The 72,089-nt window shown below is 33.8% G+C and overlaps 2 protein-coding genes across 2 annotated transcripts; both read left to right on the top strand.

Annotated features, from left to right (window-relative positions):
• The first annotated feature begins 25,828 nt into the window (after positions 1–25,828).
• LOC136276247 (dentin sialophosphoprotein-like) lies at positions 25,829–44,583 on the top strand. Its single transcript, XM_066087750.1, has 7 exons — positions 25,829–25,949; positions 26,041–26,175; positions 26,372–26,443; positions 26,729–26,890; positions 27,615–27,899; positions 42,094–43,033; positions 43,310–44,583. Exons 1-7 carry the CDS (start codon positions 25,829–25,831, stop codon positions 43,497–43,499), a joined length of 1,905 nt encoding a protein of 634 aa, XP_065943822.1. The 3' UTR covers positions 43,500–44,583.
• A 17-nt stretch (positions 44,584–44,600) lies between these two features.
• LOC136272686 (uncharacterized) lies at positions 44,601–46,477 on the top strand. Its single transcript, XM_066074757.1, has 3 exons — positions 44,601–45,124; positions 45,776–45,874; positions 46,164–46,477. Exons 1-3 carry the CDS (start codon positions 44,740–44,742, stop codon positions 46,457–46,459), a joined length of 780 nt encoding a protein of 259 aa, XP_065930829.1. The 5' UTR covers positions 44,601–44,739; the 3' UTR covers positions 46,460–46,477.
• The last annotated feature ends 25,612 nt before the right edge of the window (positions 46,478–72,089 follow it).

Genomic DNA, 72,089 nt, shown 5'->3' on the forward strand with positions numbered 1-72,089 from the left:
CTCTTACTCTGTGGGCTGAAGTTTTCATGGAACCTACTAGTGTTGGACAGCCTCCATTGTAAAAATTATGGTTTTGGAAAAAACAATAACAAAATTAGGTTCCGAAACATCGAAACACCCTCCCCTGAAGATGATATTGTTTGTTTCACCCGCAAGTATTAAGACAGTGTCAACATATTGTGTTGATACAACTTCTTTTAAAAAAGATATTGGCCCTCCTGTAATACATCTATATAAAATAAATACAAATATGAACATCGGGCCCCAAAACATTAAATTTCCCTCCTGTGGGGACTGAAATTTTCAGTGTTAGTAACCAATTGTCTAAAACTATCACTGGTAGGTAAACTTAAAAGTACATGTATCATATTTAGTTTAACAGAATCAGATCCTACTGTACTCCAAGGGAATTAAAATTGAAACTCTCCGTCGTACACATCTTTTGTATCGACATTAAGGCTGTGTTTATCAAGCGATGTCGACATTTTACAAAATGAACATCTGACTCGAAAACATCGGAGACTCTTTCACTATGGACTAAAGTTCTCTAAGTGTAGTACACAGTTGCATTTACTATACTGTTTTATTTGATATCACTTTTATATCATGAAAGAATAACTTTACATAAATATTTTGTAGTGATAGATGCATCGGTGTATGAACATTTAAATCCGCTGATATTTTCGTAGTAAGCCTTAACAGTGCTGCGTATCACTGTTAAGGTACCTGAAAGTAAATGTATCCTATCTAGTTTAACATAATCAGACTCTACAGTACACCAAGGCAGTTAAAAACGAAATAAACCGATGTGTATATAAATTTCGTGTCGACATTAGTGCTGTGTTTATCAAGTGGCATCAACATTTTACAATGTTGTGTTTATATATGTTAAAATAAGGTAAAAGAACATTTGACTCTAAAACATTGGAGGCTCTTATCTCGTGTGCTTGGGTTTTTATGGCAACTACCAGTGGTGGACAGCTACCATTGTAAAAATTATAGTGAGGAAAAGCAAACAATAAAACCATCGGGTTTTTGAAACATCAAAACACCATACCTCAAAAAAGATATTGTTAGGTTCATCCGGAACTGGTATGACACTGTCAACATATTGTGTTGATACAACTTTTTAAAAATATAAGCTTTCCTGTAATACATCTGTTTAACATAAATACAATTATGAAAATCAGGCTTCGAAAACAATGAATGTCCGTTCTCTTGGTACTGATTTTTTTAGGGTTTGTAACCAGAAGTCTAGCACTATCACTGTTACGTTAAGCTGTAAGTACATGTACCCTATGTAGTTTAACAGAATCAAACCATACTGTACATTAAGGGAATTAAAAATAAAATACACTGACATATGAATCTTTTGTGTCGACATTAGTGATGTGTTTATCAAGTGGTGTGGACTTTTAACATCGTTAATTTCATATATGTTTTAAAAAAGGTTAAAGAACATAAAACCCGAAAACAAAAGAGGCTCTTACTCTGTGGGCTGAAGTTTTCATGGAACATACTAGTGTTGGACAGCTACCATTGTAAAAATTATCGTTTGGGAAAAAAAGAGTAATTAAAGAACTAGGTTCCGAAACATCGAAACGCCCTCCCCTGAATATGATCTTGTTAGTTTCATCCGCAAGTATTATGACACTGTCAACATATTGTGTTGATACAACTTCTTTTTAAAAAGACATAGGCCCTCCTGTAATACATCTTTATAAAATAAATACAAATATGAAGATCGGGCTTCGAAAACAATGAATGTCCGTTCTCTTGGGACTGTGTTTTTCAGTGTTTGTAACCAGAAGTCTAGAACTATCACTGTTAAGTTCAGCTGAAAGTACAAATACTCTATATAGCTTAACAGAATCAGACCCTACTGTACACCAAGGGAATTAAAAATGAAAAAAAAACTATCTTTAGTGTCGACATTAGTGCTGTGTTTATCAAGTGGTGTTGGTCGACATTTTGCCGTGTTGTTTTTATATAAGTTAAAGAAAGTTAGAGAACATTGTACTTGGAAACAACGGAGGCTCTTGGCTGAAGTTTTCATGCCTCCTTCTATTGAAAAAATTATTGTTAGGGAAAAAAAAACACACAAAAAACCCATAGAGATCCGGAGAATCGATTCACCCTACTCCAGTGCTGAAATTATTAGGTTCACCCGCAAGTGGTTTGACCCTGTCAATATATTGTGTTGATACAATCTTTTTTAAAAAGATATTGGCCCTCCTTTAATACATCTATTTAAGGTAGTCCATCCATAACTAAGGTGAATTTAACAATTTTGATTGATCTATACTACATCAGATACATATTTTGAAGCTATTATGAGACTGACATAAACCAAACTTGGGTGTATGTATGTAGTTAATTAAATAAACGTTTTGCACTTAAAACTTTTTTAAGAGTTGTCTGCCCTTTAGGAAAATTTTAAAAAAAATCATTTTCTGAAAAAAAATATGGTAAACTATGAATTATTTTAGTATATTCGAAGACGGAGAAAGCTTTTGCAACTTTTTACTAAGAGAAATGTGAGAAAATTACTTGTACTAAAGAAATATATTTAAAAATGCATTTTTCCCATAGACCTCAATGTTAACTTCAACATATGATAAATTTATCAACATTAAATTTTTTGAAAGATTTCAAAGGTGAGACTTTATTATTTAATAAACTCGTTAAAATCACACTAAGATTTTAGTGATCAAACTTGCAATCTATTAGATATGAAGTATGATAGTTTTGGATGGACAACCTAAGCTAAATCGAATTATAAACATCAGGCTTGGAAACATCGAACCATTATCCGTAAAATGTTCTCTTTGGACTTAAATGTTTAGTGTTATAACCAAAAGACTAGCACTCTCACTGGTACGTTTAGTTGAAAATACATGTACTTTTTACAGTTTTACAGTGTCAGACCCTACTGTACACCAAGGGAATTAAAAATGAAATAAACCGACGTATATATCTTTTGTGTCGACATTAGTGCTGTGTTTATCAAGCGGTGTCGACCTTGTGCCTTATTGTTTTATATATGTCAAAATAAGGTTAAAGAACATTGTACTCGAAAACAACGGTGAATTTTACTTCGTGGACTGAAATTTTCATGCCACTTATTAGTGGTGGACAGCTACTATTGTAAAAATTATAATTAGGGAAAAAACAATAAAAACATCGGGCTACTACACATCGAAACACCCTACCCCGGAACTAATATTATTCAGTTCGGCCCCAAGTGGTCTGACACTGTAGACATATCATGTTGATACAATTTCTTTTTTCAAAGATATTGGCCCTCCTGTAACACATCTCTTTAACATAAATACAATTATGAATATCGGGCTCGGACACATTGAATGGCCGTTCTGTGAGGACTGAAACTGAAACTTTTAGTTTTAGTAAACAATTGTCTAACACTATCACTGTTAGGTTAACCTAACAGTACATGTACCATATTTAGTTAAACAGAATAAGACCCTACTGTACACCAAGGGAATTAATAGTGAAATACACCGACGTATATATCTTTCGTGTCAACATTAGTGCTGTGTTTATCAAGTGGTGTCGACGTTGTACAATGTCAACATATAGTGTTGATACAACTTCTTTTTTAAAAGATATAGGCCCTCCAGTAATACATCTATTTAACCTAAATCGAATTATAAACATTGGGTTCGGAAACATTGAATGTCTGTTCTTTAGGGGCCGAATTTTTCAGTGTTACTTTCCTATAGTGTAGCACAATCACTGTTTAGTTAAGCTGAAAGTACATACACCATTTCTAGTTTAACGGAATTAGACCCTACTGTACACCAAGGAAATTAAAAATGAAAAACACCAACGTATATATCTTTCTTGTCGACATTAGTGCTGTGTTTATCAAACGGTGTCGACCTTGTACAGTCTTGTTTATATATATGTTAAAAAAAGGAAAGAGGACATTATACTCGAAAACAACAGATGCTTTTACCCCGTTAGCTGAAGTGTTCATTTACTAGTGGTGGAGAGTTACTATTGTAAAAATAACAGTAAATGAAAATAACCCCAATAAAAACATCGGGCTCCGAAACATCGAAACACCATACCCAGGAGATGATTTTGTTAGGTTCTCCCGCAACTGCTCTAACATTGTCAACATATTGTGTTGATACAACTTCTTAAAAGATGAAAGAAGACTTGACTCAAAAACATCGGAGGCTCTTACTCCGTGGGCTGATGTTCTCATGGCACCTACTAGTTGTGGACAGCTACCATGGTAAAAACTTTGTGTAGGGAAAAAGACAATTAAAACATCGGGCTCTGAAACATCGAAACACCTTACGCTGGAGCTGAAATTGTTAGAGTCATCCGCAATTGGTCTTACACTGTCGATATATTGTGTTTATACAACTTCTTCTTTAAAACATTTAGGTCTTTCTATACATGTAATACATCTCATAAACATAAATATAACTATAAACATCGGGCTCTGAAACATTGAATGTCTGGTTTTTGGGACTGAACTTTTCAGTGTTAATTACCAATAGACTAGCACTACCACTGTTAAGTTCAGCTGAAAGTACATGTACCCTCACTAGTTAAGCAGAATCAGACCCTACAGTACACAAAGGGAATTAAAATTGAAATAAACCAACGTGCATAAATATTTCATGTGGACATTACTGTTGTGAATTTATCAAGCGGTGCCGACCTTTAACAGTGTTTTTATATATGTTAAAAAATGTAAAAGAACATTTGGCTCGAAAACATCGGAGGCTCTATCCCTGTGGGCTGAAATTCTCATGGCACCTACTAGTGGTGCACAACCACCATTGTAAAAACTACAGTTAGGAAAAAAAAGGTGAAAAAATAGGTTCTCTTATACTTGTAATACATCCATTTAACTTAAATAGAGTGATAAACATCGGGCTCGGAAACAATAAATGTCTGTTCTGAAAATTGTCAGAGTTACTAACCAATAGTCTACCACTATCATTGTTAAGTTAAGCTGAATGTACATGTACCCTATTTAGTTTAACAGAGTCAAACCCTTGATGATAACCTAACAAAAAACTATATGATGAACGCGGTGAATTTAATTTTTTCTGTAGTCATTTTTCCTTACTTATGTAGCAATATACCTTCCTCACTTGCACGGAGACCTCTTGGAGTCCTTTGGGATCTCACTGCGTCTTTGTTGCACTATCATTACGCACTCACACATTTGAACGAGTTGTTTTTTGTTTTGCTGCGTTCACACAGCGACCCCCGAGAGCTGTTGCTGCGATCATCGCGCTCTCTTGGTGTTTCCTCTGTGTTTATTAGCGTTTGTACCGCGCTCCCACGGCGTTTCTAGTGCGTTGTCAGCCAGCCAGGTGTGACAGGGGTTTAAAACAACACAGCCACGTCCGTATATGTATAGGGACATAAAGGATATAAATGTACATTAAACCGTGTTGAACAATTTGAAGTTCCAGTAAAAAAACAGTTCAAAACTCAGTTATTGGAGTTAATTTTGAACAAGCTCAAACTTAAATGCGTTAAGGTCATCAGAGTTCAGAAAACTATTTTCAAGCTTTTGAAAAATGATCCCGGGTATAAATATCACGACTTTTGGTCTCAATTTTCAACGTTGAAAAAGTACTCCGGATCAATACATGGTGAGGGTAGAATCTCTAGATGTCAAACTTTCATAATTTTCACATAAAAACTTTTCGGACACAGGCCCCATTTAATTAATGATAAATCAAAATAACTGATGGGAAAAGTCGAATAGTATAAAATATTGATATATAACGTAATAGTTTTAGATTATAATAAAAAAAAATGCCAATGTTACATAGAATTTATAACGTTACATTAATTTTGTCAAAATTGCAAATCAAAAGTGTTATATATTCAACATGTAATTTGAAAATCATTTATGTTAAAAAATAAAAAGGAGTCATACACTGATTTGAGACTTATAAATTGGAGAGAACAGGGGGAATGGGTATAAAACATATACAACCCTATAAACAAATCATCCTGTGAGTCGTTACAAAGCAGAATATATAGCAATTAAGTCAATAGTTTATCATAGTGATATGTGTACATGTATATAATTAATTACAAAATTCATTTTACAGATATAATGTCAATACACCCGGCCAATGGACCTATAAGTCGCTTTGAAACTGTTACAGAGTGAATAAAATTTGCATGTTTTAGGAGTTAGTTGGCTTTGTCAAATGTTTCTGTTGTATAATTAATAGATAAAATGAGCAATTCGGCGGAGATATTTACATATTAGATTAGTGAACAGAGTACTATAATTGGTAATATTTTGAATGGACAATATCACTAAGAAAACTTTTCATTTTCAATTTCATTTAAGTCACACAAGTTACATATTCTTTCCTGTACCGGTTCTCCTCTGTATTGCGACCTGTTTCAATCCTTAGAGGAAGTACACCACATCTAAACATTGCCAAGGATCTGATGAGTTTAGCGAGATCTAACGTAACGTATATTCTTCAACGGAATAGCTTGATTTAAATAGGATATATGTTCGAAGTTTTGGCACATCTTGAATATTTTTGAAACATTCGGTTTCGAAGTTATTACGTTAATTTTCCTCTGCATAGTTCAAATTACAAGGTATAAAATTGGTATAAGTACTTCCCATGTTTAGAGATTCCAGGATATTTTTAACTTGAGAGCTCCAGTGAGAAGAATTGTTTTGCGCACCGTGCCAACTTGGTAATGCGTTCATTTTCCATATATACTAGTCGATTCAACAGACGCAAAATGTTCATTTCGTGGTGGATTTTAGAACTTTACCACCCGCTGTACCTAGCAACGGAGTAATCCGATGAACACCGAGAAAATATCGGAGGGCTCGATTTTGTACAATTTCAATACAATGATGTTTCTTGTATCCCCAACCCCAATGCTAATAAAGGACGGATATAACAAAATTATTAAATAATTTTTCGAAGGTTCGGAATCGAACCAATTTAATTGCGTTGATTTTTTAGAAGACGGATCCCAGGGCTCTCACTTTCAAATCACTTTAAAATCACGTATTTTCGTTGAAAAATCATCCCTAAATATTTGTATGATGCCTTGTAGTTCAGATTATTTCCCCTAGATGAAAGTTAAAGTTACTTAATTTTGATATCTTTTCCCGAAAGTGAACAGTCTTAAATTTTTGCAACTTAATTCGTAATCGCAATTTTTTGCACAAGGCGTCGAAGGTATATAAGATGTGTTGAATGTCATGTCATGATATATCTGCATCCATATGTATATTAACTTATAATTAAGACATAACAAAACATGTAAATATGTATGAAGACGCTCTCAAAAAGAATAAGACGCGACCAGAGAAGTACTCTTACCAGAAGGGGGTTGGGGACGCACGCTGTTTATTCCAATAACCTTATATTCTCAACAAAGAGAAGAATTCTCGGGAAAAGGGTTTTATTAAAATGGGGCTTGGAATATTTTAGGTGTGGTAAATTAAAGAATTTATTTTAAACATTGTGTGTGATTCAATGGATAAGAACATTAGGCTTGTACTTTTTCATATGGTGCGAATAACAAAAGAAAACACCCTAAAACTATAAGTTTTGAAATAGTATATACATGCATTTAATGTGACAATATATTATTATAAATATTTGGCTTGTACTTATTCTTTCCGGAGCGAGGAACAGGTGTATATATAGATATAAACAAACGCTATTTTTTTAAAATCTTATTTTCTCCAAAAAGGGTAACATTTCCGGGAAAATTGGTTTTAGGGGGGAGAGTATATATATAAAATGTCGACACTCGATATACATAGCATTAATGTCGACACGTAGGGGAATTGAATTTATAAGCGTTTTCCCGTTGTAATTTAATAAGAAATGACTTAGATGATGTTTGTATGCCTTATCCAAAACATATCTAAATGTTTTATTTAATAAACTTTACGAAAACATGAGATGTAAGAATCGAGTCGACTTTCGCAGTATGTATGTATTTTCCCTAAAAAAGAGTTCAAGAATTAGTATACACCGGTGGATACAATTATAAAACTATTTCTTTTTATCTTTCAAACGAAAATTACAATCTAGAAACAAGAAATGCCGCGAGAAATAAAGAATTCATAATGTAAATATACGCGAGTAAGTTGAAAAACGAAAGTAGACGGGACTTTCCGCATCACTGTCATGCGGGACAACTCTTTGTCTATTTTTAGAAAAACTGAGATAATACATCGATTTATTGAAAGATTTGCAAATTCCGCTCAAAAACTAAATGCAGTTGACGACATAAAAAGAAAACACTGAATTTGTGTAGCGTTTCGATAAATAAAATCTCCATGTATGTTAAAACTATTTTTCTTTTCAAAACACGAAATAAGACGTGAACAGTAATTCCCCTTTCAAATACATATACATTTTTTCGTGTTGACATTCTGCAGAAAAACATAATGTCGACGCGTATATATTGCGAAAGTCGACACGATTCTGAGATCTCTTGTTTTCTTAGATTTTATTTTACAAAACGATGAGATATGTATTAATTACGGCAAAACAATTTTACCAAAGTCCATCCTTGTCAAATTACAACTAGAAATCGCTTATAAACTCAATTTTCCTAAGTGTCGACATTGATGCTATGTATATCGAGCGTCGACATTGACCCTGATTCTCGAGTATATATATATATATATATATATATATATATATATATATATATATATATATATATATATATATATATATATATATATATATATATATATATATATATATATATATACACTACGGCATTAATACAACTCGAAAACATGTGACTACCAAATATCGGAACATAAGTAACGATGGTATTAAATACAAAATAAGTTGTACCCTAGGGAAGGCACATAATGTCTTATTCATCGTGTTTCATTAGGACCGGGAGTGAAAAAGTCGCCAATTGATATGAAAGCGTTCATACCATAAAACAAGGTATGGTTGTCGTGAATATTGCGGACCAAAAATTTAAATAAAGCAGAGCTTATTGAACATTTAAAAGCAATAACCATAAGCAGGAACGTATATACTAATGGGATAGGCAACTTCTACATTCGCCAGGTTTACTTCTCATGCTGTTCACGCCAGCCTTGAAAGTTTGTAGAACTAGTTCAATCCCAATTACAAGAAGCCAATTGGCCTTACGGTCACCTGAGTAGCATATAACACATACACAAACTTGTTGAGGAGTCTCATATATGCATTTAATTAATTAGGTTTCATTCTGGCGTAAAAAAAAAATTATAAATTTGTAATGACAACTACCTCCCTGCCTGAAGACCTTGTCTACAAAATCATGAATTCAGTTTTTCTTTCGGGTGTGTGGGAGTAACTAAAAGAATACAATTTTTAACATTATATGCAGTACCACCTATTTATCCATTTTAGCCCTGCCCTACTTTAACCCATACTCCAGGGGACATGAAAATTAAAATTTCAGTAGAAGACTTCCTGGTAAACATTGCCATACCCCCCTCCCCCCCCTCAAGTCCTGAAACCCTGACCTAGGGGTAGCGGAGTTAGTGGACATCATAACCATTTATTCGGTTTTTTGTCCACATGTGTGGGAGTAGATAAGAAGATTTTCTAAGATTTAAAACATTTTTACTATATGGCCATATTGGCCCCACCCTTGAGCCAGAATCCCTGACCCAGGGGTCATAAATTTCATAATTTAGGTAGAGGGCTTCATGGACATCATAATCATGAATTTAGTTGTTTTTTTTTACAAATGTATATGAAAGTAGAGAAGAAGATATTCTAAGATTTAATACATTTTTTCTATTTGGCCATATTGGCCCCACCCTAGAGCTTGAACCCCTGACACTGGGGTCATGAATTTAACAATTTTAGTAGAGTGCTTCATGGACACCATAACCATGCATTTATTTTTTAACAAAAATATATGGGAGTAAAAAAGATTTTCTAAAATTAAATACATTTTTACTATTTGGCCATATTGGCCCCACCCTAGAGCCTGAACCCCTGACCCAGGGGTCATGAATTTCACAATTTTGATAGAGGGCTTCATGGACGTCATAACTATGCAACCAGTTTTTTACTTACCGTGTCGGAGTAGAGAAGAAGATTTTTAAAAATTTAGCTTTTTTTTGCATATTTGGCCCAACATATGGCGCCCCGGGGGTGGTAGAGCCATGAATTTCACAATTTAGATTCGTCTTACCATAGAGATTGGAGTGGTAGAGCCATGAATTTCACAATTTAGATTCCTCTTACCATTGAGATGCTTCACACCAAACATAGGTAATCACATATTACGAAGCTCGCCGAGACAAGGCATCACCCTCATGAGGCATCACCTTTATGAGACCACCTTTATCATATTTTATGAAAATCATACTTTATGATCTTGGATTTTACTGTTTTGACACAATGTCGTATATGATCTGTTAAAAATTGTATGATAATCATATGTTCAATTCATACAGTATTATAGGATACAATATTTATCAATACTTAAACAATAACATGCTTTCTTTTGTGATTCATTTGGGATATGAAGGTAGCGACATTGCAGGAAAAATACATAACCCGCGTCAGCAGGTTATGTAAAATCTTCCTGCGATGATCGCTATCTTCATAATCTGCATGAATCATAAAAGAAAGCATTTTATTGTTCATATTTACATCTATCTTTAACTAATTAATAAATTGATTATGAAAAGTTAGTAAAATTCACTTTATATTACTGTTAATGTACATATGTACGTTAGCTAAAAGAAACAGCCAAATTGTCTCCTCTAAGACTTTGAGTCATAATCAAGATTATTCCGTGCAGTCCATGAGTTTACTTAGATCACTGTAGCTTCAGACCAACTGATAAACAGGGCGTGTCATTTTTAGTCCTGTCACTTTCAGCTCGTGTAGATTTCGACCAATCATTAAATGGGGCGTGTAGATTTCAGTCTGGCTGTTTCTTTACAGCTATGAATTAACTATAACTTTCCGTAAGAAATAGAGGAAATTATACTTGGTAGATGTAAATATAATAATATAAAATACAACATTGCATCCTATCATACTTACAAAATATGTCAATCATATAATACAATAAAACACCGTAATAAACAGTGATGAGATATTATATTGTAACATATGATATGGCATTGCATTGTGTTAAACATTACTGTTAATGACATAATACAATGATATATTATATATAATACTATATAAATAGTGCCTGTTTGGGAGGGTAACAGTTGAAATTGACACCCCGAGAAAACCATTGTCAACCGACGCGAAGCGGAGGTTGACAATGGTTTTCGAGGGGTGTCAATTTCAACAGTTATCCTCCCAAACAGGCACTATTTTTTTTGTTATACTGAATGTCTGATTTTTAACAAAATGTTACTGCTTTTATATAGGAATAACGTGAATTCTACAGCGAACCATACGCGCATAATTTTCGCGCATGTAACATGTTTTAATGTTACCCGTTGCTAAGTGCGTTGCTAACGCTGAGGGTAAGAGAAAATAATATTAACTGCGTCTTAACCAATCAGATTTCAGTATTTAACATGAAAGCATAACAAAATATAATATTATACGACACAATATCATGTTACATAAAACATCATAATATTGTAATATATATTATATTATATTATATACAATATGTATCTTACAATACATATAGAATATCACACTTTTGTTTTGATCTCGGCCCTGGTATTAGCCCGAGCGGTTGGTATCGGCCCAAGCCCGAAGGGCGCGGGCCGATACCATCCGAGGGCTGATACCAGGGACGAGATCAAAACAAAAGTGTGATGTTGTTTATATCATATATCTAAAATCAAAGACTTTAATTCAAATTTAAATTCCAAATAAGAAATATAATTTATCTTGAAGAAGCTATAGATTTTTTTCGGATTTACAAAACTTGTTCGTTTTTATTTCTTTTTATATGTATTAAACTGTAAGAGTTGTCGGACTTTGTTGACAAACTATCGTCATTTGAAATACAGTAGAAGAGAGTCTGTCGTTAGAAATGAAGCACGATTTTCTAGAATTCAAAATAATCGAGAGAGAAACTTCCCTCCTACGCAGCTTCGTAATGAGTCAAATTCTTTCACTGGGTTTTCGTAAGTTTCCCGTCAGATTCCATTCATAAAGATCCATACTGTTATAGCAACTAGAAAGTTGTTTGAGAACGTTCGTTCATAAGCGCGTCCATTACTTTAACCATTTAATTTTACAGTCTAAACTCTGGTTTTCTAAGATTAAGTCTCGTTCCATCCTTCCATATATCCTCCATAATTTAAACGTTGATTAATATTAAATAAAGCGTGCTATTGTTCTAAATACACAACCGTTGTGTAGGTTACCTCCCCTTACTTCGATACACATCACTCTTTGGCGCTATTTTTGAATTATTATTTTTCAATTTTCGGCAATAAATAAAAATATTCAGACGTGTAAGGTGATAATTAAGGTTTTCCGCTCTCAGCGGAAAACCTTACTATTATTCTGAAAAATTTTCAAATTTCTTATTATTTTTTTTTTTTCTTCTAGACGCCAACTTTGATCCTTAATATCTCGCTCGTTTGTTCACCGATTGTTTTGAAATTTTCAGGACTGATAACATGCCGCGTGATGTTGTCGTTGCATATTTTAGTTGAGGAAAATCCGTATCCTGTTTTGAGTTATTCCCCTTTTAGTAAAATTTAACGACTTCTTTTGTCCAGGAGGTTTAGCTTTAACGATGACTGGCAGAGTCTCAAAGATGGGCTGGTTTGGAAGCCAATACATTGAATTTGTGCGAGATATATTTTATTTATTATTTAAATGCAATTAAAAGGGATGGTATAGATGTTGAAACAAAGGTAAGAAAAAAAATCAAAAAAATTCGCGTATTTTCCGTGTTAGTTTTCTACCTGATAAAAATTTGTTATAACATGTATTTTAAAAGTTCTTGGTCTTACCCAGACCTTTCATTCGGTATACCGAAAAAGGGGCTAGCCCTTATAATTACGGAGTTAGAGGCGTCCAAAGTTTCTTGTCAATAACTTAAAAAGGAATAAACATTTCTAATGCATTATTGAAGCAAAGTTTTAAAGAAATTAATTTTGAATACTTCTATAGTATTCAATTTAATGTTTTCGTAATTTATAGTCAGTATTTGCAGAAACAATTGTTGTCAGTTCGGTCCATTTTTGTGGGGGTGCGCACGTTTATGAGGTTATGACAGGGCTTCTTGTAATGCACTAACTGATACATGTAGCGCGCAAAAATAATTCCACATAAAATTTCCAAATGTTTTTATACATATGTACATTTTCATTTCATATAGATAAACCTCTTCGACCTTATTTTTGTGGTTTGTTTCATAACTGTGCCCCTGTCTATATTTAGATGCATTACGAGACTCAGGTAACCGATCGATAGGAGAGTCGCTAGCTATATTCAGGCCGTCGCCTAGACGACAGTGCATGTGCTTGTAGAGCTGGACGTACACGTTTAACGCCTCACTGTGTTACTGTAACAGAGACATTTGAATTGTTTCAGTACTGGGAGATGTGTTAATAAAATGGTTCCAATGCATGGTAATTAAACTCAACTTTTCTACAATACGTATACACGGCCGTCATATAAAGCACAATGTGTATTACTGACATGACAAATGTACGCTGGCAATTTAAACGAACGCGGGATTGCTCCCGATAGAACAATTCTTTTAAAGCAAAAAAAATAAAAAACTGATTTGCGATGGATATAATATAATTATCATCGTGGAGATGATTTTAAAAAGTGAACTTAATATTCGTATACGATAATATTTGAATCCAAAGCCGCTAGTTTTAAGTTACGGTTATTAGGGATATTAATTATGACTTGCCCCGCGTTTCAGGATTTTTACTTGCAAAACATCTACAAACGAAAATACCAAACAACCTTCAGCAGCAACTTATAAATTATTTATTCCATACACAATTCTAAAGAGGTAATTAAATAAATTTTATAAATGTTTTATACTTGTATTCGCTATCTTCCATGGAAAAAAGTGGCATGAAAAAAATGTTGTTCAATGTTCATCAAATACGCTGTAGCCTTAGCAATCGAAAATAATTAACAAACTGTATATTGATAGATTGACATATCAACAAAGATTCAGACCCGCAATGTGTTTTTTTACAAGTTCTATAAAATGTAGACTCAATGACTTAATTCTTTACCGTTTTCCGTCTGGGTTATTTTGAATCACGTGTGTACGTTATGTGTTGCCATATAGATGAACACTTAAAGTGTTTAATTTTTAAAAGAAATTGTGAACATGCAGAGCAATGCAATGCTAGGACAATAAAATTCCAACAATGTATATGGTGAGGCCGGTCAGACTGATACTGGTTCTGCTTGTTCTTCAAATAGCGAATGTAAGACGAAGTATTTGGGTTTATATTTTAAACAAATATAAGAATTGCTTTCTTAAAAGCTTGCATTAGTCAACAATGTATTTTATTGGAATCATTCTTAGTTACCTTAGCTGCATATATGTACCGCTCGGTCTGTATCACGGAAAAATTGACTACCATCCGAAATTTTTCATACAAGGTCTACAGACTTGCAGCTAACATTACCTTTGAAAATACATTTTAGAATTTGCCGCTGTTTATAAATTCATTAAAAAGACGCACAGAATCAAGTGGTAATTTGTCGTTTGATATGGGATTTATGACGTCTATTTATATTTATTTCATTATTTCAAGCTTGTGGGTGGAATGAAATCAGTTTCACATGTTATATGACATAAAGATGTCCTCTCCCCACTTTTTCTCGAAGCAACTATTTTATAAAATTTACATTAAAAAATTGAATTATCATGGAGTTGCCCCCCCCCCCCCCCATTTTGGTAGCATGTACAAAAAATGGTATGAAAATCATGAAATTATGAGTGAAATTTTGAAAATTTCAAAAAAAAAATCTTTTTTTGCTTGTCAAGATTTGTTGGATGAGTTTGCCCCCCCCCCAACTTTCAAAAACGATGCTACGTGCTTGGAAATTACTCGTTTCTTTATTCCCCTCTTTAATAAACAAAACAAACTAACAAACATAACCGATCCAGATAAATATAATTACATGTATCAAAAATAAACTTAAAAAACAAACTACACATTCATCCTTCACCCACGATATTGCCTTTTCGATATTTGTCATCATTGTAGACCCGTGTAACAATCTGTTAAGTAGGTGCTTGCACGAAAAAGAACCCCTTGCTGATCTACATTTTCATTAACGCATACAAAGAAAAAATATATTTTGATTTATTTTTGAATTTCATTTGATTTAAAAAAAAAAAAAGAGAAGAAATTGGTTCTTAGTCTCTCTTTATGCCTGTTTGTTAGCGGTTAATCCAAGTTTATTTTGAATATCCTTTTTTAATTTAAAAAATGCGATGTAAATTTTTTTCATGCAATATTTCGGATAAAGCAATGAAGAGTTGTTTCTTGAAATTTTATTAGACTATAAAATTGTAAAATGCTAACACTGAAAAGTGTGCCCGATTTCTTTCTTTTTTTAAGGTAAAACTTTATTGATTTAAAAAATGATTCTTTGAGACAAACAAATTGACATAATCAATAAGAGTTTGACAATCTCTAACTGCAGGTCTGTAGCTTTTAGTCAGAAAAAGAATCGGATGGACGACCTAGGACACAGATCGTCCATCCGAATTTCTTGAAAATTGCCATTATTTTCGTACGCGGACGCAATACTCACCGAGACTAAATGGTTCGTATCTTACGTTTTAAGTTTTAACTGCTTTGAAACGTAATATTGGTTTTCTGATAATTATGAACATGAATAATTAAATAAAAATGGTTAAAATTACAGTAAAATTACCGGCATCGGTCTTCTCCGTGCGCGGATCTAGAAGGGGAAGGGTTCAAGCCCCCCCCCCCCCCAGCGAAATTTCTTTCAATTACGTGTACATTATAAACTTACCAAATATGCCTCGGACATCCCTTGGCAAACTAAAATAACCGTCTGACTTTTCAACCCCCACCCCGGAAAAATTTTCTGATCCGCGCATGTTCCCCCTCCTCGAAATACAAAATTATTCTTCAAAACCCCTTGTAAAATTTCCAGGATCTCCGCATATATACTAAAATATTCATTGGCGCTTGCGTTCGATAAAAATGCGTGTAAAACGTTTGCCAATGGTCTTTTTACCTTCGTACCGGTCATAACCACAGTCCCATTCTGTGAATAAAATGCTGCGAATCAAACTAAACACAACGTGTTAAGATTTGTATTTGCTTATAAACATGTAGTATCATCGTGCAAAATGCACTGTTTAATTATTTTTTTTTTTACTTTACTTGTAAAATTTAACATCTGTTTCGTAATTTTATCTTACAGTTTATTTCTTACATAGTACTTTTTAATTTAGTGATTGACACTTTTTCAGACTTTATATGTGATTTCATAGAGACAGAGTGTCATGTCTCAATGACTGTTAATCTCTTAAAACAACATTGTGCAATTATCAGATTTTCATTTCTTGGACATCAAAGACTCATTGAGTTTATTTAATTATTTTATATCTGCGAACCTTTCACTCAGCTTACTTATATCATTACCTGTCAATTTATACTCATTGTTAAGATTCTTATAAATAGTTATGTACAATTGTCAATGCGCGATGGAATACGGCGGCCAGCCCCGGCCACGTCCGACTCTCCCAGAGTCTTGAGTCCGGAGGCCACTTCTGGCCATATCCGACTTGTTTGTAACATGTCTGTCTGTTAAATTGTTATAATGTTGCCATCGTTGAGTCTCGTCCAATAATGTGGAATCCTGCATCAATTGCCTGTTTATTACTCTGGAACTGTATACTGGTGGACCTACGGGAATACGGCAAACCTACCCTTCGTTTTAGCTTACGGCCCACAGCGCGCCCCAACCTTTTACCTTATACACTTTACACCAACATTCCATCACCCGGTTCGTACTGCACACGACCGATGCAGATCTAGACGAATTCTCTATCACCGTAAAATCTACGCGGTCACAGAAATATAATACTTTGTTTCTCAGTGTTTACACATCTAATATTGTACTATGGTCAGCTATCAATTTTTGTAATACGTCACAAGTATGACGCAGCTACGACGGAACACCTAATCGTTGCTTGCAACGAGCTCGTCTCTAGTTTGTATTATATATTCGTTATTCTATCGTTATTTCACAAACTAGTCTTAATTTAAAGCAGAGATATATGGAAATTATCGATTTCAAATTTGAGGGCAATACACCCCATTGACGACGGGCTGAGACAGAGAAATATCAGCCCCGAGGGCGATACAGCCCTAGCTTCCGGTTGCTGTCTCACCTAGTCCAAAACACGTGTATCAGGGTTGATACACTACTAGGTATATGATATAATACTATACATTGCAATATCATATGTAACAGTATTATGTGATTAGCATGACTATACAGTGTATAACGATATCATGATACAATATCATATCATATCAAAAAAAAAATGATACAATATCATATCGTTTCATATAACCCTTCACAATATTACATATAATATAATATTTTATTACATACTTAGTAATATATACGGGTTTTTTGCACATGTGATACATGTACAGATGGCATTACAAAATCCGTATCGGCCTCCGGGGCTGATACAGGTTATCAGACCTCCAGGGCTGATACGGATCCGTATCACACCCCTTGCAGAACTCCTCTGCCTTTTTTCGCTTCGGCATTTTTGCCTGTTTACATGTGACAGTTACAGTGGACATTTTTAAGTGCAGTTGAAAACTTCAAATGCTAGCAAATGTTTTAAAGCAGCCAACTTTAAAAACCTGATGAAATTACGTCATGTAGCTTCATGTTTGTTAAAACAAGAACTCATATTTTTTTTTAATACATGTACATGTCCAGACTATTTTCAAATAATATGAATCAATTTGTTCAAGTTGATTTTTTTTTAAATTTATTACTAAGTATGTAATATATATAATAATAGATACCTTTTTCCATATCACAGCTTGTATCAGCCCTCGACCAATATCATACCTCGGGCCTTCGGCCCTCGGTCTGATATTGGAGTCTCGGGCTGATACAAGCTGTGATATAGATAAGGGTATGTATTATTCTCTATGCATTATTTTAAACAATAGTATATCATATCATATAAACTATATCATAGGAATCATGTTATATCATTTAACAACAAACACATCTATCTATCGAGCAGGTTTGAGTGAGGAATTTTTTAGCATCCTTGATAATGGAGATCAGGCTCTGCATCTTTCATTTTTTCATTTATAATATAGTTATATCAACTATGCAAGCTATTATCTACAAAACATGTGACATGTTCCAAAAAAAACCCCTAAACATTATCCAGCATCCGAAACCTATGACTCAGATTTAGCATTTAAGCCTCTCAGGTGCATCAGTATCATAAGACACATCATCCATGCAAGTTTGGGGAAGTTAGGACCAGTAATAACTAAGATATCATTATCAGAGGGCTCCTGTTTCAAAAACCTTAACCAGCAATTAAACCCTTAACCTCCTCCAGCATCCGAAACCTATTGCTCAGATGCAGCATCCATGCCTGTCAGGTGCATCTGTATCATAAGACACACCATATATGCAAGTTTGGTGAAGTTAAGACCTGCGCAGGACAGTTAAGGCAACATTTTGCTTTTAAACAGCAGTAAAAGGAGGTCGTTTTGCTTTTGTCTATTCATTTCTGCATAATGAATAGTTCTAAACTATTTTGGATGTTATTGTAAAGATATGGGTCTCCTTTACTTGACCATGTCTAAATTTTTCGGTCACGTGACTTTTTAGGGTCACGTGGGCGTCTTTTAGACAAAAATCGTCAATGCTAAAATGAGACAAAAAGTTCAAGGGCAAGGCAAAGAAATTTAAGAGTAAGTAATATGGCAACATATTCAACATTATCCATACATCATAGAAATCAATGCTCATTCAGTTGTAAAGTTTACTAGTTATGAAAATTTCTTTAGAAACTGGCTACTTGTTCCTAAAATAGTGCATTTTTGTATATTTTCATTGCAATTACAAAGTAAATTTTCATCTCTCAACAAATGAGCATCAGTTTTTATAAAGAACTCGTAAAAGGGAAGAAAATCATACCAAGTTTAATTATATCTATAGCCGTCTTGCACTTGAACTTTTGCATTTAATTTCGCAATCTAAAAGTCCTCTCAAATCAATACACATTTCAAACGCACAAGTGATCCCAAAAGGGGAGGTAACTCTTTGAGCGATAACTCTTTTGATATAGGCGCGATGTCATTTTATCACATAATCCGAATTAATTTTAGGATATGTTTCAACAGTACATTATGTTAATGGTTATCTAAACATAGTGCTTCTGTTTTATTTATTTCAAAAGAGAAAAGATGGTTACGATGAATCGTCCGCATTTCCTCTGTTGTATCATGGATGTAAACAAAAAACCGTTGTGTATCAGTTCTCTTGGTTAACCGCATTCGCGGAGTTATTGGTTTCTTAATATTTTGTTAGTAATGGGAGAAAAATATATAAGAGCTAATTGTACACAATTATTTGAGGGATTAGATGTCAACAGAGACAAATGAAGCCCCTGATATAAATAAACTAACTATAAATTGTTCTCATAAGATATATATTAAAAAATAAGATATGGAGTATTTTTTTCATTATTTATGTGCAGCCTTTGCCCAATGACTGCATATTCTATAGAACTGCTTGGGTCTATTATTCTGGGGAGGGGGTTCAAAGGGGTAACTTTATTCTGTTTGCCAGGGGCCAGGTACCATGGTGTTTTACTATGTAAATTGTGAATTAAATTAGAATTTGCCACGGGGACTATACATGTAGATCTGCCCATGTATGAGGCCTTTTTCCATCCCCCATAAGCAATCAACAGTATTCACCTTTGTATTACACATATTTCACTTGTAATTTAAACACTCATTAAAATTGACTTTTATTTTTATTCAACACATGCAGAATGATTAAGATTAAGGAGAGGGGGAGGGTTAGCATATCTATTCATTCACAAAATAAATTCTAAACGCTCATTTCTCATTACCGAGAAAGGAAAGAGAGTGTGTAAATCCTACAACAAGGCGATCAAAAGCCATTTTTGGTTCACATCAATATATTGAATTTAAATAAGTCTGAATTCTCCTATGTGAGAGACTCTCTCTCCCGCCCATTTACATACCATCCCCTTTCCACTTCTCAAACAAAATTATATATATATAAACAATTATATTTGGTTCATTTGTTTTATTAATTCAAGAAGATATTAAAAGGGACTTTCTGAAAAAAAATTCTGTGACAACATTTAAACCTGACATATGCATGCAAACTCAAAATTGCAATTTCTTTTTATGATGTCAATGTGTTTATTGTATGACTTCTTAGTTCTGGTCCTCTTCTCTCTTCAAAAACACAGTCTTCCTGTTTCTAAAGTTCAGGTTTTTCTTTCCATCATTTCATCTTGTATATGACACCAGGATAAGAGTGCAGGTAAATGATCACCAATAAGAACATCATTGTAAATCTCAAGACAAAGCAGGTACCAGCTAAAATGAAAATTATATATATTTCAGTAAGTTTAACTTGTTATCAAAATGGCTGAAAGACTGAAATGGAGGATTTTCTACAATTTGATATTCAATGGAATTTATTTATCTTAATAAACATTTCATTATGTTTAGATGTGCATTTAATTTTGCACAAATTCAAATACAGCTTTTCAGTTTGATCGATTTGAAATTATTCGCATCCTCACCCCTGATATGTGCATGATATTAGTTTAATTGCACCCCTTTATTTTACCCGGCCTGACCTTAAAAATGCACACCTCTCTCTCTCTCTCTCTCTCTCTCTCTCACACACACACACACAACTGATTTGATTGATTGATATTATATAATGCTGGTGCAGTCAGTGTGAATTAAAACATACCACGTATTGTTGATTTGTTGATGAGCAATATTCAAAATTGTAGATTTATAAATAACATAGGTTTATATCAATCATTTTAAAACATTAAATGAAACCATTCGTACTTGAAAATACTTTTTCTAATTGAATTGTCTCATAGAATAATCAGATTGGTCATTATTTCAATGATAAATTATTGAACTTATACATGTATGTTATTTACAATTACACACAATTTAATTTACATGCATATAAGGACATGTCAACAGTAATTTGAACATTTTTGTGAAAGGTATACATAACATATTATGCATGGATGGGTAAAATGACCTTCAAATTTTATTTGAAAGTTACATATGCACATTCTACACAAACAATACCATATATGACCATGAATGTAGATTCCTCATTTAGAGAAAATCAGATGGAGACATGCAGTCATTTGTTTATTATTATTTGGTTTTTTTTATTACCAATAGTACAGCATCATAAGTATGAACCCAGGTGATTTCAAGATTTCAAACAGTGTTATGGACGTAGTAATATACTGAGTTCTAAAAACAAACTAGTAATAATTAAGAATTAATGTGCATAAACATCTTAATATATCAACTGGATGAATGTGTAAACAATATAAATGAACTGTAATGGAAGAACTTTGAACACAGTAGAAATGTGTTATTGATCAGCTGCATGTTCATCAATTTCCAGAAAATGAAATCAGCATCTTTTAGCCTGCACTGTACTGATTTTCAGAAAATCAAATCAGCTGTTTTCACACAGTCTTTGTATTGTTTACTTACAAATTGAAATAAAAACAAACAGCTGTGTAAAGCTAAATATTGTCAGTACAGGTACTATGAACTGATTCGTGTCGATTGGTGAAAATGATCAACAATTTAACGGACTGGCAATAAAGCTACATGTACAATGTACATTGTATAGGCCTAAATGTAAACAATGCAGTCTCTCCTCATGTTTTGAACAAAACAACACATTAAGTCGATCAGAAATGCATCAACAGTATAAAATCACAATAAAATAGTTATTGAGCTATCTGGTATATTACAAATACACTGTATATCTAATCTACATACCTGATAAATCATCAAAAGATCGCCATCATCGGGAATACCAGCTACACGTGTTTACATCGTCTGACGAGCGCTTTTGGGACGCAGATTCACACCCATACGACAGATGCGTGATGGAAATTCTTCGTATATTCTTATTGTTGTAAACTTATAAAAACACACATGAGTGACTCGTAGTTATATTTTGCTTATGAAGTATTAAATCAGCCGTACTTTATGCTTAAACTGCTGTTTTCGGTATATATTCTATATATGGTAATACAGAGGCGGGGCGTATATTATGACGTCATAACTCATTATCCCTTCATTAGCATATCAAAACAATGTGTTGCCTTATCTGTCCTGCGTGTAATAACTAAGATATATTTTTTAGCATCCTTGATAATGGAGATCAAGCTCTGCATCTGAAGCTACCTCTGTGATTCATTCATATTATAGTTTAATCAACTATGCAAGTTTGAAATTGTACTATTATCTATTAAACATGTGACCTGTTCCAAAACCTCAACCTTAACCTTATCAAGCATCTAAACCTATGGTTCAGATTCAGCATTCAAGCCTGTCTTGAGTTTCAAAAGATGCACCATCCATGCACGTTTCGTGAAGTTAGGACAAAAAGTAACTTAAGATATCATCATCAGGGGGCACCTGCAAGAAAAACTTTAACCAGCTCTAAAAACCTTAACCTCTTCCAGAATCCCAAAACCCATAGCTCAGATTCAGGTTCAAGCCTGTCTGGTACATCAGTATCATAAGACACACCATCCATGAAAGTTTGGTAAAGTAAGGGCCAGCAGTAACTTAAATATTGCTATCAAAGGGCACCTGCAACAAAAACTTTAACCTGCTTCAAAAACCTTAACCTCCTTCAGCATCTGAAATTTAGGGCCAAGAGTCAGCATCAAAGTCTTCCAAGTCCATAAGTAGGTCCAGATGCATCATTCATGCAAGTTTGGTGAAGATAGGACAAGTAATAGCGTATAAAAAGGACCTGCAACAAAAACTTTAACCAGGTCTGAACGCCAACGCCGAGGGTATAGCATAAGCTCCCCCTGACTTCGTCTCGGTGAGCTAAAAATGGTAACAATCAGCCTTGTAGTTTTTAAGAAGAAGTTTAAAATGCTAACGCATGACGACGGACGGAAACGGATAGCAATAGGTCACCTGAGTTTACTCAGGTGACCTAAGAATACATAGGTCTTTAATGTGATCTGGTTAGACCATCGTTGGGGAGACACTGTTCTCGGGAACTTGTGTCTCAACTTGTTAAGAGCACCAAATGTTTAACCAAAGATCACACATATGTGTTCTTTTAAAGTTTATATTTACAAGCACTGCGATTGGATCAGCTACTCGCAGCTGCAGCCAATCATTAAACGGAGCTTGTTACAGAGTTTTCGTAATGAAATCCGCCAATAGTTTATGGGGAGAAAAGTGGGCCGAAAATCTTGGCTAGGAAAGATGCGCTTTAGTGGTAATTTAGTAACGATTTTCTTTTTTTTTTTCAAACTGATATTAGTAAGGAAGATCGACATTGATTCATGTATTTTCATAAACGTTTAGTCTGTCAACTTAAAGATTAAATTTTACTCATATTTTAGACTAATGAGATCTAAAATCACATTGACCAGTGACTTCGACAACATTTTCAAAAAAAACAATACTTTTTTTTCATTTATTTTTTTCAAGGGGTCTGGGGGTCACCCAAGGATATATAAATGGGACTATAGAAGAGCAACATTGTAGGTATTTGTGTTGAATCATATCAAAATTTAGGCGAGATACAGCTCGGTAAAAAAAAAATATTTGCTACGAAGCGAGTATATGGGACGAGAAATATCGTTAAACCGGGTCTGTGGGACATCTGTCATTTTAACGATAGAACATTCTATCTAAATATCAATATGTACCGGGATTCTACTATGTTATTATCACGAAGCCGATAACTGGTGCAATAAATTGTAAAAACTCTACATATTCGGGGCGTTCTTAGAGGTACAAAAACAAGATGCTTTGGATTCTAAATTCCTAACTTAAAATAATATAATTTAACCGATGGATAAATAAGGAGTTTTCCAATTAATATATGTCAATTGTTATCTAAATATATCAAGTAATAAGCTAACACCAAAAGAAAACGTAAAATTTTAGTCAATAACTGGTACAGTGCCAGTCGTATAAACCTATTCATTACACGTACAAAGTCTGGTTAAGAGGAAATTCGAGACATACCGTTCCGAGTTCGCTGGCATAATAAAATATAATAATAAAGGTAGACCACATTGTACAATATAAACAGCATTTGAACAAACCTGTAATTTCATATCTTACACGGGGAACATGTAACGGTTTAATATGTTATCTCTATTAGAGCATTCTTCATTAAATAATTGTTTACACATTATGTACACTTAGGCTGTAAATCTTATCAGTATCTTAATCGCCCCTCTAACCTCACCCCCTACTGACTCCACCCTGACCATTAATTATATAATTATACAGTGTATTGACTCCGGATAGTCATGATTCTAAAATGTGCTCCTGATCGTCAGGAGCGGATCTTTGTTATATATAGCGCTATAATAGCTAGTACACAACTAACTGAGAAGATAGGAGAACTTACATGTACTTAGACGCAGAACTTACTTAGATAGGACTTACTTAGCACTTGGATCATTAATTCCGTCGATGTTTTGGATTTACGTGTATATGTGATTGTGTTTACTTGGATTTTATATTGTGGATTATTTGTTTGGAATGTTTATATTTGTGATGTGTAATAAACTGTAGACTAGAAATTTGGCGTCTATTTTCAAAATATGAGGAACTAAGAACACGGAAACTGAAATCATGAAAGGTGTTGTAAGACCGCTCGGTGCGGCGCTACAACTGGTGGCAGCGGCGGGATCAATTCATGCGGAATAAATTCACATTGGATTTTTTGTGAAATAAGTGATTTTTGTGATTTTATTCATTTGTGACTTGTGTGATGTCGAATATGGATATTTCTGGAGCAACGTGCTTGCTGAAACTGGCTTACATCTGTGACTACGACGACTATGCACAATTATTTGTGATTCGTGTGGAAGATAATTGCGCAAGAAATGCCCAAATTGTTACATTTTATAAAAAGTGAAAATCGTCACAAACTGGTTAAGGATGGGAACATTTAAAACTACTTTTACAAGTGTCCGTCATGTGGTTGTTGAATCAAAATGTTTGTGCCGGAAAATTCATTATTCCAAGAAGTTGGATTATTTTTTTTATACGCATTGTTTGCACACAATGCTCTTCTATTAAAAATGTTCCAAGAACGAACTGATTATTACCTGTAAATATGGAAATAACGTATGGAGCTTCTAACACTTTTAGACCAGAAATTCCAAGAATTGGTGAATCTGTTTCTCGGGAGGATCACAGTGTAGTGCGCAGAAATTTGATGAATTTTTTTTGTGATGTGAACGCTGTTGGAACACCATTACAAGCAAGTACCCTTCGTTGTGTGGATTCTACATCAGTGAGCCAAAATACCGAAAATGAGAAATCATTTGTGTACAAATTTGTTTCCTGGTTATGTGGGTTCATTCTTGGTAGTGCTACCGTGTTGAGTTAGGCCAACATTTTCCTGGACACATGTTGTTGGGCCTAACCAAGGAATATCTAATATGTGGAGCTCTCGTCATTCTGTGTGTGTTACTTTTTACAATTATTGTAAAGGATAAATTAAATCAACGATCAGGACAAATGCGACGATGCTCTTCCCCTCAGCATGACAGTGCGACGTCTCAACCATATGACAAATCTACTTTATTAGACTCGCCGGTGTACAATTGTAACCGAACAGCTCTGCAAATTCCCGTAAAACGTACATATAGCGGAGATGGAACAGATATATGGACAGAGTTTATTCGCTACTTTGAGAATATAAGTGAACTTAACTCATGGGACACTGATAGGAAACGGAGTGTATTTCTTACAGTTTTGCGAGGACAAGCGGAAACTTGTGTCTATGGATTACAAGAGTCTGCGGAACGAGTGGATTCAAATCAAGGAAGCTATGGATGGCAGATCTGGGCATAAGGCTATTAAAGGTCTTACGCAAGGAAATAGCCAATCAAACTGAACTTAGTCAATTGTAGTTTCATATATGTAGAGACAATTTCTTTTCTGTCTTCCTTTTTTGGCACCTTATTTTAGGCATATAGTATTGATTTTGGACTCAGTGGCTAGGAGAATTATTACTTTAGGTGAATTGTCACACTAATTTCAATGGAACTGTTTCTTTAGATGCGCATGATGCAACTTCCTGGATGGTGCTGAGCCTGTTTGTCAACATGTGGAACCCACGTGTACTTGGGGGTAAGTATGTTTACTCTCAATTATCAGTCTAAGAAACCGCATAAGGCGTTATTTTTCTGATCTAAAATTTTTCTTGAAGCATTTAACTAAAATTTCTCTTTCATGAATTATATGCTGAGAGTATAGTTAATTAATTAACTGAATTAAAGCTATATAGTAACATATAGTGAAATTATTCCTTGTGTGAGACCTGAAGGAAAGTTACATGACAGAGGCTAACCTGCATAAGAAGAGAGATACTGAATCTTTCAGAGATTTTGAGCAGGCTATTTATGATTTATATAGCCGACCGTGTCCGGAAAACCGGGATTACGCACAAGAAGGAAGCGTCAAGACCTTTTTCGGACAACTGCAGTGAAAAGGAAGGTTTCCGTATAGCTGTAAAAAGAACTCGTCCAGGAATGCTAGATGATGCGGTAAAGTCAGCCATGCAGGAGGAGTGCATCAGTATGACAGCAAATAAAAAGAGGGATGTTAGGTATCCGAGACCTCCGGTATATCATATTCCAAGTGGGACACAAATTCAAGGTGATGCCAGACCAATGAACAATTAAATCAACCGATCATATCAGAATTCCGATAGAGCAAACCAGAGAACTGCCACTGTAAATGAAGACCAAGCTAAGAGAACATGTTATCAATGTGATTCACCATACCACGTGATACGGGACTATCCTTAGAGAAATTCTGGAAATAAAATCAACTTTAAGTTAAACGGGAGAGGACCGAGGCAGTAGGCCGTGCGTCGGTCGTGGTGCGCAAGAGGCCTAGTACATATATCAAAAAGTGTAACGTTTCCACTGGAAATGAATTAGGCGACAGATCTGCATCAATTGTATTCCATTCTGTGGACCAGTATTTAAAGAAACGAAAACAAACACTGCAGCGCACGGTGATTTTACTACAAGGTGGACGAGTTCCGGAGAAAGTCAGCATGTCTTAAAGGGAACTCGGGGCATGAACATTCCAGGATTGGTCGAAGGAACGCCTTTGGAATTTCAAATTGACACTGGTGCGATAAACACATTTATAACAGAGGATACTTATTACGGTATTCTACCAGAAAATAGATCTGTACTTGAGCGCGCACACAAGAAGTTTCATTCGGCGGATGGCAGAGATTTAGATGTTCTTGGTACAACCATAATGCTACTCTCATTCGGTGTTTTAGACATTCATTTCCGAGCATTTGTGGGAAAGGTGAAGTGCAACTTACTGGGACAAGATTTCATGGAAGAATTTAGAGGTATATGGGACTATGATACTACATTGTTAGTGCTTAGCTATGTGCTGGGTAAGAGGAGAAACAAGATGAATAAGAGTTCCAGAGTGGTGTCTGTGGAAGATTGTGATATTCCAGCAGGACATGAAGCTATTGTGAAAGGAAGACTGGCCAGCAGAGATGTTTACGGCGAAGGAGTGTTACTGCCATTAAAGAAGTTTATACATGAGCATGGTATAATGGTGGCCCATGCTTTGATATCAGTCAAAAGTAATGAAATTGATATGATAGTTCGTGTGTTTAATCCAAGTGATAACGATGTGAAGGTGAAAAAGAATATTTATCTAGCGTTGTTTTCACCTTTATTACGTTCGAGTGCTTCAGTTCCGGAAAATGTGTATAGTGTAAATACCGCAGGAGTTTCCGAGGAATTACCGGGTCATTTGTGCGACCTGTAAAAAGATGGGTGCAAACTCTTGTCACCTGAGCAGTCCCAAAAATTCCGAAGGAATACAGCACCAAACTGCGTTTACTGATCCTAATAAGCTTATGGTAAGGGCGAGGATAGGAGAGCATTCGATTAAACTTAGAGATGACACACCGTTTAAGGAACCGCCAAGGAAAGTTCCAATATTTAAGAGAGAAATTCTGGACAAAGAAATCGGAAATCTACTTGAGAACGGGCTTATAGAAAAATCAAATAGTCCATGGTCTTCCCCATTAGTTCTAGTACAGAAGGAGGACAAAAGTTGGAGGTTGTGCGTTGATTACAGGAGATTAAATACCCGAGCAGTGAAAGATGCATACCCCATTCCGAGAGTGTCGGATGACTTAGACTCTCTAGCCGGATCTAAGTGGTTTACATCATTAGACCTGAACATGGCTTACCACCAAATTCCAATGAATGAACATGACAAAGAAAAAACAGCATTTGCGACTCCAAGAGGAGGACGTTTTCATTACAGAATTATGCCATTTGGACTCTGTAATGCACCTGCAACCTTTCAAAGAGTGATTGAGCAAGCTTTGAATGGTTTACAATGGCAAGTGACTCTGTTATATCTTGACGACATTATAGTGGTTGGTAGAGATTTTGAGGAACACCTGAGTAATCTTAATTTGGTGATCAATCGTTTGAGTGAGGCAAATCTCAATCTCAAAGCAAAGAAGTGCAATTTTTTTCTGCAAAGAAGTTTCGTTCCTCGGACACAGTGTATCATCAAAAGGAATTAAAACAGACCCAGCTAAAACTAAAGCAGTGGATGACTGGAAGCGTCCTACAAATAAATCTGAATTACGAAGTTTTCTAGGATTAGTGTCACACTACCGCATTAAGGACTTTGCGAAAATTGCAAAATGCCTACATACATTGACTAGTAAAAATGGAAAATGGGAATGGACTTCAGAGTGTGACAAGGCATTTAAATGTCTCAAGGAAAAACTAGTGACGGCCCCTATATTAGGATATCCAGACGTTAACGGAGGAATGTTTGTATCAGATACAGACGCAAGCAACCATTCAATTGGAGCCGTATTATCACAAATTCAGGATGAAAAAGAAACAGTCATTGCTTATGCTAGCAGAACTTTGAGTAGTGCTGAAATGAATTATTGTGTGACCCGGAAAGAGATGTTGGCACTTGTGTACTTCGTGAAACATATTAAGCAGTATTTATTAGGACGCCAATTTCTGCTACGAACAGATCATGGATCTTTAGTATGGTTACACAAGTTTAAATAACCCGATGGTCAAATAGCAAGATGGATTCAACAGCTAGGACCTTACAATTTCCGTATAGAACATAGACCTGGGAAACGCCATGGAAATGCCATGGAAATTCAGCGATGAATTCAGAGGAGAAATGTTCAAAAACAGTGAAGACTTACGGAAAATGTGCATTGTTACGTGTGATTCACATGACGATGAAAATTGCGATATTGTGAAACTTATCTATCCCGATAACGATAATACCGTTTGTTGTATATCTACGAGACAAATCGTAATGTGAGAACAGATAAGAAAAAGAAAGGAGCTATTAGACCCAAACAGGCAAAACTTAGGAAACAACCGCTAATGGAGCTGACAAATGAAAGTATAGGAAAACATCAAATAAATGACGAAGGACTGCCAGAAATTCTCCGACTCATAGAAAATAATTCCAACAAACCAGCAATTAACTCAGTTTCAAACAAAAACTTTGAATTTTAATTTTGATTTTCACGATGGGAATTACTACATGTAAAAAATGGAGTCATGTGCTATCGATGGATGGAAAACAACTGTGAAAAACTTAAAATATGTACTCCGAAATCTTTGCGTGATGTAGTGTTGTGGCATATTCATGATTCTGAAACATCTGGACGTTTGGGAATAACAAGAACCTATGCAAAGTTATGGCGAACTGTTACTACTGGCCACATATGCGACGATATGTTCAGGATTATGTTAGTCCATGTGACATATGTGAAGAGAGGAACAAACCCAAGCTGTAGAAAAAGGGCCTACATGAAAAGATATCTGGCAGGTGAAAAGTTCGAGCGAATCGCTATTGACATTAGTGGACCATTTCCGAAGTCAGAGAACGGAAATCTCTACATTCTTGTGGTTGCTGATTACTTCTCAGAATTTATTGAGATATTTCCACTACCAAACATAGAAGCTGAGACAGTTGCAGATGTAATATTCAAAGGATGGATCAAAAGGTACGGATGTCCCGGAGAAATTCACACCGACCAGGGGAGCCAATTTGAAAGTCGATTATTCTGAGAAATGTGTAAAGTGTTACAGATAAATAAAACCCGGACAACAGCTTTCCACCCGCAATCAAACGAAATTGTTGAACGTCTAAATATAACCATCAAAGACATGTTATCTAAATTTCTAACAGTACATCAGACAGACTGGGACAGATACGTGGATGGTTTAGTACTAGCTTACAATACCACCCCCATGAAACAACTGGGATCACACCTTACAGAATGGTGTTTGGAAGTGAAGCTTCCATACCTTTAAATATAATGACTGAAATTAATGTTACAGAGGAAGAACCATCAACTAATGAATCAGCATACGTGAGAGAATAAGAACTAGAATTAGCAACAACTGGTGAAACAGTGCGGGAAGTTACTGGAAGAATATCTCAACGCCAGAAACGATACTACGACAGAAAAGTGCGAGAAATAAATTATGACATTTGAGAACTAGTCCGTCGTAATCAGCCAAAGATAATTACTGGAACAAAAGCAAACTTGCAGGATCTTGGACAGGCCCTTGGACCATAGTGCAGAGACTGAGTGATGTCCTGTATCAAATAAGACACTCAAAATCATCAAAATTAGTAGTGGTAAATGCTGACAACTTTAAGTCGTTCAAGACAAACGTTCCTGGAGCCGCATATGATAACTTATAACGAGACGATGATAATGACAACATGACGGGTGGTGAAGAATTACATGGCGACGGCGAGACAAACAAGAAGCCACCACCAGACGATACAGCTGGATCTGAAGTTACGATGACCAATCAAAACGAGGTTTTATTAACGAAATTGGTATTGACAACACCCAAATTTCCGTTCCCAAGACAACGCGCCTAGGACGTCAAATAAGAAGACCGAAAAAATATTTTGACTTCACTCTTTCATAACGCAGAAAACAAGCAAGAAGTTACTACGTGGATTATTATATATGCAAATATTGTGAAATTTAAATTGTGCGACGAATTAATTTAGAGAGACATGATTTGCTTATGACATTGTTTTTCTTCTATGTGTTTAATACTATGTCGATATTAACATATATAAAATATGTAAATATTGCTTTTGAAGTAACATGTTTTAATTTGACTTTTGTTTTTATTGCGCGTAATTCGTATATATATTGCTAGTTTTTAAGATTTGTTACGCGCTATCTTTATATTTGAACGGAGTTAAATCTTTAGGCAGATGGAGTTGTAACGGTTTAATATCTTATCTCCATTATAGCATTCTTCATTAATTAATTGTTTACACATTGTGTACACTTAGGCTGTAAATCTTATCAGTATCTTAATCGCCCTTCTAACCTCACCCCCTGCTGACTCCACCCTGACCATTAATTATATAATTATACAGTGTATTGACTCCTGATAGTCAGGATCCTAAAATGTGCTCCTGATCGTCAGGAGCGGATCTTTGGTATATATATATAGCGCGACAAAAGCTAGTACACAACTTACTGAGAAGATAGAACTTACATGTACTTAGACGCAGAACTTACTTAGATAGGACTTGCTTAGCACTTGGATTATTAATTTCGTCTTTGTTTTGGATTTACTTGTACATGTGATTGTTTACTTGGATTTTATACTGTAGAATATTTGTTTGGAATGTTTCTATTTGTGATATGTAATAAACTGTAGACTAAAAATTGGACGTCTATTTTTAAAATGTGAGGAACTAAGATCATGGAAACTGAAAATATGAAAGGTGTTGTAAGACCCCTCGGTGCGGCGCTACAACTAATTGTCTACCTAAATGGGTAAACTCCTTCATTTTTTCTCTTTCCAAATCTTTCTATCAAATCTATGACCTATCCAGTCTTGTCCCATGATCCCCTGCTCTTCGATTGGGCTCAATCGCAACTTCTCGGGCCTTTCCGGCAAGCTTGGAAAATTTTCGAGTCTGCCGGAAAGGCCCGAGAAGTTGCGATTGCGATTGGGCTATACGTCACAGTGATGTCATCCAACAGTTTCGACCCCAAGTCGTTTTGGTTCCGATAATGAATCATTCAAAATACAAAAAAAGTTATTGGAATATTACTTTTAAATGTATTCCATCATTATCTTTATTATTTACCGGTATATGTTCAAAGAAAACTTGTTTTTTAGTGTGTGTGTGTGTGTGTGTGTGTGTGTGCGTGTGTGGTTCTGCCAAACTGGGGGCCTGCCTCAGATACGCAAGTCGTAAAATGGGGACCTCAAATAGTGTGGGGACTTGATTTAAGTCCCCATATTTTTTTATTGCTTAAATCAAAAAAATAGCATGTTCTAAACCTAAAAAATATCGAAAGGTATCTAGTCCCATTTTCGGGTTTTCATCAGACATGTGATTACACAGATACCGTGCGGATTGTAGTTGCCATCTTCACTTACGCACCTCTGACGATACACATGTTCGAAATGCGCATGCGCGTGTGTATAGATAACGGAAGTGCCATTTTGTTGAAGCGGGGGAAAGTATGTCGAGAAGAAGTCGGAGGGAACGGGGAAGGCCAGTTCAAAGAATTCTTGACCGGGATGCCTTTTATATTAAAGAAACTCCAAATAAAGGTATGTTGATTACATGTTTCGATGACATTTGCGATGTAAACTTGAAATACGATGTGCCGTGGAAGGGGGGGGGGGGTACTCGCACTCGGTGATTTTCTTCCATAACGATTTGCATAACATTAGAAATGAAAAACTTATTAAGACGGGTTGTATAGTGAACTTTCCGAGAAACTTTGCACAATGTATACTTTTTAAAATCCCCTTGCAAATCATGAAAGGAATATCTTTGTGCATAACGCTCAAGTGCGATCCAGGATTTTTTCTTGGTTGTATGCAAGTTTTCCCTGGGGTTGGGGCGGAGGTTTCCAAGGCATAAATTTGGTCATCTTACTGTGTAAATTAAGAAATTTTAATTTTCCAGGGGGGAATAGGCCTTAGAAATTTATTGAAAACGTTTAAAAATTGTGAACATACCACATCTATCTATAGTTTGTCCAAAGATATTTATGCAGTACATTTGGACAGTTTTTAATAGAAATACACATATACCTGTGAAAAATGTGCAATTAAAATAGATGAAAGGGAAAATAGTCAAGATAATTTAATTGAAACAATATCATTTGTCACTCAGAAAAATTCACAGGAACAAAACTTATTTCTTATGGCTTATACAGCTCCAACACAATCTCCTGATTTAGCTATACTGGCGTGCGAACAGTTGTCGCTGAGTACTTTTTCTCGCAAGTACATTGTGAAGTCATTTTATCAAAACAAAAAATAATATATGAAAAATGATGTCGCAATGTACTGGCGAGAAATGGTACTTGGCGAGAATTGGTCGCACGCCAGTATAGCTTCTAAAACTTATGTATATAGATAATAAAGCTATTCAGAATAGCTTGGTTTAGTTATTTTGTCATACAATTTTCATATATGTGTATTTTTTTCAGCATGTAAACAAAATCGCTTTTTAGAGCAGTGATAGTTTTCAACTTTGAACTGTGTCTGAATGTAAACAATGCATGTTAAGATTACTCATCAATTTGGGTCTCTTTCATAGACTTTGCATTCAAACTTCTAAAAGTTTTGGGGCAATTGAATAATGGCCTCCCAGTTACTTCTTGCATGAAATATAAAGAAGGTCAGTTATGGTAAACAAGATAATTATAGAGTCAAATGGGGAATGTTGACATCCATTCGGAAGTCACTTTAAATACCTCACAAAATTTTCAACATTATCATGCGGGTCACTTTGCAGTACAAATCCCCACAGACATCATATTTTTTAGCTGTGTGTTGAAACCTGATAAACTAGTGGGGGTGTTTCAAAGGAGAAAACTTGGAAATTTTTCATAGTGTTGAATGAATGTCATTAGTTTTGAACCCAGAGGTTTTAACAAATATCAAGTAAATAAGCAAAATGTGAATCAAGGATATCTTTAGACAGAGATAACAAATCTATATTAAATGTTAAAAGCATGCAATGATCACCTTTGACCTTCAATTGTATTTAAAAATCTCATTGTTAACAATATTTTTGAGTTCCTATTGAGATAAATGAAATAATTATATATTTAGTGAAATAAAAACTCTTGCAAACTGGTTTTTTTTTTAATCTCAATTGACAAAAGATATGTAACACTTTGATTGATAACAATACAGCATGCATCCTATTTATTAGCTTTTATTTAGTGCTCCATTTAAATGAATTGAACACAATTTGTTATGGATTCAATTATTTGCCGATCATCAGTTTGTAAGAGACAACCGATTGACCGATTAATCAATTATCATTTTCAACCAATTTCATATTTGACAACACTAGAAGTGATGGATCATGACCATGTTAACTTGTGAAGGTAAGTAATTTCTTAAGCAGCATGTACAGAAAAATGTCTACTATTACCATCCACTTTATCACATGTACAACCAATTGAAATGACTTGAGGAGATCATAACTATGGTTTTTCCTCTGTTTATTGGTATTTCTATGTAAAATAATGGCAAAAAAAAAAGAAAATATATTCAAGTTTATAGTGAATTTTTTTTTATGCTTTTGCCCATGGTGATTATAAGAGAGTAAATATAAAATGCATAGTTACTGTCTTGAAATATAGCTATACTGTAAATTCCTTATATTACACGAGTACTTAATTCCGCAATCCCGCTGGTTTGAATCAAATTGCACGAATAGATATATATTTTTTATGGTTCTCAACTCTCAGAAAATAATGATGAGACTATAAATTCCGCGGAGGGGGCTTTTTGCGATTTTACGCGGATATTAATTCCTCCATTAAATTAGTAATCTATGGTATTTGGGCAAGGGAAAGAAAGCTTGCCGGGTGTTCTTCATGTTTTTGGACCAAGTCCGAATATCGCTCTTATTTTAAGACGTTATCATGTATTTTGTTTATCCTGTAACATAATATCACATTTTGCATCTCAAATAAGCTTAATTCGTCCAATTTTGCTGCCTATCTGCAGTTGAAACCATGACACCATGGCGTAAACCAAGCAAGAAAAATGATGTCATAGTGTATTTCAACGTTTATAGTTAAATGCATGAGGCTATATTGGGGCATTGACCAAATATAGCTTTGGTTTATTGGGTTACCTTTATTTGGTCAATGCAAGAAGTAGTTGCAGGATAAAATATTTTAATTCAATTTGATGGTTTACATATTGATAGGTCTTATGTTGATCTCGAGGGTCGAGAAACCCTAAAAATGTTTAGAAAAAAGTCAGGAAACAATGAAATTATCTTGGGAACTTTGTAAAAATATATAGGCCCTAATGATTAAGATGGTTCAATTTGTTGGTTTACATATTGATAGGTCCCATGTTGATCTCGAGGGTCGAGAAACCCTAAAAATGTTTAGAAAAAAGTCAGGAAACAATGAAATTATCTTGGGAACTTTGTAAAAATATATAGGCCCTAATGATTAAGTACAACAAAAATATTCTGCAAAATATTTTAGATTTAAGGAAAAAATGTTTTCCACACATTAGACCAATCCTAAAAATTGTTTATATCATTAACAATTAGATACAATAAAGTGGTTTTGAACTAGGTTGCATTGGAATAAAATCTTTTTTTGTATAATTTGAGGAAACCCATTCTTGTATATAATTTAAAAATTGATCATTTTACAACATAAAATAATAAAATGTTTGTCAGATGCCTAAGGGGCTGTTAAAATGCAGTATTTGTCAGATGCCTAAGGGGCTGTGAAAAATGCAGTGATATCATGATTCTTTTAATTTGTGAAGGTATAAATAATTTCATAACCTAACCATTTGTACATAGAAAAAGTATGTCAATATTCCAACATTTGAATTCTATTTAGTATTTCTGAGTATAGTTTGAACTTGTTTGTAATTGTGAAATTCAATGATTTTAGGGTTTGTATTGAGACTTTGTTTTAGGATAAACCATAGAAGAGAACAACTGATTGTGTTTAACAGGGTTAATTCTGGGATAATTCAAAACACCCTAACTAATGTTTCTACATCTACAGTTTCTTGAGTGTAAGCTTCTAAATCAAAATCTGAATGGATAATCATAAACCTCAAAATCCGAAAAAGACCATTATTTTGTAACTCGCAAAAGTTGGCAACCACATGTCTCTTTTAGCGCATAATTTCAGTTTTTAATTTGCATACAGCAAGTATATCTTGTAAATTTCAACCCCTGATAGAAGTTCTTTATTTATTTTCAGGAAGAGGTGTATTTACAAAGAAAGAATTTGGACAAAATGAATTCCTATTACCGTATGAAGGAGAGTTATTAGAGAAAGAACCAGATGTAGACGACACATATATTTTTGAATTTACATTCAAAGGAAAGCCTTTTTGGTAAGAAATTTTTGCTGCTTAATTTGTACATCATGTTCACCATGTTTAATTGTTTATGTTAAGAATACAAGGGCTTGGTTGTTGGAGAATGAGTTTCTAGATATTTGTTGAAGGAAAAATTGATTAAAATTGGTAATCTAAGGTGTGTTTCTGTGTATTGCAATAAATAAATTCACTGAAAACCCCAGTCTCAATCATGTTAAAATGTACATATTCAATGTAAATTAGAAAAAGTAAAAGGACGACACCTGCCGTCTTGGATTTATAGGAGGTCCTCACTTCAAGCTAGTGATAGGAATCGGTGAGATTTTCATAATCAATAATCAACTCTCTGCAACTAACTTATTATCGATAATAATCAAAATGTGTCATATTTCTTAGTTTAGTATCAAAAAAATGTAAAGAAACAAGATACAATTAACTGACTTGTTAATAGGCCTTTGATATTTCAATTTATTTAATATTTCTTGCCATAAAAATGCTGTATTCAAAAGATGTTCTTTAGTAGCTAGACGGTTCAACACTCAATTTCTTGAAACAAAAAAATGTCCAAACAAGAGATTGTGCTTTACTTCCCGGGTAGGGATAGCGCACGTTTTTAAACTGCAGCTCCTTTTTGGTGTATTGATAGTTCGGGTCTCAAATATTCTGCTATATGATATGCGCTTGTTGAGAGGGAAATAAAAACCCAACCAATTAATTGTGATGAAACTTTTTATAATCGAGCACTTAGAATGCGGTAATAATCTACTAATTTTAGATTATAATCAATGATTAGAACATCACTACTTCAACATATGTTTTTAAACAAGTTCTATATTAATACACATGTATCTCCAACGATTTCTGATGAGATCTGGGTGGGAAAATGTTCAAATGAATTATCCCTATCGTCTATCTACATCTGTCTGTCGCATTATAAACACATCGTTCCAAAATGTACTAGATACTTGCCAAACTTATCGAAAGCAATAGGAAGGTAACTTTTGAGTGACGTAAATTCTCCATATAATCACTGAGATGTTCTGAAAACGTATGATAAATCCAGAGAGAGCAAAAAATCTGTGGGCTGTGTGAGAAACCTCTTGGTTTATTGTATTTTTGTGGATCTCCTCAGAGTTTGCATCAACCTCTGTTGCTTTCAATAAGTCTAGCGAGTATCGTAATGTATCAGAATTTCTTTACCAATACACTAAAAATGTTTCAGGATACCCCTTTACCTATATAAAGCCTTGTTTTTATATTTTATCACATACACATATATATGTAGAACTTATGAAGTGATTTGCAATTTTAGATATTTTGTCTTCATATCTTTCACTGTGACAATACCAGTTATGCAAGGTTCAAATTTATGTTGCTTATTTTATTTTCATCAAGGGTTGATGCTTCAAAAGAAGATGGATCATTTGGACGTCTGTTAAATGATGATCATATCCATCCAAATTGTAGACCAAAAGTGATGGAGATTGATGATAAGCCAGTCATTTGTTTTTTCTATCTAAGGCCATTATCCTCTAATACAGAACTGGTATATGACTATGGCCCAGGCAACATCTATCCTTGGAGAGGAAAGGTAATTACTCCATTGCATATGTTGATTGTGGAAGTTTTTGTGATTTAATAGTGGATGAAAGATTTTTACATGTTGATATTTAAATTTGTATGTATTCTACACTTCAAGTAATTATACACATAATTATACCCACACTTTGTAAAGAATGTTCAGGGTTATTGTTGTTACCCCTGTTAGTCTGTCTGTCAATCTTTTTTTTTGAAAATCTTGATATTGCTTGCTCTTACTGTCTGCACTGTTTCTGAGAAGGCAACTTTTAAACCTTTGATATGCCTGACGTCATAAAGTCTGGCAAAAACTACCAGATATAGCATGTGGTCTTCTTTTTTTGCTGTCCAATGACAAGATATATTTTTTTTTCTGTAGATGTCCAAAAGAGGTGCATGTAATACACATCCTTAAAACGTTTACATTTTTTGTGCATTATATTCTGTTATTTGTTTTGTTACAGGTTGTAACTCATTATCATTAGACTACTGTGGTATTATTTGAATTTGTGAGGGCCAATTTTCATGAACTATGGGTTATTGCTCATTTGTGGGGATGAAATTTCATAGATGCATCGGTTTTCAGTTTTAGTATGATAACTTACCCAGGTACTCTTTCGAAATGTGTTTTCGTCAAGAGTGTAAATTTGTGGGGGAGTGCTACACACAAATACTACAAATATTTAGCCTCCACAAATTCTAATGATTCCACAGTACTTGTCCTTTGGAGTAAAGTCAATCTATATACAATCTAGACTGTCTTATGTGACAATCCAACATGAATTATTATTAACTTAGTACATTGTTTCAAATAGATAAAATATTATGTACGGTATCTTTTATCTTAAAACTAGGATTTAATTATTAGCTGTATTTTAAAATTCATGGTCATTAGGCCACATAAAATTACTTTTTAGATTCTCATCCCCGCCCACCTCTCTGAAAATGGTCCACTCCAGTGTATTTCAGGGAAAAAATATCAAGCTCGTTACATACAAACATTGCAATGGCTGCTTAACATGGATTAACGTTCGATTCCAGTCATGTTTGTTACAATAAGGATAAAAATGTCTTTCTGCATGTGCAGTTAAGTTGAAATTAAAAGATTACAAATGGGTTTGTATATTCATATTAGCATTAACAATTTAAATATTTCAGGAATAGAGCAGTTGTAATTTCTAGGACATGAATGGTGAAAATAATGGTTTTTAAAAGATAATATAAAATAAATCCACCCACCCGCCCCATTATTTAATCCAAATCAGGATGAGAATCTAGATACCGAGGGTTCCACTTAATCTGATAGTCAATTTGCCCGAGAAAAATTATCAGATTAACCATGCAATTATAAGATTAGCCGGTTTAGCATTTTTGTTGTCTTTGATATTGGTATAGAATAAGATATAACTTGTTTCAAGACATAATTTATCTATGAAAATATATAATCTGTATGTCGATAGTTTTAAACAAAATAATTTGCCTTGCATTAGATATGAAATAGCATTTTAGTCTTTATTTTGTTTGTATATGCTCAAAAGAAAATGTTTCTCTTTATAATGATGGTTTCAAAGTGGCCGCCATTTTGACAGGGAGAAATAAGAGGAAAAGGCTAATTGTCTGAACAGTCCCTCTTTTCACCTGGACAATTTATTTTGATTTTTTTTTCTTTTAAGTGGAACCCTCTGTATTAATTTTATGTGGCCTTACAAAGATTTTTATAAATTTTTAAGAATCATTTATTATAATAATATGAAATTAATTGAAGAAAGCATATTGCTTATGTCTCCAACAAATGGAATAAGACATGTATGTACATGTATTTAGGACTGGAAAGAAATGCATGCACACCCTTGAGTGATATGTTATCTATACCAATTCAAATTATGATGTTTCTTAAACTATGCAGTATTTCCTTAAGTTTTGCACCGATTCATGATTGCAGCTTTCTTATGATTGTAAGGTTTAATCTGATGTTAATACATGTTTGATGTCTGACATGTAAAACTGCCATGTTTGTTAAGGGACATGAGCAATCTCCCAATCTAGATCTTCTTTATATGTTAATTACATAATATCATTATATGTGGATTCAAGTCTTTTTAAAAAGTGCATATCCTGATGAGTTTTGACCAGGTTTGTCTAAAAAGTAGCAGGAATGTGCTAAAAAACCGATGTTTATAAAAGACTAATATTTATCCGCCATATTCGACAAAAGTCCTCCTATCTTTAAGAGATATGGCAAATGTCATGAGAAAAAAAAATCTGAATTAGGTAAATGATAATGAACGTTATTATGAAAGGTAATAAATACACTAGTGAATTATCAAAAACAAAACAATCAGAAACAAAACAAGTATCAGCTTTGGATGCCATTGTCTCTTATATGCAAAAGGTTGCTAAAAACAGTCTGCATGGCATTTTGGGGCAAAAAATTAAGGTTGCTTGTAGCATAAGGCAGGGGTCGCTTAATGCAGGGTGTTCTTTTCATATTGAAAAATATGTTATATGGGTCTTAATATGGTCGCATAAGACAGAGTTGCTATGGCAGTCTAGACTGTATATGACAATTTGAAAGCTATATATGCAGTAGCAGTCTAAATCCTGCTGAATTTAAAGTTTTTAAGCATTGTGAAGAGTTTTTTTTTCTTCTTTCAATTATATTTGCATGAGTTTATTTATTTTATCTTATTAACCAATTGCTCAATTTTGAATTGTTTCCATCATGTTGAGTAACATTACAACTTTGGGGACTTGCACATGAATATAGAATACACTAAACTGAGGACTTAATACACACGGTAAAACTTGAGGATTGGCCCATAAATATAGTATACACTAAACTGAGGACCTAATACACACGGTACAACTTTGGGGACTTGCACATAAATATAGTATACACTAAACTGAGGACCTAATACACACGGTACAACTTTGGGACTTACACATAAATATAATATACACTAAACTGAGGACCTTATACACACGGTACAACTTTGGGGACTTACACATAAATATAGTATACAATAACTGAGGACCTAATACACACGGTACAACTTTGGGGACTTGCACTTGAATAAGCTGTGTTATGTACCAGGTTATTAACTAGTTACCAATTATCACCCTTGATATAAATCCCTCCAGTTCATTTTAGGTTTTGTCAGTTTAATCAGTTACCATTAAGACATGTAAAAAAGATTCAGTTGTCCACTTTGTTGTATTTCAAGCATACAGCTGCTATTAGAAGTCATACATACATGTCCATTTACAATAAATTGTGTAACATTGAAAAAAATGGAAGTAATGAAGAATAAAGACTTCAGGGATCTACCGAAATATTCACAACTATTCGATTGCTTGGGGCACGTAAAATCTTATTAGAAGCAAGTGAAACTAGGAACTTCATTGACCAATTGGTTAAGTGAAAATTTAAATAGAAATAATATTAAAATATATTTTGTCAGCTTCAAAATAAACTTTCACTTTACAACTTTGCATTGGATACTCGAAAAGGCCCCTGTCGATTATAGATAATCGGATACTCAAAAAGGCCCCTGTCGATTTTAGATAAGTCCTCTTTATTAATTTACATAATTAGCTATTAAATTTGATTTTTCTTACCATGCCAGTTAAATAAATAAAACCCTCATCTTATAATTATGTTTCATTCCTTTGATAAAACTGTTTATCGTGATTGGTTAGACAACCTTAATTAATTTTATTTTTATCCAAAAGTGACATACATATGTTCTTTTTTTTTAGTTCGGAATGCTACGGAATCTCCAGAAAAACTTAACAGCAGTGTACCTAGGAATGCCACAGATTCTCTAGAAAAACCTGACAGCTGTGTACCCGGGAATGCCACAGATTCTCCAGAAAAAGTTGACAGCAGTGTACCTGGAAGTGCTACGGATTCTTCAGAGAAACCTGACAGCAGTGTACCTGGGAATGCCACAGATTCTCCAGAAAAAGTTGACAGCAGAGTACCTGGGAGTGCTACGGATTCTTCAGAGAAACCTGACAGCAGTGTACCCGGGAATGCCACAGATTCTCCAGAGAAACTTGACAGCAGTGTACCTTGGAATGCCACAGATTCTCCAGAAAAAGTTGACAGCCGTGTACCTGGGAATGCCACAGATTTTCCAGAGAAACTTTACAGCAGTGTACCTGTGAATGCCACAGATTTTCCAGAGAAACTTGACAGCAGTGTACCTGGAAATGGCACGGATTCTCCAGAGAAACTTGACAACTGTGTACCCGGGAATGCAAAGAATTTTCCAGAGAAAGTTGACAGCAGTGTACATTGGAATACCACGGATTCTCCAGAGAAACCTTACAGCTGTGTACCCGGGAATGCCATGGATTCTCCAGAGAAACTTGACAGCCGTGTACCTGGGAATGCCACTGATCCCCCAGAGAAACTTGACAGCCGTGTACCTGGGAATGCGACAGATTCTCCAGAGAAACCTGACAGCAGTGTACCCGGGAATGCTACGGATTCTTCAGAGAAACCTGACAGCTGTGTACCCGAGAATGCCAAGGATTCTCCAGAAAAACTTGACAGCCGTGTACCTGGGAATGCCACAGATTTTTCAGAGAAACTTGACAGCTTTATACACTATGATTTTGTTGGTGATGAGGATGAATTTTCTTTTTCGGATTCCAATGATTCTGATTATTTACCTTCAGAAGATACTGATCAGTAAGTAGCAGACACTTCAAAAAATGGAATTTTGCAGATTCATTTTTTTTACCTGATCATTATTTACAAGAATAGGTTCTGTAAAGTCTATATAGGATTGTGTTTATACAGAATTGGGTTCATCAGTCTTAATTTGTTGTTTAGTAATCACTATAAAAATATAACATACCTATAGCAAATTCAATATTATTTATATTTATAAATTTATTGGTGAAAGTTCATCAGTACTTAACTTTTTAGAATGTCAGATGGAATTAATGCAATTCCTTTTTATAGGGGTTCTAGTGATACAGATGAGAATGCAGTTCGTTCCTTGCTACATGTGAAAGATTCATCCAATCCTCCCGATTATGTCAGTGACAGTAATGATTCTGAGAAAAGTATTGTTGTGCCAATATCTATCCCTTTGGAAACTATCACTGTACAGAAAACCAACACAGAGAAAGGAAAGCAGAAATGGGACTAAAAACATGCATGCAAATTTTGTGGAAAATTGTACCCAAAACTGGCTAGACACTTGGAAACAATGCACAAAAATGAAGTTATTGTAGCTAAGGCTCTTTCCTTACCCAAAAACAGTGCCGAAAGAAAAGAAATTTGGAAAACAATAAGAAATGAAGGAGACTGGGATCACAACTTCAACGTTCTGAAAAATGGAACTGGAACATTAATACCGAAGTATAGAGAGCAGAAGACAAGAGCACATAGTGAATTTATACCTTGTAGTGGTTGCAAGGGTTTGTACTCCAAAACTTCATTGAGTGATCATTTTAAGACACGTGTTAGTAAGCAGACTGATAAAAAAAGTCAAGGAGTGAAAGAAGGTCGTTTTTTACTACCTATTCCAGAACATATTAATGGAGGATTTTACAAAGATGTTTTATTATCCATGTCTCAAGATGACATTTATATGTATATATATCGCGATCCACTCATACTGAAATTTGGAAAGCGTCTGTATGAAAATAAGGACATCCAGGAACATACATCTAACCACATCAGCTGCAGAATGAGAGAACTAGGCAGACTAATTGGAGAAGCCAAAAAGACACCTGAATGGGGTATCCAGAAGATTGAGGATTGTTTTAGTCCTGAGAAATTTAACAATGTTGTGTCGTGTGTGAAGTCCCTTGCTGGATTGTGTGAAGATACACATATGTATGCAACTCCTTCACTGGCACTGAAAATAGGGTATAGTCTTCAACGATGTGCAAGGATTTATAGATCAGATGGAATTATTGAGTCAGACATAATAAAACAAGAGAATGGTTCAGCTTTCATTCAGTTGTATGAGTCTGATTGGAACGATCTCATCTCTTCCCGTGCGCAACAAACTTTGAGTGAGAAAAAGTATAATGCGCCAAAAATGTTACCTCTAAGCGAGGATGTGTACAAGCTTAATTCCTACCTAAAAGAAAAAATCAAAGAACTTTTGATGAAATTGTCGAATGATTCAGCTTTCTACATTGAATTGGCAAAGATGACACTATGTCACATAACTCTCTTTAACAGGAAGCGTGGAGGCGATGTGCAGCGTATTACTATAGACAATTACATTGTCTATTGAAGCACAAAACAGTGTTCCCTATGATGACGAACTTAAATCAAGTTTGTCAGACGTGGAAATTGAGCTTTGTCGTTCTTTGACTCGAATTGAACTCAAAGGCAAACAGGAAAGAAAAGTTGCAATATTACTTACTCCAGAGATGATTAAATGCATTGATCTCTTAATGCAGAAAAGAAGTGATGCAAATGTATGTGGAAAATATTTATTTGCTAGACCATCACCCTCCACACGAACACTAAGGGCAAGTGACGTATTGAATGAAATATGTGGGAAAATAGAATTGCGCTATGGAAATATTATAACCTATACAAACCTCAGAAAACACATTGCCACAATGGCACAAATCCATGAGCTTAGTGAAAACGGTCAGGACCAGTTAGCCAAATTCCTTGGCCATGACATAAGAATCCACAGAGAAATTTATCGGCAACCATTGGATATCATTCAAAAAACAAAGATTTCCAAGATGTTGATGCTAATTAACGAGGGGAAAAATGTCACAGAGATGCCCTTTAATAATCAGGGTGAGTTGTGTTCTTACAATGATGATAGGCTTATAGACAGGCAAGGATTCAGTGTTGTGAATAGGTTATTAAAATGAACTCATTTGTTATATTTCAATGGTGATTATTTATTCCTCCTGTGCAAGTTTGATCTATAGACTTCTGATGACGTTTGATTTTAGATTTGGTTTAGTATAGTATGTTTATTGTGGACTGTTGTACTGTAAAATTGTGAAATTCACTGGGAGTGGGGCAGGGGTTGGGGCTTTTTGTGGGGGGGGGGGATCAATTTGGCCGTATAGTGAATGACTTTTTTTTAGGTCAATTAATTCACATGGGTACATGTAACATATTGCTGCATAATTTAGGAAATAACTGCACGTGTGCATTATTAGCAAAACTGAATGTTATAAAAGTTTACCGTTAAAGTCTGCAAGTTTCTTTTAACCAAAATTAAAATTTGGATTAGGGTTTAGACTCCAAAATGAAGCTTAAATTGCAAAAATGAGACCCTCAGCCAGGTTAATCTAAATGCTATGGTACTCAGGTGACTGTCAAGGCCTGTAGGCCTCTTATTAGTTAATGAAGGTAAGAATTCTAATTTCTTGTATATATGATATAAGAATTAATGTTCATAACTTACTCTTATCGTTTTTGGATTATTTTTTCCAGAGGAGGTAAAGGAAATTGACGGGTCCTGTGCTGATGAGAGTGATGGAGAAATGGATTACCAGACTGATAAAGACAGTCTTCATAATAAAAGCGCTCAAGGTCTGTACCCTTATTTCAGTACACATTTATTTTTGGTATATTCTCCTTTTCTGGTATATTGTAATTCTACTTTAAACTAGATGCATGAAAAAAAGCAGTTCTCAAGATTAAATGTTGGGTTCATTAACAGTCAAGCTTCAGTCCACGTATGTCAGTCCTATCATGCGTAAATTCTATCATTTATCTTGTGAAAAAAAAATGTTGCGGTACTGTATTTCTTAGTTATTTGCATTTTTCACATTCCAACCATATCATCAACCAATTTATAATCTAAAACTCGTAATTTCAGAGAAAAGGAAAGCACCCCCTGATGGCAGATCTACCGATGAAATTTCTGCAGGCAAACGTCACAAAACACAGAAAAAACCATGGAATCCATCTGAAATGAATTCAGTCAACAAACATTTTTCCCATTTTATTGCAATGTCCAAAGTTCCTGGCAAGAACGATATCGAGAATGTTTTAAAAAAGGATAAAATCCTTTCCAAAAGAACTTGGAGAAATGTGAAAGATCAAGTGTACAACCTTATAAAAAACAAAGAAAATGCTGATTTTTTGTCTTTATTTACTTTGATAATGAAGTAATTACAAGTTCATTATAGCTTGTGGACATCAATTTTTTATATATTTAGCTCACCGAGACGAAGTCAGGGGGAGCTTATGCTATACCCTCGGCGTCGGCGTCGGCGTCCGGACCTGCTTAAAGTTGTTGTTGCAGGTCCTGTATCTAAGCTATTACTTGTCCTATCTTCACCAAACTTGCATGGATGATGCATCTGGACCTACTGATGGACTTGAAAGACTTGGATGCTGAATCTGAGTCCTAAATTTCAGATGCTGGAGGAGGTTAAGGTTGTTGGACCAGGTTAAAGTTTTTGTTGCAGGTGCCCTTTGATAGCAATATCTAAGTTACTGCAGGTCCGTACTTCACCAAACTTGCATGGATGGTGTCTTATAATACTGATGCACCAGACATGCTTGAGTGCTGAATCTGAGCTATAGGTTTCGGATGCTGGAGGAGGTTAAGGTTTTTTGAGCAGGTTAAAGTTTTTGTTGCAGGTGCCCTTTGATAGCAATATCTAAGTTACTGCTGGTCCATACTTCACCAAACTTGCATTGATGGTGTGTCTTATGATACTGATGCACCAGGCAGGCTTGGGTGCTGAATCTGAGCTATAGGCTACAGATGCTGAAGGAGATTAAGGTTTTTAGAGCTGGTTAAAGTTTTTGTTGCAGGTGCCCTCTGATGATTATATCTTGGTTACTACTTGTTCTAACTTCACCAGACTTCCATGGATGGTGCGTCTTATGATACTGATGCACCAGACAGGCTTGAATGCTAAAAATGAGCCGTAGGTTTCGGATGCTGAAGGAGGTTAAGGTTTTTAGAGGTGGTTAAAGTTTTTGAAACAGGTGCCCTCTGATGATTATATCTTAGTTATTACTTGTCCTAACTTCACCAGACTTCCATGGATGGTGCGTCTTATGATACTGATGCACCTGACAGGCTTGAATGCTGAGTCTGAGCCATAGGTTTCAGATGCTGGATATGGTTAAGTTTTTTGGAACAGGTCACAATAGATAATAGTACTTTTTCAAACTTGCATAGTTGATTAAACTGTAATATGAATGAATCACAGAGTAAGCCTCAGATGCAGAGCTTGATCTCCATTATCAAGGATGCTAAAAAATATATCTTAGTTATTACAGGTCCTAACTTCACCAAACTTGAATGGATGGTGTGTCTTATGATACAGATGCACCTGACAGGCATGGATGTTGAATCTGAGCCAAAGGTTGCGGATGCTGGAGCAGGTTAAGGTTTTAATTGCTAGTGCCCTCTGATGATGATATCTTAGTTATTACTGGTCTAAACTTCACCAAACTTGCATGGAGATGCGTCTTATGTATACTGATGCACCTGACAGGCTTGAATGCTGAATCTAAGTCATATGTTTCGGATGCTGGATGAGGTTTAGTTTTTTTGGAACAGGTCACATGTTTTATAGATGATAGCTTGCATATATTATAAATAAAACGCAGAGGTTGCTTCAGATGCAGAGCCTGATCTCAATTATCAAGGATGCTAAAGAAATCTCCTACCTCACTCAAACTTGCCCGTTAGATAGATGTGTTTTTTGATAAATGATATAACATGATTCCTATGATATAGTATTGAATGGTATGAAACAATATTGTTTAATATGATACAATATATCATATGTAATATTATAAAAAGTTATATGATACGATATGATATTGTATCAATTTTTTTGATATTTTATGTTATGATATTGTATCATGATATCCTTATATATAGTATTGTATATTATGATACAATATTGTAAAATATTATATTGTATTATTAATTTATTATTTTATCACATGATACTATTACATAAGATATTGCAAAATATAATATTGTATCCTATGAAACAATATTGTATATTCAATAATATTGTATCATATGATATTGTATAATATGATATTAGTTTCTGTAATATAGAATTATATCACATGAAATTGTATAATATGATACTCTAATATTATATAATATCGTATTATACAATATTGTATAATATGATATTGGTTTATAATATATATTATCACATGAAATTGTATTGTATGATATTGTAAAATATATTATTGTATCATATGATACAATATGTATAATATAATATTGTATTATATAATATTTTACTTTATCACATAATATTGTATCATTTGATATGATACAATGTTGTATCAAATTATATTGTATCATATGATACAATATTGTATTATGTATCAAAAATGATACAGTATCATACAATATCATACTATATTATACAATAGAATATCATATGTTTCAATGTTATGATGTATTATGTAATATGTTATTGTTATATAATACTATATTGTTTTATATATTATGATATTGTATTATGTGATCAAATACAATAACGTATAACACAATACAATGTCATATCATACGTTACAATATCAAATCTCATCATTGTTTATTATGGTATGTTATTGTATTATATGATATATGTTGTAAATATGATATGATGCCATATTTAATTTTATATTATTGTATTGATTAACATATGAACATATGATTATCATACAATTTTTTAACAGATGATATACGATATTGTGTCAAAACAGAATCCATGAATATCCAAGATCATAAATTATGATTTTCATTTAATATGATAAAGGTGGTCTCATAAAGGTGAAGTCTCATAAGGGTGATGTCTCGTCTCGGTGAGCTTTGTAATCTGTGATTACCTATGTTTCATAAAGCACAGAAGTGTGAGGATAAGTAAATTTGTAGAAAATACTCCATGTATAGCTTTACCAATACATACTGTTGTCATGTTTGTTGCTGTGATGAGCATTCACCTTTGTGAGATAGCTAAGGAATAAGGGCCATGATAACTTTAGCTGGAATTGATTAATACAACTGTAAAACTAATATAGTGTTTTTAGTTGACATTAACTTGAAATGACAAAATTATTTTTTTTTCAGATATTTTGGGTATAGACCTTGATTAATTTTAGCATTGTCATTGAAATACAGAGGGATTGGAATAAATATTACAGTGACTGGACATGTAGTATTAATGAGCAAATTGTGTACCGGTATATCTACCTTCATTGTTGGTTGTATGAATGACTATGGTTACAGTTAGTATTTGTATGAATTATACATAACTGGTAATTGATTTGATTTGATGTTTGGAAATAGATTTTGACAAATATATAATGTACTAGAAATTAAGAAAATATTTAGTAACTTTGCATACTGCAAATTATATTAATGAGCTAGATTTGCTATATAAAAATTAATTGTACTGTTGATGTGCATTGATGATAGTTGTATGAACAACAGAATGTGTACTGTATTCACAAGAATTGTAGATTTGTTGAAATGTTTTAATGATAGATATAAGAATTGGTTATTTTAATCAAAATGTAGAGAATATGTTGTATGTACATGTATATATAGTGTTTTACAATTTCGGTTTTGGAGTGAACTGACAGCATTAGTAAACTCTGAATAATTTGAATTTGTAAATTCACAAATTGCACTGATGAAATGTTGGAGAAGTAGATATTGACATATTTCATACTGTTGAAATGAAATACTTCATTGTGGATGTTGAGAGTTGACAATGATGTGAATGATGCATCGTTTACAGCTAGTATGCACATGAACCATACATACGAGGTATTTGATTGTTTGGGATGATTTGGAGATTTGGAAATAAAAAATTGGCTGATTTTAAATATTGTAATCAATATGCAGAGAATGTTAATTAACTGTTAAATACTACAATTTTATCAATGATTTGTGTATGATCAAATAGTATATTGTTTTACATAGAATTTGTTAATTAATTTGGATGGAATTGTTTTTTTAAAATTTAAACTTCTTACAGCATTAAATGCTATGTTTAAGTGGAGTTTTAAACTGACATGAATGGATTGAAAGTGTATGATAAATGATAACTATAATTGCAACTTTAATTGCAATTTTATCAATTGTATGAAAATATTTGCCAATAAATTTTGATTACTTATATTAGTGTTAATGTGTTGTAGAGCAGTAAGAAATTTATTCATTACATCAAAATGTAAATATGTTAATACGAGGCTCACATGAGCTGTAATGTTCAGAAATTTATTGTGCTGCAAAAACGCGGTATTTTGATCATTCTGCGTACAATTAAAATTTTCATTTGAATGACATTAAAATACCTATTTTTGTTATAATAACTACGGAAGAAGAATAATACAACTTTCAGCTAATACCTTGAATAGCCTTTAGCACATACTCTGAACAAAAGTTTATAAATTATAATTTTTATTGCCATTTAAGTTTCCCGCAATACTGTAGTTTCTTATCAGGCAGATTTGTAAGTATAATGAATAAGTGGTGATGTTGACAATCCGTGGATCCAAGTGGAAAATAAATTACAATTGTACATGTATGATTTTTTTAAATTCAGTATTAGGACCAGAATTAGATATCTCGGAAGGTTTTGCAGCATAATTTGTCATGTTAATGTTCTCTAAATGCACACTGCTTCTAGTGGTGAATGTAGGATCGGCGGAAAAAAAGTGCAAAATTGCCCTGGAAACGTTTGAAAGTTCAGTAAATTGTGACCTTAATCGTCTATATTTCATAATTTCAATATAAAGCTTAATATCTGTTTAAGTCTGCAATGTGTATTCTATATTCATGTGTAAGTCCCCAAACGTGTACCGTGTGTATTGGGTCCTCAGTTTAGTGTTTACTGTATTCATGTGCAAGTCCCCAAAGTTGTACCGTGTGTATTAGGTCCTCAGTCTAGTGTGTATACAGTGGAGCCTCAGATATCCGGACGCCAAATATCCGGACGCTTCACTTTCCGGTCGATTTTTATTGGGAACGGAATTTTTACACAATAATTTGTCTCGTTTATCCGGATTTCCGCGTTCCGGATCCGGACGGTCAAATTTTACCACATAATACAGTTTTCCTTTAAATTTTACCTCATTTTACCGGACGGTCACATTTAAGTGTTCGGGGGCACAACAGTTTTTTATGCGCAAGTGCAAATTGGTGTAAAAACATCTGACACTGGTTGTTGGTTTTAAACAATGCCTTCGTCCGGTAATCGGGGTCACCTGTGTCACGCTATGTACTCGCCCGAGGATATTACGATAACCATGGATGCGACATGTTTAATTGTCGCCATTTAACTTATGAACCGTTATTGTTTGATTAAAATGAAATGAAATATTTGATAATTTGAGTTCTGTTTACGATAGTTAATAAGACCACTTGGGATGTTCAGGGTATCGACATTAATTTTATAGCGTGTGTTCAATTAACAGTGTAATAATAATTTATGCCAAACATGGCGTGGATGAGTGTTCACGCTACTTGTAAATATTGCTTGGCTGCAATTAACTCTATAGAAAGATGGATACGTAAAATTAGCTTGGGTAAGTTCTGTCAATGAAAAAATAGCTTGGACAATTATCAATCAGGGAATATATACAGATTTTCACCCATTTTCAATTATCAAATGTTGAGCAGCTTCAAACATGTCAACACCACCGGCAAAGAGAGCGAGAGTTGCGATCACCGCTAGCTTGAAGAAAAAGATTTGTCAGCGTAAAGTGGAACACCGACTTTCTTCTCTCCGCTTTGTTATGCAAATGTAATAAAATTATCGGTTTCATACAGTGATTGTTATGTACATGTACATGTACATGTGTTGCCTTGTAGAATGTAGTGCTTGGTTTCCTGTGGAAAAAAACATACCTTAAATAATGTTTTTAACAATATTTTATTTTGTTAATTTAAAAAAAACCAAAAACCTTTTTTGTAGTGCTTATGGCTATCAAATTTAATTGTATAATTAATTTATGAGTTATGTTTCCATAAATATTAAAGGTAAATATCACAATTCAGTTATCCGGACGCTTCACCTATCCGGACGATTTGGCCTGGGGACATAAGTTTCCGGATAAGTGAGGCTCCACTGTACTTTATTCATGTGTAAGTCCCCTAACGTGTACCGTGTGTATTGGGTCCTCAGTTTAGTGTTTACTTTTTTCATGTGCAAGTCCCCAGAGTTGTACCGTGTGTATTGGGTCCTCAGTTTAGTGTATACTATATTCATGTGTAAGTCCCCAAAGTTGTACCGTGTGTATTAGGTCCCCAGTCTAGTGTGTATACTATATTCATGCGTAAGTCCCCAGAGTTGTACCGTGTGTATTAGGTCCTCAGTTTAGTGTAAACTTTATTCATGTGCAAGTCCCCAAAGTTGTACCGTGTGTATTAGGTCCTCAGTTTAGTGTATACTTTATTCATGTGTAAGTCCCCAAAGTTGTAGTTATGTGAAGATTAGGATTTCAGTTTTTTATGTTATCGGTACAAGTATTCCTGGCGATTTAAGATTTTAATCACATAACATTTTTCAAACGTTTTAAATCTCATTTGCTGAATGTTGAAATGATAGTAACCTGCCATTTAATATCAATTAATCATATATTATTGTATGAATCCTCAGAAAATGGGGATCCATGTGGGATATTAAGATGGCACCATTGCATAAGAAAAAATGCATAAAGCGCTAACGTTGGTAGTGTAAGTTTTTTTCTGCAATGAACGTTTCCATTATTATTTTTTAAGAATTTAGTCTAATCTAGATAAGGTCCTCAGTTTTGTTTGATTATGAGGAGCAGGGTCCCCATACTTTACACTCAAGTCCTCAGATTGGCACTTCCGGGTCCCCGTTTTCAAAATCCATTGATATTTCGTTTAAACACAACGATTCACTTTATCTACTCAAATAAGGATACAAACAGAATAAAATGAGTTGAACAATGTCAACTATGCTGTGATATCTCTTGGTCCCCAATTTAAGATATTTTGACAAGGTCCCCAAAAAGGGGTTGATACACGTATGTGTGTGTGTGTGTGTGTGTGTGTGTGTGTGTGTGTGTGTGTGTGTGTGTGTGTGTGTGTGTGTGTGTGTGTGTGTGTGTGTGTGTGTGTGTGTGTGTGTGTGTGTGTGTGTGTGTGTGTGTGTGTGAGGCGGGGGGGGGGGGGGGGGGGGTTAACACGACATCCTAAATAATATGAAAATTCCAAACCTAGAGGAAGAAGAAGGCGCGGTGGATCCAAAAATTTACGTAGTGGTTGCGTGGATCCAGGATCCCGGAATTTCTGTACAATGGGTGTGATGATGGATCTACTTTTGTAACACAAAAGTGGCATGTATAAAGAGATGGAACTCATGCCATAGATGACTTCTAAAGCAAACCTGTATGTCTACATTATAACCAAGTATCATTGGTCAGATTATGTTTTGATATTTTAAGACTTCTTATATTGTATCTTCCTACCCAGAACCCGATGACATGTACATGTACTATGTGACTTGTATTTAGCACGCTGTCTTGTTCTGAATAACAACGGAAATCGTTTATTTCAGAAGCACAAACATCGCACTTGTTGAACTGAAGTCACTAAACAAAATGCCATAAATAGTCGGCATATGCACTAATTTCAATCAGAAAAAAAATCATACACGCAAAATTGAATGAAATTAATATGTTTTACGGTGCGACCATTGGGGCGAGCACAGAATACGATCAAATAATAAATTATGATAAATCAATAAAAATAAAATTAACAATTGTAAATGAGTAAATGAATTTGATTGCAAAATAAAATAAAACATACCTATTTTCAGTAAATTTTCATTATTCATAGTTTATAAGATTTGTTTTAATTTTTTAATTTATAAGTAAAACAATTGTTTAATATCAGATACAGTGTTGTTTAATAATAAAGATGTTCATTGCACTGTATCTCCCCTTTTAAAGTGATTGTAACGTCGGTTCATCTCCCCCTTTTTTTTGCAGTAGACATTTTTTCTTTAAACTTACATATGAAAATTGAATCATTATAGAGCATCCCGACACCCCCCCCCCCCCCCGTTAAACAAAATATTTTTTTTTTCAATTTACACATGGGAAATCGACTTATCATGGATTTGCCCCTTTCACTTTTTTAATTTTTTTTTTTAATTTACGCTTAAAAATATTTGCTTATCATGGAATTGCGCCCCCCCCCCTTTTTGGAATTTGGAGCATGTAATAAATGGAAGTGAAAAAAAGAAACCATTGAACTGCTAAAGACCTGAAGGATTAGAATTTTCATGATTTTTTTTCTTTTTGCTTGTAACAATTTTTTGGATGAGACTGCCATCTACCCACCCACCCCATTTAAAAAAGGCAATGCTACGTGTACGTTCCAGGAAATTACCGTAATTATAGTGAATAAAATAAATGTGAGCGTCCATCCACATGAGTGCAAGTTACAACTGTTTCCTGTATCTGCAGAAATGTTGTCATTCTTAAGCATTGCAAGATTTTGATAGGATTTTGGTAATTTCAGCAGATTTACAATAACTTGAATAAGAGTAATTTCCTCTTATTGTGACGTCAAAGTTCACGGTTAAGTGTCTTCTGACTCTTTAAAACCTCCAGAGAAATAAAAGTACGCGAACTACACTGTTTTATTTACTTAGAAAGCATGATGTTCTTAAAATCACACATCTTATAGCAAGCGAAGAGAGCTTTAAGAACCAGTGTGCGCGGGAAAAAGAACGAGCTGAACCTACAGTTTATCAAACTAATTGTTTTGTCTACGTCCCATAATGCACTCTAATGTTTTCACCCGTGGTGCTATGCCAAAAATGGCCGACTTTTAACTCGTAATTTACGCTGACTTAAAGTTTGAAGACACGTTTTGAGTACCGTTTATGCTCTGGTAAGACTCAAAAGATATGTTACTTGCCGCTATAATTTCGTATTGAGTCGAGAAACGTAAACAAGCTTAAGACGAACTAAGTTATGGATGACGTCACAGTGCACTCGCACTATATTTCCCGCGATAAATTTAGAGGGGGATCAAACATCTGTAATGAGTGTACTGGATATTTCAGTATAGACTGCGATACGTGCCTCATTGACATATGATTTGTTTTTAATTTATTTTTTAATATAGAGATTATATATATATATATATATATATATATATATATATATATATATATATATATATATATATATATATATATATATATATATATATATATATATATATATATATATATATATACTAGCAAGAGCCATACTTTACTGTCGTATCGATCCATTTTTAAGCTAATTGTGCATGCATGTACAGTAGGCAGGTAAGTTTATGAGTAGGGAGAAAATAAACAATGAGACATTTTGAACTAAATAAAAAAGGAATAAAATGGAAAAAATAAATATTTAGAAAAATAAATGAAAAACGACCAGTACTTGCGTATTTTGAGAATATTATCCGAACACTTCCGCTCGAAATTTCATAGGAACAGAACAAATCTCGGGGAAGTCTTGAGAACTTTCATTCGAGGACCTCTTGATTTATTAAAAACTTAGCAATGATAAGGGAAACATTCCTAACACATTCGCAGGGGTGAACTAGCACCTTTACACATGCCGTGGAATACATGTAAGAGTTAGGTAGCAATACTACACGTGTATTATTATAAGACATACACGTAAGAGTAAAGTAGAATTATTTACATGTGTATTTTGCTATGTAATACATGTTCGAATAAAGTAGCACTATTGCACGTGTATTCAGTAATTAAGTTTATAAATAGTTATTTAATCAAAGCTGTCGACATTCTAATGAATGCTCAATATTAATTTTTAATTTGGCATCAATAGTATTAATGGTAGCATCTATGTTAAGTCAACGAGCGTCATTATTACTGTTTCAAAATAATAATTTTTAGGTCACAAAACATTCCCTGAGATTCTCCAACGGAATACAAGAAATTATTGGCGGATTTAGAGTCAAAAGAAATGCATCCATTGAACTATGAATATTGCATGAGATCCGAGATCTATTTTCGGTAACTACACTATGCGAATTCGCCAGGGAGGGAGGGAGCACCCTGGCTTTGATCTGTGCATGAAATGCAGAGGATTACTAATGAACTCGGTTAAGCGTCAACGATTTGGAACATTAAATACAAGTTTGGTTAATTGCATTTGATGATGAGTAAAGTGCAGATATTTATTGATAACAATTTATATTGGTCAATTTTACTGATGTTCTGTAACCAAAACCATCATTTATAGACCTACATTCTGGTCACTGCTGACTTTGAACTTGGGAAGGAGGGCTCATTATCGTGTCAGCGAATACTATGACAGGACCTTCACTTTGAATATATTGTATATCATCATATCATCGTATCATTGACACAAGTTCATGCATTTGATATTTTTAATACAATTCTAATGCGTTGTTTATTGTTGACATTGAGCTTAAGAACGACACATCATGCAGATACGACAGCTATTAACATTTTATTTTTGATGATGAATTTTCGAAACAGTAATAGCCCTTGGTCTCAGGTTGTATTGTTTGAAATGGTCAGCATCTTAGTATTCGCTATGAAATTGATATTTTGCCATTCTGAATAAAATGCTGTGTGTTAGACAAACGATGTTTTTATTTTGTGGCTAGAACCGCTTGTTTTGTTACATTGAAACACACAATACATAAGTAAGTATTGTTTATTATATTACAAAATCAGAAGACATGTTAATTCACGGCGCATAAATATGTTTTTTTTTTCATATGAGAATATTTAGTGCTTCATTTGTCTTTAAGACAGTATACATTATCTCTCGCGTGTAATGAACATTTATTAATTTTCCTTTGTATTTTTTAAGTTTGTTTTGATCAATGATATTCTTCCCGAAAAATACGATGAGCAGTAAGATATCTTAATACTCAGTGTTTGTCTTTTATGAATGATACTCAAATTTGACAAAATTTTCTTTTTACTTTGAAAAAAAACTGCTATAAATGAAAATCAAAACAACGGTTTTTTCTGTACTTGGGAATAAATGTTTCAGAAACCGCTATAAATAAAAATGCATGTTTATAGGACATTTATATTGGAAAACCAAAGAAAATTCAACAGTTCTGTGAGATCTGTCCGTATTTAATATCATTAGATTGTAACATCATTTCTCAGGGGTGTATTTTTTTTTTACAAAACAGACTGAATCAAATTGAGATTTAAAAACAAGCACTCATGCGCGAATCCATTTTTTTCGGATTGGTGAGAGAGAGGGGGGGGGGGGGGGTCCTTAAAATGCAACTACATTCGACACTCCCCTGACTGTTACCGTCGCTTTTATTTTTTGAATTTTACAAAAAGGGATTTAACAAACATAGATGTTCATTATACGGACACATTTATCTCATACTTTAACACCTGCTCCATTGGCAGTGAATTTCAAATAAATAAAACAACAATATAGACACAATAACAATGCATCAAGTGAAGTTCCAATAAAGTACAGAAAAATATATATGATAAATCAAAAAATATGTTTCATTATCAATCTGTGGCCATATCGGCCCTACCCAAGGGATTGAATCCCTGATGTAGGAACTATCAATTTCATTATTTAGTAAAACAGCTCTATATGGATATGATAATTATGGGTTGATATTTTTCCTTAACAATACGCCCTAGAGTCTTGACCCCTGACGCAGGGGCCTTGTATTTTACAATTTTAGTAGAAGGTTTAAGTGTCATCAAAATTCTGCATTTAGTTTTATTTCTCTGCAAATGATTATAAAGTGAGGTACATGTCCAATATTGATTTAACGTTTGAACATTCAGACGTTAATACAAATGGTGTGCATGCGCCCATATAAATACTGTACTTGTGCATACACGTATATATATTAAATACTATTAATGTATATAGGTGGCGATTGTTTAATCTTATATTGCAATTTGACCAGTGTGTTAAGTTTCAGTTTTATTTACCTTAATTTTTAATTTTGCGCGCAAAATGGGAGAGGTGTCCGTTATTTATTTCTTTTTTTCAGTATTTGTTATTAGAAAAAACCTATATATTTCCAAAAAAGTAACCCTCCCCTCTCCTCGAATTTTTACCTGTCTGTGATATATTTTGTGCGGAATATGGCGATTTAGATATACAGAACCAACAGTATCACATGAACAACAACACAATGCCAGTCCTGTCAATAATCTTTTGGGTGTGGTCACACCGTAAAAGACAGTTGTTCGAATATTTATATGTCATCGTGTTTAAGACTCGGTCAGACTTAAATAGCAGGGCATTTTATTATTTTGTTATGGTGTCACAATCATCAATCTTTAAATTCAATGGACGATATAATTTCAATAGGAATTAAGTTTATTCAATTAGATTAGTTTTGTTAAAGAATACTACATTGCAGCAAAAATACAAAAATAGAAATTGCTTACCACGGGCCGAGTCCTAAAAAGTAAATTTCGACTATGAATGAACTTGAGAAGTTAAACAAATCAAATTACCGTATGATAATGACATTCAGAGTTTATAAAGAGGACAAATAATCATGGTGATGTCACAATACGCATATCTTTTTCGGCAGTGGGTATAATAATAGAATACAAACCAAATCTATCTATTTCTATGATCTTTTTTGAGCATTGACTAAACCAAAGATTAATTTATCGATACTACTATGGGCTGTCATACTTTGTAACAAGATTGGTTAAACTGATTGTTAAGAATATAAAGACACTTGTTAGATGTTTGAAATATGTAAATGTATTTATGTATGCATAAATTCACCGCGTTGAAATGTCTGGCAGACAGAGTCTATTAAAGAGGCCGAGACACGACTTGAGCTCAGATTCAATGTTACCCATTGTTAGCAGACCTATTTTTTGTATTCTTATGAAGCAGAATTTTATCAAAAACATATACGTGAAAAAAAAAAATCACTTGCTGTCGCCTTTGACTCAACAATTAGGTACATTGACGACGTATTATCAATTAACAATTGTTATTTCCATACTTACGTCGAGTCGATATATCACAGTGAACTTGAAATTAAAGATACCACAGATGTTTCATATTTGGATATTTTACTGGAAATTGATATTAATGGTAACTTAACAACAACACTTTATGATTAACGCGATAACTTCAATTTTCCTATAGTCAACTTTCCTTACTTATGAAGCAATATACCTTCATTACCTGCATATGGTGTTTTTGTCTCTCAGTTAATTCGATACACAAGGGCGTGCTGTAAATGTATTTATGTATGCATAAAATCACCGCGTTGAAATGTCAGTAAGACTTGATTAAAAATGCCTTGACACGACTTGAGTTCAATTTTTTTTTTTTAATTTTTATAGTTTTCTGTATTAATGTCCAGAGCGGTTAATATCGGTGATTGAAATGCTTCGTCGAAATTTGAAAGTCAAGCATCAAGTTTCAAGCGAGATGCAGAGCGCTTTCAATTATCTAGTTTGTAAACAAAGTTCGAGTATTGTTAACATGTTTATTGGTATTAAATGGAATAGTGTTTCTAATTACCGAATATTTTATTTAAAGTGTTTCTGATTACGAATATTTTATTTATGAATACAATGCATAAGTTTATCCTGTTTGTGAATCATTCAGAATGCATTTTTAAATTATTTTATACATAAAAAACGAGAAAAAATCGTTTCACAACGCAGCACAGTTAAGGCTGTCAATAAACTCCGTTCAGACAAAAAGTACGGGAAATGTGCATTATGACATCACAGTATATTACAAACCTCGAAAGTACTTATTTATCTATTCATTAGTAAAATTAACTTATACATATCTAAAGATGTTCATTGCACTGTATCTCCCCTTTTAAAGTGATTGTAACGTCGGTTCATCTCCCCCTTTTTTTTGCAGTAGACATTTTTTCTTTAAACTTACATATGAAAATTGAATCATTATAGAGCATCCCGACACCCCCCCCCCCCCCGTTAAACAAAATATTTTTTTTTTCAATTTACACATGGGAAATCGACTTATCATGGATTTGCCCCTTTCACTTTTTTAATTTTTTTTTTTAATTTACGCTTAAAAATATTTGCTTATCATGGAATTGCGCCCCCCCCCCCTTTTTGGAATTTGGAGCATGTAATAAATGGAAGTGAAAAAAAGAAACCATTGAACTGCTAAAGACCTGAAGGATTAGAATTTTCATGATTTTTTTTCTTTTTGCTTGTAACAATTTTTTGGATGAGACTGCCATCTACCCACCCACCCCATTTAAAAAAGGCAATGCTACGTGTACGTTCCAGGAAATTACCGTAATTATAGTGAATAAAATAAATGTGAGCGTCCATCCACATGAGTGCAAGTTACAACTGTTTCCTGTATCTGCAGAAATGTTGTCATTCTTAAGCATTGCAAGATTTTGATAGGATTTTGGTAATTTCAGCAGATTTACAATAACTTGAATAAGAGTAATTTCCTCTTATTGTGACGTCAAAGTTCACGGTTAAGTGTCTTCTGACTCTTTAAAACCTCCAGAGAAATAAAAGTACGCGAACTACACTGTTTTATTTACTTAGAAAGCATGATGTTCTTAAAATCACACATCTTATAGCAAGCGAAGAGAGCTTTAAGAACCAGTGTGCGCGGGAAAAAGAACGAGCTGAACCTACAGTTTATCAAACTAATTGTTTTGTCTACGTCCCATAATGCACTCTAATGTTTTCACCCGTGGTGCTATGCCAAAAATGGCCGACTTTTAACTCGTAATTTACGCTGACTTAAAGTTTGAAGACACGTTTTGAGTACCGTTTATGCTCTGGTAAGACTCAAAAGATATGTTACTTGCCGCTATAATTTCGTATTGAGTCGAGAAACGTAAACAAGCTTAAGACGAACTAAGTTATGGATGACGTCACAGTGCACTCGCACTATATTTCCCGCGATAAATTTAGAGGGGGATCAAACATCCTGTAATGAGTGTACTGGATATTTCAGTATAGACTGCGATACGTGCCTCATTGACATATGATTTGTTTTTAATTTATTTTTTAATATAGAGATTATATATATATATATATATATATATATAATAAAAGAAAAAAAGCAACACTAACTGCAAAACATAAGCGCTTTCATTGTTAAAAATCTTCAGACGTTTTACAGTCGTTAAAACTATGACGTAATTACGTTACCTAGTGATAACGTCAACAATAATACTATGACGTCATAATGCTTATTGAAGGAAACAATCATAGAATAAAGTTATATAGCCTTATATACAGTAAAACAAAATCACAGACGATGAAACAGTCTATATCAAACTATTTAACGAAGGTTTTAGTGACTTTATAAAATGTTTTTCTTTTTCCCTTCGTTCAATTGCATTGTCAGTATACAGTTTATAAAACGGAAAAACTGAAAATTGTCCGTGGCCACAAATATCAAGATGTTCACTAAGTTTAATTTTTCTGTACTCGGGTTGATTGACGTGTTGTTTGTGTATACGAATACGGGTGCGTAGGGTTGTTCCAGTTTCTCCTATATAGAATTCGTTGCATCCGCTACACGTAATGTTGTATATAACATTTTTAGAGGCACAAGACATGTTCGCATTAACAATAAAGTCCTTGTCCCCGAACTTGAACGATTTCCCGACTTTAATGTATTGGCAAGTTCCACAGCGGGGATCGTTACACTTGCTGACAGAATAAGATTGACGTTGAAAAGAAGACTTGCAAAGTATCCTTCGGAGATTCCTGGGTTGTCTTTTACTGTTGATGAAGTTATATTTTTTCAGCACTTCGGACATTTTTTCATCAGTTTGTAGAATGTTGTTAAGTTGACGTACGACTGGAATAATATTAATATCATTCGGATTATGCGTAGTTACGAGTGGTAATATCTTTAAATCAGAGGTGTTATTTTCAGGAGGATTAATAAGATTTTCCCTGTTCAGTGCTAATGCCTGTTTGATACCATCGTCTATGATTCCTACTGGATAACATTGTTTTATCAGGCTTGCTTTCAATTCATGTAAACGCTCATTTCTTTTTTCGTTGTCGCTAACTATGGTACATACTCGCCTTGCTAAGTTGTAAGGAATTGCGCGTTTAGTATGGCCCGGATGGCAAGAGCTGAAATGAAGGTACTGATGGGTATCTGTTGGTTTGTAATACATGTCGGTGGTTATATTTTCTCCGCATTTAGAAATGAGCACATCCAAAAATGGAACACAGATCGCACTTTCAACGACTGAGTCATCTTATGGATATATTACTAAAACCCTTATGCTCAGAAGTAAAAAGTTATGTTCGAGATGATCTTGATTTCCTGAGATATTTACCAGATAAAGTTAACCAAGATGCAAAGTTGGTCACTATGGATGTAACAAATTTGTATACAAACATAACCACAGATCTCGGTATCAATGCCCTCAAATACTGGATCAATAAATATCCACAAAATATCAACAGCCGTTTCAGCAGAGAGTTTATCCTAGAGGCAAGCAGTTTAGTCCTTAAAAACAACACATTCTCTTTCAACGGCAAACATTATTTGCAGCTTAAAGGAACGGCTATGGGGACTAAAATGGCCCCTACTTATGCCACCCTCACTTTAGGATACTTAGAAGAGAAAATGTATGAAAAAGCTAGACGGCAATTTAACCATCAAACCGCACAAAATATAAAAAATGGATGGAAAAGATATCTTGATGACTGTTTTATCATCTGGAACGAGAGCGACGCCAATTTAACAGTCTTTTTAGACATTGTAAATAATCTGGATCCAAACATTAACTTTACGCTAGATGAAAGTGCGATCTGTGTTCCATTTTTGGATGTGCTCATTTCTAAATGCGGAGAAAATATAACCACCGACATGTATTACAAACCAACAGATACCCATCAGTACCTTCATTTCAGCTCTTGCCATCCGGGCCATACTAAACGCGCAATTCCTTACAACTTAGCAAGGCGAGTATGTACCATAGTTAGCGACAACGAAAAAAGAAATGAGCGTTTACATGAATTGAAAGCAAGCCTGATAAAACAATGTTATCCAGTAGGAATCATAGACGATGGTATCAAACAGGCATTAGCACTGAACAGGGAAAATCTTATTAATCCTCCTGAAAATAACACCTCTGATTTAAAGATATTACCACTCGTAACTACGCATAATCCGAATGATATTAATATTATTCCAGTCGTACGTCAACTTAACAACATTCTACAAACTGATGAAAAAATGTCCGAAGTGCTGAAAAAATATAACTTCATCAACAGTAAAAGACAACCCAGGAATCTCCGAAGGATACTTTGCAAGTCTTCTTTTCAACGTCAATCTTATTCTGTCAGCAAGTGTAACGATCCCCGCTGTGGAACTTGCCAATACATTAAAGTCGGGAAATCGTTCAAGTTCGGGGACAAGGACTTTATTGTTAATGCGAACATGTCTTGTGCCTCTAAAAATGTTATATACAACATTACGTGTAGCGGATGCAACGAATTCTATATAGGAGAAACTGGAACAACCCTACGCACCCGTATTCGTATACACAAACAACACGTCAATCAACCCGAGTACAGAAAAATTAAACTTAGTGAACATCTTGATATTTGTGGCCACGGACAATTTTCAGTTTTTCCGTTTTATAAACTGTATACTGACAATGCAATTGAACGAAGGGAAAAAGAAAAACATTTTATAAAGTCACTAAAACCTTCGTTAAATAGTTTGATATAGACTGTTTCATCGTCTGTGATTTTGTTTTACTGTATATAAGGCTATATAACTTTATTCTATGATTGTTTCCTTCAATAAGCATTATGACGTCATAGTATTATTGTTGACGTTATCACTAGGTAACGTAATTACGTCATAGTTTTAACGACTGTAAAACGTCTGAAGATTTTTAACAATGAAAGCGCTTATGTTTTGCAGTTAGTGTTGCTTTTTTTCTTTTATTATATTTTTACCGGACACTGAGAAAATTCTTTTGTGATTTGGATATATATATATATATATATATATATATATATATATATATATATATATATATATATATATACTAGCAAGAGCCATACTTTACTGTCGTATCGATCCATTTTTAAGCTAATTGTGCATGCATGTACAGTAGGCAGGTAAGTTTATGAGTAGGGAGAAAATAAACAATGAGACATTTTGAACTAAATAAAAAAGGAATAAAATGGAAAAAATAAATATTTAGAAAAATAAATGAAAAACGACCAGTACTTGCGTATTTTGAGAATATTATCCGAACACTTCCGCTCGAAATTTCATAGGAACAGAACAAATCTCGGGGAAGTCTTGAGAACTTTCATTCGAGGACCTCTTGATTTATTAAAAACTTAGCAATGATAAGGGAAACATTCCTAACACATTCGCAGGGGTGAACTAGCACCTTTACACATGCCGTGGAATACATGTAAGAGTTAGGTAGCAATACTACACGTGTATTATTATAAGACATACACGTAAGAGTAAAGTAGAATTATTTACATGTGTATTTTGCTATGTAATACATGTTCGAATAAAGTAGCACTATTGCACGTGTATTCAGTAATTAAGTTTATAAATAGTTATTTAATCAAAGCTGTCGACATTCTAATGAATGCTCAATATTAATTTTTAATTTGGCATCAATAGTATTAATGGTAGCATCTATGTTAAGTCAACGAGCGTCATTATTACTGTTTCAAAATAATAATTTTTAGGTCACAAAACATTCCCTGAGATTCTCCAACGGAATACAAGAAATTATTGGCGGATTTAGAGTCAAAAGAAATGCATCCATTGAACTATGAATATTGCATGAGATCCGAGATCTATTTTCGGTAACTACACTATGCGAATTCGCCAGGGAGGGAGGGAGCACCCTGGCTTTGATCTGTGCATGAAATGCAGAGGATTACTAATGAACTCGGTTAAGCGTCAACGATTTGGAACATTAAATACAAGTTTGGTTAATTGCATTTGATGATGAGTAAAGTGCAGATATTTATTGATAACAATTTATATTGGTCAATTTTACTGATGTTCTGTAACCAAAACCATCATTTATAGACCTACATTCTGGTCACTGCTGACTTTGAACTTGGGAAGGAGGGCTCATTATCGTGTCAGCGAATACTATGACAGGACCTTCACTTTGAATATATTGTATATCATCATATCATCGTATCATTGACACAAGTTCATGCATTTGATATTTTTAATACAATTCTAATGCGTTGTTTATTGTTGACATTGAGCTTAAGAACGACACATCATGCAGATACGACAGCTATTAACATTTTATTTTTGATGATGAATTTTCGAAACAGTAATAGCCCTTGGTCTCAGGTTGTATTGTTTGAAATGGTCAGCATCTTAGTATTCGCTATGAAATTGATATTTTGCCATTCTGAATAAAATGCTGTGTGTTAGACAAACGATGTTTTTATTTTGTGGCTAGAACCGCTTGTTTTGTTACATTGAAACACACAATACATAAGTAAGTATTGTTTATTATATTACAAAATCAGAAGACATGTTAATTCACGGCGCATAAATATGTTTTTTTTTTCATATGAGAATATTTAGTGCTTCATTTGTCTTTAAGACAGTATACATTATCTCTCGCGTGTAATGAACATTTATTAATTTTCCTTTGTATTTTTTAAGTTTGTTTTGATCAATGATATTCTTCCCGAAAAATACGATGAGCAGTAAGATATCTTAATACTCAGTGTTTGTCTTTTATGAATGATACTCAAATTTGACAAAATTTTCTTTTTACTTTGAAAAAAAACTGCTATAAATGAAAATCAAAACAACGGTTTTTTCTGTACTTGGGAATAAATGTTTCAGAAACCGCTATAAATAAAAATGCATGTTTATAGGACATTTATATTGGAAAACCAAAGAAAATTCAACAGTTCTGTGAGATCTGTCCGTATTTAATATCATTAGATTGTAACATCATTTCTCAGGGGTGTATTTTTTTTTTACAAAACAGACTGAATCAAATTGAGATTTAAAAACAAGCACTCATGCGCGAATCCATTTTTTTCGGATTGGTGAGAGAGAGGGGGGGGGGGGGGTCCTTAAAATGCAACTACATTCGACACTCCCCTGACTGTTACCGTCGCTTTTATTTTTTGAATTTTACAAAAAGGGATTTAACAAACATAGATGTTCATTATACGGACACATTTATCTCATACTTTAACACCTGCTCCATTGGCAGTGAATTTCAAATAAATAAAACAACAATATAGACACAATAACAATGCATCAAGTGAAGTTCCAATAAAGTACAGAAAAATATATATGATAAATCAAAAAATATGTTTCATTATCAATCTGTGGCCATATCGGCCCTACCCAAGGGATTGAATCCCTGATGTAGGAACTATCAATTTCATTATTTAGTAAAACAGCTCTATATGGATATGATAATTATGGGTTGATATTTTTCCTTAACAATACGCCCTAGAGTCTTGACCTCTGACGCAGGGGCCTTGTATTTTACAATTTTAGTAGAAGGTTTAAGTGTCATCAAAATTCTGCATTTAGTTTTATTTCTCTGCAAATGATTATAAAGTGAGGTACATGTCCAATATTGATTTAACGTTTGAACATTCAGACGTTAATACAAATGGTGTGCATGCGCCCATATAAATACTGTACTTGTGCATACACGTATATATATTAAATACTATTAATGTATATAGGTGGCGATTGTTTAATCTTATATTGCAATTTGACCAGTGTGTTAAGTTTCAGTTTTATTTACCTTAATTTTTAATTTTGCGCGCAAAATGGGAGAGGTGTCCGTTATTTATTTCTTTTTTTCAGTATTTGTTATTAGAAAAAACCTATATATTTCCAAAAAAGTAACCCTCCCCTCTCCTCGAATTTTTACCTGTCTGTGATATATTTTGTGCGGAATATGGCGATTTAGATATACAGAACCAACAGTATCACATGAACAACAACACAATGCCAGTCCTGTCAATAATCTTTTGGGTGTGGTCACACCGTAAAAGACAGTTGTTCGAATATTTATATGTCATCGTGTTTAAGACTCGGTCAGACTTAAATAGCAGGGCATTTTATTATTTTGTTATGGTGTCACAATCATCAATCTTTAAATTCAATGGACGATATAATTTCAATAGGAATTAAGTTTATTCAATTAGATTAGTTTTGTTAAAGAATACTACATTGCAGCAAAAATACAAAAATAGAAATTGCTTACCACGGGCCGAGTCCTAAAAAGTAAATTTCGACTATGAATGAACTTGAGAAGTTAAACAAATCAAATTACCGTATGATAATGACATTCAGAGTTTATAAAGAGGACAAATAATCATGGTGATGTCACAATACGCATATCTTTTTCGGCAGTGGGTATAATAATAGAATACAAACCAAATCTATCTATTTCTATGATCTTTTTTGAGCATTGACTAAACCAAAGATTAATTTATCGATACTACTATGGGCTGTCATACTTTGTAACAAGATTGGTTAAACTGATTGTTTAGAATATAAAGACACTTGTTAGATGTTTGAAATATGTAAATGTATTTATGTATGCATAAATTCACCGCGTTGAAATGTCTGGCAGACAGAGTCTATTAAAGAGGCCGAGACACGACTTGAGCTCAGATTCAATGTTCCCCATTGTTAGCAGACCTATTTTTGTATTCTTATGAAGCAGAATTTTATCAAAAACATATACGTGAAAAAAAAAAATCACTTGCTGTCGCCTTTGACTCAACAATTAGGTACATTGACGACGTATTATCAATTAACAATTGTTATTTCCATACTTACGTCGAGTCGATATATCACAGTGAACTTGAAATTAAAGATACCACAGATGTTTCATATTTGGATATTTTACTGGAAATTGATATTAATGGTAACTTAACAACAACACTTTATGATTAACGCGATAACTTCAATTTTCCTATAGTCAACTTTCCTTACTTATGAAGCAATATACCTTCATTACCTGCATATGGTGTTTTTGTCTCTCAGTTAATTCGATACACAAGGGCGTGCTGTAAATGTATTTATGTATGCATAAAATCACCGCGTTGAAATGTCAGTAAGACTTGATTAAAAATGCCTTGACACGACTTGAGTTCAATTTTTTTTTTTTAATTTTTATAGTTTTCTGTATTAATGTCCAGAGCGGTTAATATCGGTGATTGAAATGCTTCGTCGAAATTTGAAAGTCAAGCATCAAGTTTCAAGCGAGATGCAGAGCGCTTTCAATTATCTAGTTTGTAAACAAAGTTCGAGTATTGTTAACATGTTTATTGGTATTAAATGGAATAGTGTTTCTAATTACCGAATATTTTATTTAAAGTGTTTCTGATTACGAATATTTTATTTATGAATACAATGCATAAGTTTATCCTGTTTGTGAATCATTCAGAATGCATTTTTAAATTATTTTATACATAAAAAACGAGAAAAAATCGTTTCACAACGCAGCACAGTTAAGGCTGTCAATAAACTCCGTTCAGACAAAAAGTACGGGAAATGTGCATTATGACATCACAGTATATTACAAACCTCGAAAGTACTTATTTATCTATTCATTAGTAAAATTAACTTATACATATCTTTTAATTAAAAACAACAAATGCTATTACTTACAATTTTGATGTCCGTTATATCGTACACACTGAAAAATAAGCGAGATGTCGTTCTCGCTGTACTACAAAATATGACGTCATATGCTTCAAAATGACACATTAAGTTAAATCATTGAAGGCTATCGTGCAGTTTTATAGCGAAGAAAAATAAATGTCATACATTAACGGAAAAGTATAAATGAATATTTTGTTTAAAATTATTATTAGTAGAATGCTACCTATAAAGTCTTATTTTCATTTTGTTAAAAGTATGCATCGTATAAAGAAGCCACCTCGGTTTTGTATAAAATATCGTATATCTAAAATCTGAGTACCTAAATAAATCACTTAATTGCAAGGGCATACACTTACCTGATCCCGACAAACTTTTACATGTGAATTTGAAATATGCTATGTAACTTAAAAACTTCTACGATCCTTGTAAAATCTTACAAATTAATTATTTTTTAATGAAATTAACCCTGTGACCTTCAAAATTATTCAACTTAGCATTATAAATTACGGTTTCTACTAACAAATATTCTTATCTTAAAAAGTTCGCACCGTTTTTCAAAATCTACGATATAACATCAAGTTATTTCATAATTCAGCTGTGAATTTTGACATGATTATGCCCTTGCAATATTGAATTTTTTAAATGACCTCAAAACCACAAATACATCTGCTTGTATCATGCGACTGCCATATCACGTGACCACTATGAACATAAAATATTGTACTGTTATATATATATTTTAAAAATATATTACATTTGAGTGACTGTTATTGATTTTAAAAAAGACATGCCAGTTTAACTAAAGTATACGTGTTTTCATCACAAAATTTTGCCCATATTTTTATTGACTGCCTTAACTGTACTGCGAATTAAACTGTATCATACTTACATAGTGACATGTAAATGTTAATCTCAAATCGTGTTTAAGTCCATAACAGGACATTTAATTAAGTTCTGATAATGTTGCTAAACTCATACTTTAACTAAATGAGCCTAATGGATTGACTATAATTATAAGATTTATATTTTTTCATAATCTATTTTTGTTGATGAATATTAAAGAATAAAGTTCCATAAAAATGTTTTTAAAATAGCAAAGCAATTGTTGGAAGCTTCCTACATGAAATCATCAAAAAATTAACCTGTGAGAATATCATCTTTACTTTATAAAGAGTACATTTTAACATTTTGTGATGGAGACTTTTTAAAACAATGGGTTTAATGCAATTTAAGTTTATCTTATCTAAAGATCTTCTTTTTTAGCATTAACTAAGCTTAAGATTAATATATCGATAATACCAAGGGTTTTCAAACTTTGTAACATGTTTTGTTAAACTAATTGAATAGAGGACTGGGATACCACGTGGTATTGTGCCGATGTACACAACTGTTAAATCAATCCATAAAGAATATGATATTCAGATGTTCCAATGTTTAAAAAGGCATACGTCATCGACCTGATTTTACCAACTGTCAAAGTATACAATACAAAGACAATTCTTAAAAGTTTGATACATGTTTAAGTGTGCATATGTTTAAAATTATCGTGTGTAAGTGTTAGTCAGACTTTATTAAAGAAGCATAGACACCACTTAGCTCTTTTTTTTTTTTTGGAATTTTATGAACGGTTAATATGGGTGAATGGAATGCTTAGTCAAAATCTTAAAGTCAAATATCGAGATATAAGCAAGATAAAGAATTCTCAATTATTTCGTTTGTTAACATAGCTCGAGTTTTGTTAATGTTTACAGGTGTATTGGTATACGTTTCAATCAAAAAGTGTTTCCTGTTATGATTATATTATGTATGAACACATTGTAAGTTTATCTTGTTTGTAAAATAATCCAAAATGCACAATTGAACTAATTTATTCATAAAAAAGAAAATTAAAGTATTAATCCCAAATCATGTCGAGACTCCTTTAACAGGACATTCAAATTGTTTTTGATAATGTCAAAATGCTAATACATTTGACCTAATGTGAGTACTAAATATAATACATGTATATTAAAATATCTTTACACAAGTTCTATGGTCGATACAAATACCTTGTCAGCAAGTACAATGTTTCATCAGGTCACATGCTGATTGACGTTTTACATACTTGTTAGACTATTATTAATACACCACTGGCTACGGTTTCTTCCGTTTTTATTATCTTGACGATGAGCACACGGCGGATCCGACCGGTCGGCAGGGGATGCATACTTCTCCTAGGCACCTGCTCCTACCCCTATTTCTTTAGAGGTCCGTGTTTGCCCTGCTTTGAATTTACATTTCGATGTATTGATTTTTGATGTGGTTGTTATTATCATTGTTCATTTTAGATGAAATATCAAATTTAGTTATTTGAGTTAAAGAAAGCTGCATTACTGCATTGCTGCATTTAAAATACTAAACTGAACATCACTAATCCCGAGTTTAAAAGAGTAAATTTCTACTAAAAATGTCGTTAGAATAGATAACAAATTGTTGGAAACTTGGTACATCAAATCACAGTGTGTAAATGTCGCCCATACTTTATAAAGAGGACATTTAATCATTGTGTGAAGGAATAATTTATCTAGTTCTACGATCTTTTTGAGCAGTGGCTTAACGAAAGATTAATATATCGATAACACTAAGGTTGTCAAACGTTGTAACACGATTTGTTAAACTGACATATAGAGGACTGACAGATCACATGACATTGTGACGATGTACACGACTTTTAAATATATTAAGATGTTTCGTTCTTTATGGAGGTTTAATAATTTAACACACGATTGTCGAAAATGTGACGTTTGAAGCCCTAAATGAAATTAAAGATGAGTTCCATGTTTTACTTATTTGTCCATCATTTCATTGTTTAAAAGAAAAGTATATCAAAAAATACTACTCCCGAAAACCAAGTGTATGTAAAGTTACAGTTACTATCCACTCCAAATACTTCAGAACATGTGTAACTTCGGAAAATATTTTTATATTATGCAAACAAACATCGAACTCTTAATGCGGATATTCAAAACTGATTATGTACTATTTGAATGTCTTAATGTATTTAGTATGTATATGTTCAACTGGATAACCTATGATATATTTGTCTCTTGGAATAAAGATCGTGAACATCATTGTTTTAAAG

This window comes from Magallana gigas, chromosome 1 (genome assembly GCF_963853765.1).
Source record: "Magallana gigas chromosome 1, xbMagGiga1.1, whole genome shotgun sequence".
Lineage (NCBI taxonomy): Eukaryota > Metazoa > Mollusca > Bivalvia > Ostreida > Ostreidae > Magallana > Magallana gigas.

Bases quoted from the DNA above. Each gene is read 5' to 3' on its own strand.
- LOC136276247 (XM_066087750.1), top strand. From the start codon at position 25,829: ATGCGACGATGCTCTTCCCCTCAGCATGACAGTGCGACGTCTCAACCA. The intron at 26,444-26,728 runs GTAAGTATGTTT...TGATTTATATAG, and splicing joins GAACCCACGTGTACTTGGGG to CCGACCGTGTCCGGAAAACC. The intron at 43,034-43,309 runs GTAAGTAGCAGA...TCCTTTTTATAG, and splicing joins CCTTCAGAAGATACTGATCA to GGGTTCTAGTGATACAGATG.
- LOC136272686 (XM_066074757.1), top strand. From the start codon at position 44,740: ATGATTAAATGCATTGATCTCTTAATGCAGAAAAGAAGTGATGCAAAT. The intron at 45,125-45,775 runs GTGAGTTGTGTT...TATTTTTTCCAG, and splicing joins GATGCCCTTTAATAATCAGG to AGGAGGTAAAGGAAATTGAC. The intron at 45,875-46,163 runs GTCTGTACCCTT...TCGTAATTTCAG, and splicing joins TCATAATAAAAGCGCTCAAG to AGAAAAGGAAAGCACCCCCT.